The sequence below is a fragment of the Cannabis sativa genome, chromosome 3, assembly GCF_029168945.1.
Source record: "Cannabis sativa cultivar Pink pepper isolate KNU-18-1 chromosome 3, ASM2916894v1, whole genome shotgun sequence".
In the NCBI taxonomy this organism is placed as follows: Eukaryota; Viridiplantae; Streptophyta; class Magnoliopsida; order Rosales; family Cannabaceae; genus Cannabis; species Cannabis sativa.
Window position 1 is genome coordinate 20975194 of NC_083603.1, and position 72089 is coordinate 21047282.

The window sequence follows — 72089 nt, forward strand, 5'->3', positions numbered from 1 at the left end:
TCATAAGTTTTTTGTAATATACCGTGGTGTAGGAAATTCTTCTTAGCCGCATGTTGGCTTGTCACATATGATTTTTTCATCGCGATTGTATAAATTTATTTTTTTATGACATGCGTCACATGACATGTAATAAAAATTCTAGAGAGTATCAGTTATTGTTATTGCCGCCTCAATCCAAAAATATTTTTTCTACATCCAAATCAAATAGTGTTAATAATAGTAAGATATTGAAACAAAAGTTTTATAAAGTAAATATTGTAGTAGTTTTTACCTCATTCAGTTGCAGATTTTTTATCAACTCTGAAATTTGGATGTTAGTCACTATTTCGTATAATCCAACAAAAGATTTTGGAGAAGATTCATATGTAAAGCAGTTTGTTATTGCGTTTTTAATTTCTGTTTCATTACTCTCCGCCCTTAAAATAGAGTAAGTATGTTAATTATTATAAATATAGTATACAAAAATTTAATTTTTTTGTAAAATGTGTAGCTATAATAGTATGTGTATTTGATTTTATAATAAGAAAAGGAGTACATAGATATTTAATTTTTAAATTTTTTATGCATCCACACGTAGCATCTAAGGTTGGCCACCGAATATGTGAATGTGACAATTATTAAAATCCCAAAATGGCGAACTAAATAATAAATAAAAATAAATAAAACAAAACCTAAATAACAATTGATCTATGGCTTTAATATTTGATATGAAGTTGGGAATGATTGGAAGCGCTCTGCTTCCCACGTGGACAAACGACCTTCAAATTCTGATATCGAACCTCAACCTTGGGAAACTCTAAATCTACTCTGCAAAGCCACCATTTTCAGAACAAAATTATAAATAAGAGAGGAGTTACTACTCAATTGATGATAAAAACACTCATACGCTACCATTAGACTTGAGCTAAGCATACTAACAAGTCAAATCTGAATAAGTGGCTAAACCTCGTATAATCAAATTTTTCTTTTTAGAAATAATTTTCTCAAAGAAATTTAACGAGTCACTTAAAAAATGTTCAGCTCAAACTTATGCATCAAATCTTCTTCTCATTCGATCAAAAAAACGGCCAGGATCATCTTCAACGGCATTGACCAACCGTTCCAAAAGAAGCTTCTGCTCCGGAGACTCAAGCTCGCTGACATCGACCTCCTTGGTATCTCCAACGACATCCTTAAAAATTCCACGCCGGACACGCTTGTATGTCGGAAGCCTCTCCAGCACCGCCCATCGGAGCGCCTCCTCATCTTCCCCATTCTCTCTGAACAATGACGATCACGCGAAAAACGTTCTCCGCCGAGTTCCACATCCCACATCCAAAATCACACAAAATAGAAAAAAAAAATGTGGAATTGAAACTCGACCAAATAAGAAGAAAATAAACGACATTACTCTCGAATAATCAAAACTTACCTATATATTACTTGGAAGGAGGGTTGTGACTCTCGAATAATTAGCATCAAATATCAGTTCAAATATTAATGGGATTTGTTTTATTTTTATTTTATTATTTTATTATATATAAATAATATTTTATTATTTTATTAAATATAAATAAAAAGTCACTCATGAATTTCTCATAAACCAAGAATTCAGTTATATAGGCACACTTTATATAGAATAGATATGCTGATGAATATAAAAATCTGAAGGGTAAATTCCAAAGTTAAGCTTCAGATAATTTTAGTGTGTGAAGTCAAAAGATTTACATGTACTGTACAGAAAATGAATACACAATCAATGTGAGAAAATTGGGACTTAAAGCAATATTGTTTCAAATATTATTGAGTCTAATTCTAAATTATACAATTCAAATCATTTTTTTTAAAAAAAAAAGACACAAAGTCTCAAATAATTTGAATTATTTTACAATTCTCATGTGAATTATTTTACAATTCTCACGAAAATAGAATTGTAATTCAAGTGGTTTCCCGACTTATTCAAGGGAGATTAAAAATGGGTTTTTACTCAAAATAAAATACTCATTTCTCCAAATAATACAAGTTTACCATATTATGAACTACGTTTGATTTGATTCCATTTTGGATACGTAGGCAACCTAATTGCTAAGATTATGTACAATCACAAATCCTCAGAATTCCAAATGAGGTCATTAACCTCATCAAATTCCAAATGAGGTCATTAACCTCATCAAATCCCAAATGAGGTCATTCACCTCTATAAAATTCTAAATGAGGTCATTCACCTCAAAATTCTCAAATGAGGTCTTTTACCTCAAAAAAAATCTCAAGTGAGGTTCTCTTATCTCAAAATGCTAAATGAGGTCATTCACCTCAAAATGGCAAAGTGAATTAACTTTCACAAAGATTGTCGGAACTGTTGGGTTTTATGCCCTAAATAAAACTCATTTCAATATAATCAGATTTACTTATTAATATAGATCAGAAATAACATTTAATGTTGCATGGTTCACATGATTTATTTCATGATTATATGTACATAATGTATAAATTCATCTGAAACCCTTTTCACATACTTGATCCTGTTTATTGTGCCGTCAACACATTGGAAAGTAAACATGACTATGTGAATAAAGTTTCCTAGATTTATCAGACATAGGGTTTTACTGATATGATAATCTACAACAGAGTTTACTTGCATTTGGAGAAGTGCTATGTTCTTTCCAGAGCATTGGTTAAAGTAAAGCTCAGGTTGGATGCATGGAGTATGCATCAGAAGGGACCGATATTGAACTTTGACTTAGATTTATTAAACTTACCGTAATATCTATTCAAGTCAATATCGCCTAGTTGATCCTAGATCAAATGATCTTAATCCTGATATGATTAGGCTCAATCTCGAGAGGCTATTCGTGTTCTTTGATTTGTTAGTTAAGCCTACTTTTAGGTCAGGGTGATACGTACATTTTGGGAACGCGGTAGTGCAATTGAGTGGGAGCGCTATCATAAACATGGAATCTATAGCTTCTATCTGGCGAATAGTAAGCAAAGGATGATCTCGTTCGAGCTTGACCAAACGAGCATAAATGGTGGAGTACTCATTTCACATAAGCTGAAATATCATTTATACGGGGTCAAGTGTTTTAAGGATAAAATACATTGTAGGGTGTAACGGTAATCTAATCCCTTTACAGTGTAGATCATTCATATAGAGGATCATTGATCACATTAGGATTATAACAATGGATAACTGATGATGCGTCTATATGGTGGAACATATAGAGCATTCTATTATACTAAGAGTACAATTCTAAGTTCTATGCGTGGATTCAACGAAAAATTAATAAGTTAGTAGATTTTAGTGCTTAATTTTTGATCTACTTATTGGAAGCTCGGTTATATAGACCCATGGTCCCCGCACTAGTTGAGATAATATTGCTTGTAAGACTCATATAATTGGTTTTGATTAATCAATTTTAATTCTCAAATTAGACTATGTCTATTTGTGAAATTTTTACTAAGTAAGGGCGAAATTGTAAAGAAAGAGTTTATAGGGGCATATTTGTTAATTATGATACTTTGTATGGTTCAATTAATAAATATGATAAATGACAATATTATTTAATAATTATTTATAGTTATTAAATAGTTAGAATTGGCATTTAAATGGTTGAATTTCAAAATTGGCGCTTTTGAGAAAATGAGATGCAGAATTGAGAAAACTGCAAAATCCAAGTAAGGCCCATTACTCTACATGGCCGGCCACTTGGTTTGAATTTTCAAACTGATATTTTCATTATTTTAATGCCAAATAATTCAAACCTAACCCTAGTGGAATGCTATAAATAGATAGTGAAGGCTTCAGGAAAATTACACTTCTTATTCAGAAAAAATTGAGCCTCTCTCTCTCTCCCTATCTTTGGCCGACCCTTCTCTTTCTCCTTCCCTCTTCAATTTCGAAATTCTTAGTGTAAGAGTAGTGCCCACACACAGCAAGTGATACCTCAATCATAGTGAGGAAGATCGTGAAGAAAGACTTTCAGCAAGAAGGAGTTTCAGCATCAAAGATTTAGAGAAAGAGATCCAGGTTCAGATATTGATAATGCTCTGCTACAGAAAGGAATCAAGGGCTAGATATCTGAACGGAAGGAGTCATTATGTTCCGCTACACCCAATGTAAGGTTTCCTAAACTTTATATGTGTTTATTTCATCGTTTTAGAAAGTTCATATTTAGGGTGTTAATCAACATACTTGTGAGTAGATCTAAGATCCTGGTAAAATAATTTCCAACAGGAACTACGTTTGACTTGATTCCTATGAAAGGATACGTAGGAAACTTAGTTGCTAAGACTAAGTATAGTCGCCGATACCGCAAAAATGGTATAAAACACAAACTCTCAAAATTCCATAAAAGGTCATCTACCTAGGAATTTTTCTAAATTTTCAAATAGCTAAGAATTCCTAAAAGTGGTCATCTACCGGAATTCTTATATCCAAATTCTAAAATATTGTATTCTGAACTACAAGTGGCTTGATCCTTCAGGAAGAAGGTATGTAGGCAGCTCGATTAATTAAATTGACTGAGTTCAGCTGCAATTCCAAATTTACCCCAAATTTTCCTAATTTATTTCAAATCATTTAATATCATCGTAATTGAAATCAAAGGGTATCTCCTTTAAATAAAAAGATTGTAATTAAGAGGTTATTCTTATAATCTTGGATGGGTCGAACTTAAATTAATAAACTCTTATGCTATAAATTTGGCATAGGTGAAATTGTGTTTTGCATTTATTTTAAATATTTTAAATGTGAAATTTTTGCTTAACATAACTCAAACTCAGAAACACTTAGTCGAAACTTGAATGAATAATAAGTTTTAAGACTGTATATGACTAGGCAATTTTGGTTATTGTATTATCATTGCTGCTACATAGTTGATCATTTTTAGATTTTTGATGTGAAATTTTGTATTGTGAGCTTTTTAGAGTTTTTAATAGACTTCAATGAGTAATAGATTTATATAATTATACTTGGAATAAATTTTGATAATGTTGTTTGGTGGATTCCTATTTTGTTATTAGGTAACATAATATTATTATTCGTTAGGTCTGTCACAATTATTAAGTGAGAATGAATCAATTTAAAAAAATTTCACTATATTGAAAGGTGAGATTGATTATAATATGAGCTTAATTATATTTTTTATTTTGTATATCTATTGTTTTATTTGAAAACAGGTAAATAAATGACTACACTATATACAACAATTAAGGACATCACTCCAACTACAGAAAGTTGAAAGAATAAAATGAGAGTGTTAGAAAAATTTGAAAAGCGGACAAATAAGAGTTCACCACAATACTTAATGTTAGCAGACAAAAAAGTATACAATCAGTTAATTTACTGTTGAAATTGTCAACATTCTACTAATAAATGCTATATTTTCCAAATTTTGCCTGTACATGCGTTGCAACAAATTATTATTTCATAAATATATTTTTTTTCCTTAAAAATGAACACAGGGTAATGATGTTGAACCTAATAACTAATAATATATATTTTTTATTTTTAATTGTATCACTTTTTAATAACGTAGAAAAAAATTAGCATAAAATTTAGTATACGTGCCTCGCACGTAATTTTTTGCTAGTATATATATATGTGTGTGTGTGTCTTATGTGAAAAAGTGGTTGTGTGGGTTAATGGAATGAGTGAAAGGGGGATAGCTCCTCATAGTGTTCTCTCTAACATCATTTTGAGTTTCTACTTGTCCTCATATTGAAGATTCTTGGATGCTCTAATATGGCTCACATGGATGGATCATCAATGGGAGGTATGTATATTTATCTTTGTTTTGTGATGCTCTAAATAAAATATAGATCTTGGTTGATGATTATGAGTAATGAAGATTAGCATTTAATGTGTTTTTCGTTAGCTCATAATCATGGAATTTTAACAATACAAACGATATACTTTAGACCAATATGAATATACCATAAACTTAAACTAATATACTATTAAATGATTTTTTTTTTTCCACGATAAACAATAGCATATAAAAACTATATTTTGTAATCATAAGCATAAATACTATAGTGAAAATTAATATATCACCACTATAGTACAAAAAAATATACAGTAGAATCTCTATTTAAGAATACTCTATTCAAGAATAACCTCTAATTTGTTATAAAAAAAATCAAGCCCCAATTTGGGCCAGTTATAAATAAGAATAACCTCTAAATTGTAATTAGTTATACATTTTTCAAGTCCCGTATTAACAAAGTATACCTCTATATAAGAATAATTACATCTTAATAAAATATATACATATGTTTTGTAAATTTATTTACATAAAATTAATAATTTTATTCCAAATTGTAACATATGTATTACCATTATATTTACTCTAAAATAATTCTATTATAATATAGTATTAATAATTATTTATTGTTATTATTGTTACATTGATATTTTTTAGTAGTTTAATTTTTTTTTTTAGTATAACTCTATTTAGTTATAACCTCTCAATTAGAATATAATTTGCTTGGTCCCAAGTCTATTCTTGAATAGAGGTTCTACTGTATATACCAAAAACTTAATTTAATATTTCACGAGTTTTTTTTTTTTCTTTTTCTTTCCTTCATGATATACCAATGAATATAGAAACAATATATTCCCTAGTAAAATGTAACTATACCTCAAACTTAAATTAATATTCCGTTTTTTCCTCTTTCGTTCACTACATACCATAGCACATTAAAATAATATACTACAATCTTAAATTAACATACTACCTTTAATTTTTTTTTTTATAAATATACTATTACAAATAAAAATAATATACCTTTGTGCAAAATAACTCTACCAAATACTTAAAAATATTACACCACAAACTGAAAATAATATACCACTCTTTAATGTTTTTTTTTATTTCTTAATATATCATAGCACGTACATAATAAAGATATACCATAGTGCAAAATCTAAGAGGCGAGAGAAGAACAGAGCTGGACTTGTCGGTGCCGAGAGAGAAGAAGGAGGTGAGACTTTTGGCCTTGACACGAGAGACGAAGAAGAGGTAGAAAGCTAGGGTAATTTCTCCGATAGTAACGCGATCTACGGTGGTAATACTCAAGGGGTGGCGGTCAGACTGGTAGAGGCAAGATGGTCTTGGTGCTAAGGGAGAAGAAAGAGACGAGTTATCTGGACACAAGAAAATGAGAATAGGGTAGAAAGTTAGGGTTTATTATCTAAGGTTATATTTGTAATTTCATCATCAAATTTTTAACTTTTTTTTTTTTTTGAAAAAGCATCAAATTTTTAACTGAATGGACATTTTATTAATTTTTTTTATAAAAAATGGACATTTATTAACTTAATTGTTAGATTTAGGACCATTTTGCATCTTGGCAAAAAAAAAAAAAAAAAGCTAAAATGATATATTGAATATATGTAATTGGTTAAGTACATTATTTAAATCTTGGTAAGCGTAATGCTATTTTTAAAAACACGTATATAGATGAAAAAGGGAAATTTACATGGTATACTAACTTTTGCTATTTTTTTACAAAAATACTGCCAGGCGGTATTTTTTACTTTTTTACTGTGTTTTTTATAAGTTTCATACTACAGTGTACTGTGTTAAGTTTTCACTGGTGTTCTACTGGTGTTTTACTGGTGTTCTACTGTTGTTTTGAGTTGTTCTATTTTGTGTTTTACTAGTGTTTTATAAAAATACAGTATTTTTGAAAAGATTTTCGTGTGACAGTATTTTTGTAAAAGTAAACCCAAATTCTAGTATTTTTGTAACTTTCCCAATGAAAAATGGGGTAAGTTGAAAAATGCCTCTTTTATTCATCAATTAATAAAATTTACCTTTAATTTTATATTTATTTGAAACATACCTCTTTTTATATGTATTATACCCAAAATACCCTTACATAAGAGAATCACATGGAGATTATCTTAAAGTGACAGGGGCAAAATTGGTACAATGTTTAAAAAAAGAGGTAAAAATGATAGATTTTAAAAAAGAAAGTAAAAATAAAAGAGGATAATATAAAAAGGGTATAGAGTGTAATTTCCTCATGAAAAATTCCCTACATATTATAGCAAAAGCCCAAACTGACAAACCTTTGGTTGGGCTTGACATACTTAGCTAAGGACAGACAGATCCAATAGTGCATTAAGCAATTGAAGTAACCACAGGCCCAAAATCAAAAGAAGGAAAAATAAAATAAAATAATCAGACATAGGAGGAGACGAAGAGGAATAGGATTACAGAACATACATATCTGATCCACTTCAGGAATGAATGGGGTGAACTTATCTTGAGGTCTAAATTGGTCGGCTGAAGCTGTGTTGAAGAAGAAGAAGAAGAAAAACAAAGCTAAATGCATAGTAGACATACAAAACCCGTCCTTGTTAACAACACCGAACCACACTCTATTTGTATTAATACTGTATTGTACTAGTTTTTGTTTTAATAACACTTTGAAGCCATGGAGGTCGGAAGGAACTTGCTTTCTTCACCGCCGTCTTTTCCTCCAAGAACCCATTTCAGGAATAATTATTCTTCTTCTTCCCCTGCTTCTGCTTCTGCTTCAACTTCAGGTAACTCCATACCTGTAAATTTTGTATCTTTTCTTCAGTTCTGGTGGTTGTTTTTGTTTATATGCCTGTTATAGTCCTTTTTTTTTTCCAAGTTACTTTTCTGGAATTATACTGAACTTAGAGAATGATGAAATGGGTAGGAGTAGGAGGTAGTTTGTACTTTAGTGACGTGGTGTTTACAAGGTTGGATTTTGGATTTTAGCTGAATTCCTTGAGTTTTTTTTTAATGAAATTGGTTCTAATGTTCTTAGTTGGGCTAGCTAGCTCCAGAACAAGTACGTTCGGGTAGTTTTAGGATGTTGTTTAACGTTTTTTTTTCTTGTGTGTGTTGATTGAGTTGTTAATTTTTCATGAACACATAGGTCCTGCGGTTACTTCAGTACCAACTACTTCAATTGCTCAACGGTTTTCTGCCTCGGTTCTTTTACAAGAGCAGCGTGATGAATTGAGGCCTATGTTGCGTTTAACTAAGGAAGAGAAAACATCCCAGGTTTGTTTCATGTTCGTTTAATACACCTTGCTATGCTTACTTCGTAAGAATTTGAGTTATATGAATGCATTATTTGCTTAATTCTATTGAAACTTCTGATTCATGTACTATGGTCTGCATGTTTCTGTTCATTAAAGGGAATGTTGGACAGGAGGAAGAATGAGTCCGGGAGTTTGGTTCATGAAGATAAAAGCCATGCAGAGACTAACAGACAGAAATGGGAATTCGAGCACCCATCAATCCACTGGCCCAGTTTTTGGCACGTGTGAGATTAACTATTTTTCTCTAATACTAACATCAAATTTCATTTCTGTTTTTCATTGTTGTATAGTGCTTATGAGTTCATTCCCCATTTCAGATTTCCCTCCTCACAAACAAAGATGGATTCATCTGCAGCATTGACAATGGAGCTTACAACTGCTGGTGGCAAGAAGACTCTGAATGTTGGACTCTGTGATGCAATTGCATTAGCCAAAAAAGCTCTGGAAGCTTCAAAAGAAGCAGCATTGTTAGTCGAAGACTCCAAATTAGTGGGAGCTGATTCTGATGATATGGTTTCTCTGAGGTTAGTTTTATCTTTCTGGATTGACATTCGCTATTGTTTATTTCCCCTTCATGGAAGATGCTCGTTTTGGAAAAGGAGGTCTGAAACTTCTGTTCTATCTGGGTCTGCAAGTTTGGCAGGCAAGGAGGACAAAACTGTGAGGTCTACAAGACTTATAGAGAGACGGTCTAAGAAGCGAAATGTGCCCAAGTCGAAAATTCTGTCTAATGAGAACCACAGTTTTAGACATGCAGATGTTCGGAAAAACTCAAGCTTTGATTCTGATGACCCCCTTCGATTGTTCTTGGCGAGCTCTGAGACAAAACAGCTTTTGACTTTTGAAGAAGAGTTTGAATTGATTGCTCGAGTACAGGTTAATCTTCTAATGAAAACTATTTCTGAATGATGGTATGTGTAGTGTGTTATATAATTCTAAAATAAATAATGCAACAGGATTTAATGAAATTAGAGCAAGTCAAGGAGAGACTTCAATCAGAGTTTGGCCGTGAGCCAACTTTGGTTGAATGGGCAGAAGCAGTTGGGATTCATTATAGGATCTTACGAACACAAATTTGCTCTGGTACCAGCAGCCGGGAGAAACTTATCTGTTCAAATTTACGTATGGTTGTTCACATTGCTAAACAGTATCAAGGGCGTGGTGTTGGCCTTCAAGACTTGATGCAGGTAATGTCAACACATTATGGGGGTATTTGTTATGTGGGGGTGTGGGTTCTTGGGAATGGAAATATAAAACCAAACTTATGTAGTATGATTTTAATGGAAGGCGTCCCATTTTTAGTTTATTTTTGGAGTAGTCTCAAACTCTATAAAAACTTTAGTTTGAGATTGTGTTAATTTCAATCCCTTCTCAACTAAAGCCCACCAACTAAAACCTTAAGTTTGGAGTATGTTTTCAGTCTGAGTGGGTACATAAACACTCAAATTCATTGGAAAGACTAGGAAAGCTTCAAAAACCTCTCTATTTGATTGGTAATTATATTTTGACAGTTAATAATCTCCCTATCTTTACTGCTGATTAACAACCTGTGAGAACAAACATGCCTTGTTTGTTTGTATGCAATATATAAGGGTACCATGTAGAATCTGCAAAAAAGGTGCTAATATGTTTTCATAATAATATTCTTACAGGAAGGAAGTAAGGGCCTTATGAAGAGTGTTGAGAAATTCAAACCGCAAGCTGGTTGCCGATTTGCTAGTTATGCATATTGGTGGATAAGGCAATCAATTAGGAAGGCCATATTTCAACATTCCAGGACTATTCGTCTACCAGTAATGAAAACTTCCTTCATTTAGCTTATTTCTTTTGATCAGATATCTGTGGTTGATGAATTTTTACATTTCAGCTCATTGATTATATTTCTCTACAAATTACCTGTTCCTAAATGGAAAAGGGAAAGATATGAAGTTTCTGCATGATTATTTGAGTTTTAATGCTCATTAATGTTTGTAAAATTTGTTACTGTGGTAGAGAAACTGCTTGTGAGTTCTCCTATTTAAATCTTTTATCTCTTAGGCTATGTTTGGAAGTTGGATTTGCTAAGAAAAATGTAGAAAAAGAAAAAGTGTGGAGATTGAACAAAAAAATTGTATGGTATGGAATATTTTGTTGAATCTTGTTTTTTTCTATACAATTTTTTTTTTTTTAAAAGTTTTCACATTTTCTTTTTCTTTTAATTTTCCGTACCTTTTCCCACCAACCTTTATTATGTGACACAGAAAACTAACAATGAATTGTATGCAGGAGAACATGTATACCTTACTTGGCAAGGTATCTGAAGCAAAAAGATCATGCATTGAGGTAGGAAATCACAGTCCATCCAAAGAAGATTTAGCAAGACACGCTGGTATTACTGTAGAAAGGTTGCAGAAACTGCTATATATCACAAGAACGCCACTTTCATTGCAACAACCTGTCTGGGCAGACCAGAAAACTACATTCCAGGTAACACGATGAATCCTGATTTATAGCTGAAATCGAATTAGAAGTCTTAAAGACAGTTTTCAGTTAGAAAAAAAGGCTTAGCATTGAGCTCCATCAAACAATAGTTTTTCTGTATTGTAATTGCAGGAAGTTACAGCGGACTCAGGAACTGAGATCCCAGATGTGAGTGTGTCGAAGCAAATGATGAGACGACACCTTCATGGTCTCATAAGAAGTCTTAATGTTAGAGAGCAGCAGATAATTCGGCTAAGATTCGGTATTGGTGGTGCCACACGAAAATCACTCTCAGAGATCGGTAACATGTATGGTCTGTCCAAGGAGAGGGTGCGACAACTAGAGAGCAGAGCACTCTACAAGCTCAAGCAGTGCCTTGTCAGCCATGATCTTGATGCATATTCTGATTTACTAGTTTGAGTGGAAAATGGAGTTCAGCAGCCTAGTTTCCAAAGATGTACAGCGAATTGTGGCTTCAGAGTTCAGAGAAGCTGGGAATCCAAAATGAACCCTGCCTTTACACTGTGAATTCTGTCAATATATGGTTATAGTCTTTAATCTAAAAGATGAATATTCTATTTGTTGATGTATATTTTGCAATTTCATATATCAAGCTAACATTTTTTTTACTATTTTATTACTAAGAAATTCATCGTTTTTACATAAGGCTGTTAAAAGTGATGAGTACACAATGACATAAATGGGGGGAAATTCTTGTCTTTCAACAGTTTAAGCTTATTTTGCTCAATTGTAGTGTTGCAAAAATTCTTTATGGCAAAGCAAATGGTGAACTGACCGCCTCAAACATATGCATCTTCATATTGACAAACTAAGTCTTTTACTTAGTTATCATTGAAAGATTGATAACCCAAGGTAGCTTTAGTAAAAGATCCCTTTTTTAAATCTATGACTCTGCTGTGTGAAGACTGCTCACAAGCGTAGTATATACCCTGTCATCAGGTGTGAGGTCTGCTTGTTTCATCTCATCATACAATCTAAAGGCTTCATCTCTTCTCCCATCCTTAGACAAACCCGAAATTATAGCTGTGTAAGTAACAACATTCTGAGTTAAACCTGTCCGAGACATTTCATTAAATAGTTCGAGCGCCTTGTCTGTGTTTCCGAAAATGCATTCTCCATGAATAAGTGAAGTGTATGTATATGAATCTGGGCTCATCCCATTGGCTTCCATATCATCTTTTACCTTATAAGCTTCTTCCATCTTTCCCTTTTTACTATACCCATCAATGAGAGCATTGTAAGTAACAGTATTTGGTTTATCTCCCTTCTTTTCCATCTCTTCAAATACGCGCCTTGCTTCGGCAAAGTTCCCTTCCTTGCAGTATATGTCAATCAATGTAGTGAAACTCACAACACTATGAGGCACACCTTGATCTGCCATGGCAAACAATAAATTCTTTGCTTCCTCATTTCGGTTTAGTTTATGTAATCCATTAGCAATACTTGTGTACGTAAAAATATCTATCTTCAAACCTTTCTGTTCCATGACATCTTTCACTCTTAAAGCTTCATTTATCAGACCTCTTCTGCAAAAACCATTTACCAACGTGTTATATATCACTTGGTTTGCATCAATTCCTTTGTTTTGCATCTCACTTAGCAAAATCTCTGCTGCCTCCATCTGCCCTGCCTTACACACACCAGTAATCAGAGCTCCATAAGTGTGAGTGTTCGGTTTAAGGCCTCTCATAGTTAATGCATCAAACAATGAGAATGCCCTTTTCAAATTCCCTAGTCTACAACTCCATTTGATTAGTGCAGTGTAAACATAAATATCTGGCTCTATCCCTCTCTCAAGCATTTCATCAAACAGTTGCCCTGCTTTTTCAATCTTCCCACAGCTACCATACCACTCTACCAAAAGTGTATAAGTCACAGCATTATAATTCACATTCTCCCTTTCCATCAAGCTCAATATCTCCTTAACACCCTCAAAGTCCTTTCTTTCAATATATGCATCTATAAAACCATTGTAAGTGAAAACATTAGCCTTAACCCCTCTACTACCCAACTCATCCATTAAAACCTTTGCCCTTTGAAACTCACCTTTCTTACACAACCCATTAATCACAATAGTCAAAGAATGAACTGTAATTTCAACTCCTTTCTTAACCATCCGATCAAAGAAGGCTAAACACAACTCCACCTTATGAGATTTCTTCAAAGCAACCAAAAGAGCAAAGCAAGACCTTTCCTCAATCTCCAACCCATTCTCATAAGCATATTCAAAAACCCCTATAGCCTCTTCAAACATTTCATTATTCACATAAACTACAAACATCATATCACAAAATTTCTTAACAAATTTGGGCTTCTTCTCACGCCCACCATCAATCAAAGCCACCATACTCGTTAATGGGCAACGGAGATTTTCATCATTGACGATACCATTCATCAAGTTCTTCATTGTGACAAATTTCCGAGCTTGGAATAATCTGTAAATGAGAGTGACATGGGCTTGGAGATCGGGTCTTTGGGAAGCAAAAGACTGGCTTGTTCGGAGAAAGTTGAAGAAACTCATGCAAGAACCAAGTGGCACACGTGAATTAGAGAGGACAAGGTGAGTTACACGAGAATTGAGATCGGAAATAAGAGATGGGTCGTTTTTGAGGGATTCGAGTCGTGAGCTGTTGAGGGTCATAGATATTTTTCGGGCGATTTCTGGGTCGGCTTCCGAAGATGAAAGTTTTCTTAAGGCTTTGAAAACCTTCCCAGAAGACATGTCACCGATTGGGGGAAGGAAAATCTTAGCAGCTTGAATGAGGCAGTTTGAGGTTTGAACCTATGAGAGAACTCAGTCGAGTTCCACAACCTGAAAATCACATAAATATTAGAATAATTAGCAAAATTGACCTGAATTTATGCCACTAACGATTTGTGCCCCTTAAAATATAAGGGCTGTATAACCAGTATATTATTGCACCCTTTGTTAAATTTTTTAACAGACACTTATTTATTTGATGTGATATAAGACTGAAGGTTAAAATTGTAATTAATAATGGTTGTAGGGAAAAATGACGGGGACTTCTATTTGCACTCCATAAACTTATAGATACACCCTATTATTAAAAAAAATATAAACTTAAATAATTTTTAAAAAGTATTCTTAATATTTTTTTAAATTTTTTTCTTCATATTATTTTATGTTAATTTCAATACTTATTTTAATTTCATTTTCATAACTTTTTCTAACTCATGTATATTTTTTTTTCTAAGAAAATTTCATATAATTTTTTATTTTAATTTTTTTGCCATAATATTTAAAATATAATTTAATTTTGTTTGATAGGTATATTTTTTAAGAATATGAATTGGAAGAAAAAAGTTAAAAAAAAAGGGCAAAAAAATACAAAAAAGGAAAAAAAAAATTACAAAAATACTATGGACCGGCCCATTAAACATTTATACAGTCCACATATAAATATTTACAAAAATACCACATGCACTAAGCCTTCAGCTGTACAGAGCGAATGAAGATGAACATACCTCGATCGTTTCAAAACCGCAAAACAACCAAAATGAAACCAAAACGAGAAAAATACAACCATTAATTCTGGCGAAATCAACTGGAAAAGAAGACATGCAATGATCTAAACAAAAAATGATGAAAAAAAATCAGAAAAACTGTGAAGAAACTGAAATTACACATTTATTTTCTGTTTTATTCGATCAAAACAACTCCCCCTAATATTGAAATCTAGATTCATGAAATATAGATCTGTAACAAACAGATCTGGAGCTCCCACCAAATCCAAAACAATGTATGATGTGAAAAATTAAAAAAAAAAAACTCATAAATAATACATCTACGTCATATACAGTTGCATTTTGATTGATTACTGATTTCTAATATAAATATATTTTTTTAAAAAAAACACAACAAGAAGAGTAAATTTGAATTAAGGTACAACCAGTTTCGTATAAGTCTATTTATTTTTTGTTTTGGTTGCCTTATAGTTACATTATCGTTTTATGATAGTTTATATATTATGCGGGAATTTAATTTGACGGGGACTAAGAAATAGTAGTTATACATAGTAGTTTTGTGCAAATAGTTGCATATTAGTTTTCTAATGAAATAACATATGCAAGTAGCAAAACTTAATAAAACTACAAAATAATTGTATATGTAAAGTCCTTTTTGGCAAGTTAGTTGACAAAATAATTTTTCCATTTATGGTAAGATTGCTATGCATTCATATTCGATTTCTTGCCTTTTAAATTCGGATTGTAGTTGCTCTTTTCCTTGTTTGGAAAGTTGCACTTTCAGCTGAACTTTCCTTTGTTGAAAAACTTCTCAAAAGAGAAGGAATTCTCTTTTGGAAAGTTGTCTTTTTTAGGGAAACTTTGATTATTGACTTTTCGTTATTGATTTCGATTGTATCTTGATACAATCAGAATATCTAATTTGTTTTTGGCAGGAATCAACCATTGATAGAAGATCGGACCCGATTTTAGTAAGTTTCCCGTTTCTGGTCAGATCTGTTGCGTCAGCATCCGAATCTGATGGAGCAGATCGTGTTTTCTTAGGAAAGTTTTTGTACAGCTGCTAATTCGAACTTGTGGTTGCCTCTTTGGTTTCTATGTTCTATAAATAGAGCCTAGAGAGCAACCATTCGAATTACCTCTTCCATTATTCATTTTTTGCATTTATCTTTTGAGAGAAGAGAGTGTTTCTTGGTTTTGTGAGAGCCTAGTTGTTCATCTAGGTTCTAGTTGTTCTATTTCTGTTCTTACTCTATCCTAGAGGTTGTGAAGAACTACTTGACTGAACAAGAGATTGGTCTTCGGGAGAAGACTTGATAAAGCCTTACTTCGGGAGGAAGTAAGCACTTTGTCTTCGGGAGAAGACTTGTTGAAGCCTTACTTCGGGAGGAAGTAAGCACTCACACTTCAAAGACGAAGGGAGTTCGGGCTTGAAGGTGTTTCAAGAAATCAGAATCATAAAGTGGATTACAAAGGATTGCGGCAATACTTTAGAGGGAGTCTAAACTTGTTTAAGTCATTTGTCTTTGTAATTTTGATACTTTATTAATTGATTTCATTCTCTGGGCGTGGCCCCGTGGACTAGGAGTGTTCGTGAGAACACTGATACCACGTATAAATCTCTTGTGTCAAGTTATTTACTTTTCTGCAAATATTTTATATTCTGCCTATTCTGTTTTGCTGTATCAGAATTACTTTCTGCTGCTGCAAACATTTACAGTTTTAATATTTTCTTATATACAACTGACATTTGCAAAAACACGGTTTTTCATTTGGTATCAGAGCGGGACACTAAACTCTTAGTGTGGTCCTATAACGTTTTTGTGTTAAAATGTCATTTTTTGCAGAAGGAAGTTCTATTTCTAGACCACCGTTGCTTAATGACTCTAACTATCCTTATTGGAAAGTTAGAATGAGGGCCTTCATCAAATCTCAAGATGAGAAAGCTTGGAGAATGGTTCTTTCAGGTTGGTCTCTTCCAGTTGAGACAGATTCTTCAGGTAATACTACTATAAAATTTGAAGTGGAATGGTCTATTGAAGATGATAAACTTTCTGCCTACAATAGCAAAGCCTTGCATGCTATCTTTAACGGTGTAGGTGAGGGTTACATTAAACTTATATCATCTTGTGTTTCTGCTAAGGAAGCTTGGGAGATCCTTCAAACTCAGTTTGAGGGAACTTCTGATGTGAAAAGATCTAGATTTATCATGCTTCAAACTAAATTTGATGAGCTTAGAATGTCTGACAATGAAACCTTAACTGAATTCTATGAAAAGTTATCTGATATTGCTAATGAATATTTTGCTCTTGGTGAAAGCTTGATGATTCTGTTCTTGTGAGAAAAATTGTTAGAGTACTTCCAGAAAGATTTGATACTAAACTTTTGGCAATGGAGGAAGCTAAAGATTTTAGCACAATGAAGGTAGAAGAATTGATGGGTTCCTTACGTACTTTTGAATTAAATCAACAGATTAAACAAAAGGACAAACCCAAATTCATTGCTGATAAAGGTAAAAGTATTGCTTTGAAAGTTGCTGATAATGAAAATTCTGATAGTGAATGTGATGATGAGATTGCTTTATTAACTAAGAATTTTCAGAAATATATGAAAAAGATGGGAAATAAAAAGAATATTTCGAAAGGTTCAAAAGGTAATACTTTTATTAAACCATCTGTCTCTAACAAAAAGGGAATTCAGTGCAGGGAATGTGAAGGTTTTGGGCATATTCAAGCTGAGTGTGCAAACACTTTGAAAAAGAATAAGAAAAGTTTCAATGTCACTTGGAGTGATGATGAAACTGAAAGTGATGAAGATAATTCTGAAAATGTTGACCTAACCTCTGTTATGACTAATGTGTTGTGTGATTCACAGGTGAAAGCTAAATTGGTATGTCTGAATAATACCACCGAACAAGAGGAATCAGATTCAGATGAGTCTGAAATCTGTGAAGAGTCTCTTGCTGAATCATACAAAGTCATGTATGAAAAATGGATTCAGGTTGCTTCTGAAAATAGAGAGTTGAATAAATTGAATAAAAATTTGTCTCATCAAATTGAAATGTGTGAATTGAAAATAAAAGAGTATGAGACAAGTGTGTGTGATAAAAATGAAAAAATTACTCTCTTAAAAAAGGAACTTGAAAATTTTAAGAAAAATGTTCAAATGCTTAACCCTGGATCTTCTATTTTTGAAAAAGCTCAGAATGCAGGTCAAAGAGGTTTCGCAGGCCTTGGTTCAAATGGAATGGAGAGTTCTGGAGTCACGAAGTTTGTAAAATCCAGTGTTCCAACGAACCACTCTGAGGCTACAAAGTCTGCTGTAACAGTTTCACAGCCTGTTGCGGCAAAGAGCAAGCTTCGATGCTGCAAAATCTCCAGGATTTTCGAAAAGAGTAAGATCTCAGGTAAAAAGATTTGTTCCCACTTGTCATTTTTGTGGTAGAAAAGGACATATCAGACCTAAATGTTTCACGTTTAAAAATCTGCTTAAAACAAATTATTTTGATAATTTGGAAAAATCTCAAAAGAAACATAAAGGTTTGAAACAAATATGGGTGAAAAAGAATTGTCTAGCTGGTTTTTCTAATAAAACTGCTGCATCTCAAATGTGGTATTTTGACAGTGGTTGCTCTAAACATATGACAGGTGACAAGGACTTTTTGACTAACATTCGGCCTATGCAATGTGGAGAAGTCACTTTTAGTATGGCCTATCTGGAAAAGTTGTTGGTATGGGAACTCTAAATTTTGAAGGGTTACCTAGACTGAAAAAATGTGATGTTAGTTGAAGGACTGAGGGCTAATTTACTTAGCATCAGTCAAATTTGTGATCAAGGGTTTACTGTTTCATTTGATAGTGATCATTGCTATGTTCTGAATGATAATAATGAATGTATCTTGCAAGGATTTCGATCCAATGATAACTGTTACACTCTAACCCCTGTGTTTACTTGTCATTCAACTATCAACAACACCACAGATCTGTGGCATGCCAAGCTTGGGCATATTAATTTTAAAAATCTGAAAAAAATTGTCAAATGCAGGTATTGTTCGAGGACTTCCCAAGCTTGGTAAGGAAAGTGTTGGTAAGTGTGAACCGTGTCAACTTGGGAAGCAATTAAAAATCACTCACAAGCCTGTGTCTGATATCAATACCTCAAAAGTATTGGAATTGCTTCACATGGATCTTATGGGTCCAATCCAAGTTGAAAGTTTGAATGGTAAACGGTATATCTTTGTTTGTGTTGATGATTTCTCTCGCTTTACTTGGGTAGATTTTTTAAAAGAAAAGTCTGACACTTTTGATGCCTTTAAAACTCTTTGTTTGAGATTAAGAGTTGAGAAAGGTTGTAATATTGGAAAAATTGTTCGAATTCGAAGTGATCATGGTAAGGAGTTTGAAAATTCTGGGTATGATGATTTCTGCAAATCTACAGGTATAACTCATGAATTTTCAGCTCCCAAAACTCCTCAACAAAATGGAGTTGTTGAGAGGAAGAATCGAACATTGCAGGAAATGGCAAGAGTGATGTTAAATAGCAAAAAGTTGACAAAGCGCTTATGGGCTGAAGCTATTAACACAGCTTGCTATATAATAAACAGAGTGTTTATTCGCCCAGGTACTTCAAAAACATCTTATGAAATCTGGAAAGGTAAGCGCCCCAATGTAAGTCATTTTCATGTTTTTGGGTGTGTGTGTTATGTCTATAAAGATCGAGAGCATATTGGTAAATTTGATGCTAAAAGTGATGTTGGTGTGTTTATTGGATATTCCTTAAACAGTAGAGCTTATCGTGTTTATAACATGAGAACTCAAACTGTTTTGGAATCAGCTAATGTGATTATTGATGATTTTAAAGATTATTCAGAGTTTTCCACAGAAGCCAAGATAGATAGTCTCATGGATGCTCCTCCAGAAGCAGCAAAAGCAGATCCTGATGCAGCAGAACCCATTTCTGATGCTGCAAATGACGAATCTGCTGCTGCAACTGAGACTGGAGAACCAGAACCGTCTATCTTGACTCATCCAAACATCATCACTGATTCTATTCAGAAAGAACCAAGCACCAGAGTCAAATTGAATCATCCAAAAGATCTCATCCTTGGAAATCCTGAAGAAAGCATGGTAACTCGCAGAAGGTATGTTAATTTAATCAGCTTTATTTGTTTTGTCTCTCAATATGAACCGAAAAATGTGAAGGAAGCCATGACCTTTGAGGAATGGCTCAATGCAATGCAAGAGGAACTCAACCAATTTGTTCGCAACAAAGTATGGATTTTGATCCGAAGACCAAAAGGTATAAATGTAATTGGAACAAAGTGGTTATTTAAAAATAAAAGTGATGAGTTCGGTACAATTGTGAGAAACAAGGCTCGTTTGGTGGTACAAGGGTACACACAGGTAGAAGGTATTGATTTTGATGAAACTTTTGCTCCTGTTGCAAGATTAGAATCAATTCGTTTACTTTTTTGTATTGCTTGCATTTTGAATATTAAATTGTTTCAAATGGATGTGAAATCTGCCTTCCTAAATGGTATTTTGAATGAGGAAGTTTATGTTGAGCAACCAAAAGGATTCGAAGATCCTCAATTTCCAGACCATGTATACAAGCTTGAAAAAGCTTTGTATGGTCTGAAACAAGCTCCTCGAGCTTGGTATGAAAGGTTGACTCCATTTTTACTTTCTCATGACTACCACAGAGGTAGTGTGGATAAAACTCTTTTCATCAAGCATATAAAATCTGATTTTATCATTGCTCAAATTTATGTTGATGATATAGTTTTTGGTTCTACATCTAACCATGAAGTGCAGGTATTTGTTGATCAATGAAAAGTGAATTTGAAATGAGCATGTTTGGTGAGCTTAATTTCTTTTTAGGTCTTCAAGTGAGACAAATGGAAGGAGGTACATTTGTATCTCAAAGTAAGTATGCTAAGAACCTTGTCAAGAAATTTGGCCTTGAATCGGCTAAGCAGGTAAGTACTCCAATGAGCACCACACTGAAATTAACAAAAGATGAGAATAGAGTAAAGGTAGACACTACACTCTATCGTAGCATGATTGGAAGTCTTTTGTATTTAACTGCTAGTCGTCTCGATATTTGTTACAGTGTGGGAGTGTGTGCTAGATATCAAAGTAATCCTATGGAATCTCATGTATCAGCTGTAAAAAGGATTATTAGATATGTTAATAGCACCCCTGATTATGGAATTTGGTACTCGAAAGATACTAATTCTAATCTTGCTTGTTTTAGTGATGCAGATTGGGCAGGCAATGCTGATGATCGAAAGAGCACAAGTGGAGGGTGTTTCTTTCTTGGGAATAATCTAGTATCTTGGCATAGCAAGAAACAGAATTCCATCTCCTTGTCCACTGCCGAAGCTGAGTACATAGCTGCTGGCAGTTGTTGTACTCAACTATTGTGGTTGAAACAAATGTTGATTGATTATGGATTTGAATTGGGTGTTTTGACTATTTTTTGTGATAATACTAGTGCCATAAATATTTCCAAAAATCCTGTTCAACATTCTAGAACAAAGCACATTGATATAAGACATCACTTTATCAGGGAACTTGTTAAAAATAAATCATTGCAATTAGAATATGTTGATACTGAAAAACAATTAGCTGATATTTTCACAAAGGCCCTAGATGCAAGTCGCTTTGACTCCCTCAAAAAGTCGTTGGGAGTGTGCATTGTTTAATTTTATCATGTCCATAATTTTTGTACAATAGTGTTATGTGATTCTTCTCTAGCTTTTAATCTCCTATCATTGTATTTTGACAAATCATGTTTATGCTTTTGGATTATAATTAGTTAGGATCTCATTCTTATCATACTTTGTGATGTTGTGTTAAAAGGTTCATGTTACTCTTTATTTGTGTCTAGGATTAAATAATGTACTTATACAGAGTTGAGCAATTTTTGTTTCAGTCTTGTCAGGCCCCTTGCTGGGATAGAGCTACCCATACTGTGGTGTGAAAGCCATCTGTTGAGTAAGCTGGAACATTGTAATTAGCAACTATGATGAGGATGCACTACCATAGAAAAGGGCTACCTTCAGTATGGTGTGATAGCATCCAGTTGCGGGATCAAATTGAAAAAGGCAAAAATGAAAAATCTTGCCAAGGACAATGATCCTATTTTCACTGCACACACTTATGTCTGACAAGTGTGTTCAAATTTTTAAGTCTCCTCTATTAAAATTAAATTGATAATCGTGGTTCACAATTTTTAGTAACATGCATATCTTTTTCCTCAACATCAATTAAGTATGAGTTATTCCTGAGATACTAATTATTTATTTTCTTTAAAAGCATAACATGTATTTTATTTTGTCAATTGTCAATGATATTTGATTTCTTTGCTTGATTCGAATCACATATATTTATTGTAAACATTGTATTTTGTTAGGCTATTCTTGGCCTAGGTTTCGGATCTATTCTATGTGCGTTTTTCACTGTATTGGGACGGAATTACGCTTGTTTTCTATGTTTTCAGGTTCTTTGGAATAAAAGAGGTCTCGGGGGCAGAAATTCAACAAAAGACGGGTTGAGCCAAGGAAAACACGAATTATGAAGTATTTTGCACATCTGGCCGCGGCTAGACACAGCTTGGCCGCGGCTAGATCACAAAATAATCAGCATTTAGAAGTTGCTCCAGTCGCCGCGGCGAGGGTGTATATGGCTGCGGCTAAAAGCTCCTTACAGAACAGTCGATTTTTACCACCTATCTGGCCGCGGCGAGAGTGTATATGGCCGCGGCGAGATCCCGTACGGACCAGGGGCATTTTCGTCCATCGAACCCTAAATTTTAGTTATAAATAGAAAACTGCGATTGGAAGTGAGGGGGAGCGATCAGAAACCCTAAAATACAGCTGAGAGCGGCAAGAAGAGCACAGAGATTGAAGTGAAGATCCAGAGTTCATCCACCAACAGTTCTTTTCTCTATTCCTCGTTAATTTCTTTATGTTGAATATTGCTATAGGAATGGTTATGGATTTGTTTCTGAACTAAATTTCCCATTTAGGGAGGATGATGATTGTTGTTTAATGTTTTGCCTAGTTAATGTTTAATTACCATTCCTCAATTCTTGTGTGTGAAATTATCTTAATTTGTTCTTAATTTCATGTTTAAGATTGATCACCTTGTGCATGCTCTATGATCTCAATTCGAAATCTGAAAAGTGAGAATTGAGAATGCTAAAATTAAGATAATCGATGTTCTATGTGAAACGAAAGTATTTGCATGACTTATGTGACGAGTAGATTATTACTTAATGCTGATTTCATGTTAGTTTAATTAAGGAATTAATTAGATAACATGTGATTTAGAATCTAGAAGATCTGAAAGGAGCTAGGTTATTTCATAATCTGTCATTCACTTCAAGAATAGGATAGTAATTAAGCATTAACGATTTGGGTAAACAACAACAGGATTCTCCTCCCTATTATCTCATCTTGCTCAACTTTCAATTGTGTTATTAAGTTTTCTGAATTACTTTCATATTTTACTGTTTTAAATCATAATTGCTTTCGATTTGCCGAATAGAATCATAAGTGTAATTTAGTGGTATTTAATCCAATTCCCTGTGGGATCGACCTCACCTGTGTGAGATTTACTACTTGATTGCGTATACTTGCGTAGCGTTTATAAATTTTAGCAACATATTTTAGTTTCGGTTTTAATTAAAATAAAATAAAAAATAAATAAAAGAGGGAGGCGTGTGACTTGCTTTATGGGTTAAGGAAATCTTGTGCTTAAATGGTAAGTATCAACATTCATTCTTCCTTGATTTATTTTGATATTTTTCCAAGTAAAGATTAATCTTTATATGGTAATGTGCTTTTATTCTTGAAAGATTTATTTATTTTTGGAAATATTATTGGCAATTCTAGTTTCCTTTTATTTTTATTTTTTATTTTTTAAAAAAAAGGGGGAAAGGAGTTGAGGAGTGGGCGGTTTCCTTTTATGGGTTCATGGGCTGGCGGTTACCATTTAAATTTTCAAAATTGGTTTCCTTTTCTTGTTTTGATTCCAAGGTTATATAAACCAATCTTTGTCATTTAACTCACCACCTAACCGAACCCTCTTTCTTGTTTATTGTGTGTTTCTATTCATCTCCTTTTTCAGATCCAAAATGGTGAGAACCAAGAATCTAGGGCACTCTAAAAAATTGGAAGAAACCACTGCAACTCCTTCCAATGCTCCCCTTGCTGCTTCAGTTCATCCTCCTGCCGTTGCAAAGCCTGGAGATTCATCGCTTCCCCAGCGTGAATCTCAAACCGAGAAGTCAAAACATCCACCCAAGCAAGTTGCTCGCAAATCGGTAAGACCCATTCGCACCTGGACTTCCTCGTCTGAATCTTCAAAGGAATCTCCTCCTCCATTGGAAGTTCCACCTCCTGCTGCATCAATGCCTGGCTCCACTCCAACAGGCCCTTCTACTCGAACTCGAGCCCAACAAGCCTCTGCTGAGAAGGAACTTCGAGCCTCTCAATCTCGTGAGAAGACAGTCCCTCCAGCCAAGAAGAAACTCAAGACTAATCCACCCTCAGCCTCATCAAGTTCCAATTCAGAAGAAGAGGATCCAATGGATGTTTCTTCAGACAAATCATTGTCTCTTCACTCTGAGAAGGACAGTGAGGACACAGAACTCGAGCCAGAGCTTCCTCGACCAAAATCTGCTTCTGCAGCAAAGGCCTCTGCTGCTGCCAAAGGCAAGCAGCCCTTGGAAGATCCTTCATCTGGTAATGTCCCTTCCTCTCTTTCTGGCTGTCCTCGATTTTATTATCGTGACAATGAACGTGACTGGAATTTATATGCAAACCGTAAGTTTGAAAGTGAGAGGAACTATGACTTGCATGCTCATCGTGTTTATGGTATTGTAAAGTTTATTCAATTTCATCAATGGGAAAATACTCTTACTGGTTTCATTGGATACTGCAAACATTGTGAAGGATTTTTATGCTAATCTCACTGATGATTTTCTTGATGAGAATTCTAGACTTTATCGAAGAGTTTATGTTAGGGGTCATTGGTTCTCTTTTTCTGAAAAGGATATTGCTCAAGCTTTGCAATTGCCCGAGAATGTATCCAATGCAGTGATGTCCATGGATCGTGAGTTGATGCACTCTTAACTCACGGGTGCTCGTTCAGAGTTGAAACCAGGGGAGAGTCTTCGAATCACTCACCTCACTTTTGCTCATGCTTCTCTTATGCGGTTTGCCTTAAGCAATTGGGTTCCAAATTCTAACAAGACTGTGGTATCTCAAGATGTGGCTTCACTCTTATACCGCATCACTTCTGGAACTTCCATTGATTTGGCCTCACACATTCTGAACAAAATTGTCTCCTTCCGAAGAGGTAAAAAGCCAACCTTTAAACTTGTGTTTCCAAATCTAATTTATAAGGTTTTATCTTCTCAGAAGAATGTGGCCCAATCACATGAAACACTTGAGCCTCCCATCAGTGGACCTACATTCCAGCCCTCTGAATACTTTGATGGTGTGTTTGAAAAACGGCCAAAGGCTGGTGCCGCCGTCGCTTCGCCGTCGCAAGTTCGTGCCCCGCCGCCGCGAACTCCTGGAAGTCAAGTGCGAACTTCAGAATGTGCATAATCGCCTTGGAGCAATGGAAGAAGTCCAACATGAGATGTCCAAGCAACTGTCTTCTTTGATTAAACTCTACAGAGACTAAGTTATTTCTCCTTTGTTTTTTGATTGAACATATATCTATTTTTCTTTCTTTGTTTCCTTTGGCACTCCGATAAACAAAAAGGGGGAGAGATATTTATTTTTAATTTGTTTGTTGCCCAACTCTGGACCCTTTTTCCAGGGGGAGTTGTGGTTGGTTCGTACTTATGAACATATCTTTTAAAGTTAGCATGTTTTTGGTTTCTTTGTGATATTCGATTGTGTTACTCAGGGGGAGTAGTATCTTTTGCTCTTGCTAACTTTTCCGTGCAGGTACTTTATATTAAAAATTATTTAGTTCATCTAAAGTGCCAAAGGGGGAGATTGTAAAGTCCTTTTTGGCAAGTTAGTTGACAAAATAATTTTTCCATTTATGGTAAGATTGCTATGCATTCATATTCGATTTCTTGCCTTTTAAATTCGGATTGTAGTTGCTCTTTTCCTTGTTTGGAAAGTTGCACTTTCAGCTGAACTTTCCTTTGTTGAAAAACTTCTCAAAAGAGAAGGAATTCTCTTTTGGAAAGTTATCTTTTTTAGGGAAACTTTGATTATTGACTTTTCCTTATTGATTTCGATTGTATCTTGATACAATCAGAATATCTAATTTGTTTTTGGCAGGAATCAACCATTGATAGAAGATCGGACCCGATTTTAGTAAGTTTCCCGTTTCTGGTCAGATCTGCTGCGTCAGCATCCGAATCTGATGGAGCAGATCGTGTTTTCTTAGGAAAGTTTTTGCACAACTGCTAATTCGAACTTGTGGTTGCCTCTTTGGTTTCTATGTTCTATAAATAGAGCCTAGAGAGCAACCATTCGAATTATCTCTTCCATTATTCATTTTTTGCATTTATCTTTTGAGAGAAGAGAGTGTTTCTTTGTTTTGTGAGAGCCTAGTTGTTCATCTAGGTTCTAGTTGTTCTATTTCTGTTCTTACTCTATCCTAGAGGTTGTGAAGAACTACTTGACTGAACAAGAGATTGGTCTTCGGGAGAAGATGTGGTAAAGCCTTACTTCGGGAGGAAGTAAGCACTTTGTCTTCGGGAGAAGACTTGTTGAAGCCTTACTTCGGGAGGAAGTAAGCACTCACACTTCAAAGACGAAGGGAGTTCGGGCTTGAAGGTGTTTCAAGAAGTCAGATTCATAAAGTGGATTACAAAGGATTGCGGCAATACTTTAGAGGGAGTCAAAACTTGTTTAAGTCAATTGTCTTTGTAATTTTGATACTTTATTAATTGATTTCATTCTCTGGGCGTGGCCCCGTGGACTAGGAGTGTTCGTGAGAACACTGATACCACGTATAAATCTCTTGTGTCAAGTTATTTACTTTTCTGCAAATATTTTATATTCTGCCTGTTCTGTTTTGCTGTATCAGAATTACTTTCTGTTGCTGCAAACATTTACAGTTTTAATATTTTCTTATATACAACTGACATTTGCAAAAACACGGGTTTTCAGTATACAAACTAAAATACAGGAAAAACTCTTTGAACATCAACATCCATAATAAATCTCATTGTTACCCATTGATGATATAAAAATAGACAGGAAACAACTAGATAAAAAACGTATTAAAAAAAATACATACAAAAGGTGTTTACACTATTAAAAAACTATGAAAAAACTATTACAAAATGAGAAATCAATTAACACAAAACCCACAAAAGTTGAATATGAAAAAATTTCAAAAAAGGGGGAAACCAAAAAGAAACTGAAAACAAACCTGAGATCGAAGACCACCACCAACTTGATCATTTTTTTGAGAAACATCTTCAGGAATTTTTTTCCTGGGCAGCCACCTTCGATTTCTTCTTTGGAGGAGGTCGCTCACGTTTAGACAATGGAGGAGAAAAATCAGAGTCATCCTCCTCAACAATAAGTCATTTACCATTGTTTCTATTAGCTAAAGATTAAATTCAATCCCATTTTAGAGCTTTTCTTTTAAACAGGGGAAGGAGTTGATGAAGAACGAGTTACAACTATATTTATATATGGAGAAAAATAAAAGGATGGAAAACGGTTATGTGATTCGGTTAATGGGAGTTGAAAAAAAATTTGAAGAACAAAAAGAAGAGAGAAAATGGAGTTGGGATTGTGGAGAAGAAAGAGTTCAGTTATGGAGGTTGATATTTTTTTTTTTTAAAAAAAAAAAACTAAAAAGAAAAAGAAAATAAAAGGAAAAAGAAGAGAAAAAGAGAGGGAAATAATAGATGGTTGATTGATAGATGTCATAGTCTACTGATGTGTAGTGATGTATGCATGAAATGTGTGTGCAAGTAGTAAAATTGTAATAAATAAAGTTGAAGAGTAAAAATGTAGACTTAACCGTGTGGTGGTATTTTAGTAATAAAGTATGTATTTTGTATTTTTAGTGTAAAAATTTCTTAAAAAAATTTAATATAATTAAAGATATTAATTTTAAATAAAATAAAAATTATTAAAATAGGGTGTCTTTAGAAATTTTTGAGGTGTAAATAAAATTTCCTAAAATGACGGGCTTCATTTTTTTTTGTATAATTATTTATTTATTTTTTTAAATAACAAAATGTGAAAAATAAAGAAATTAATTGGAAATGAATAAAAACCAAAAATAAATCAAATTTTATCTTCAAATCTCCCCTGTAAGAGCAAACACTCATCTGTTTCAAAAAAAAAAAAAAAAAAAAGAAAAAATGAACAAACACTCACATTTAGGGCAAACATTCTGATAAAAAAAAATTTTCGTCAAACGATTGTGCCAGAAATTTGAATGGGAAAAATAATAGAAATGAGTCTAAAACTTATATTCCATGTATGGTAAAAACTAACTATAAACTATAAACGAGTCTAAAGAACAAACTCTCACATTTAGGACAAACATTCTGTTAAAAAAAATCGATCTCATTAATTGATTACATTAATAGAAGCGAGTCTAAAACTTTTATTCCATGTACGGTAAAAACTAATTATAAACTAATAACATAATGCAAAAGTTAACAACAATCATAAAACTTGTTACTCATGTATTATAACAAAATTAGTAACTTTGTAATTATGATAATATAACTTTGTGAATAACGAGACGAGAGAGCAACATTTCTTGCTTCACCCTAATATCCATTTTTCAGGCAAAATTATCTGTTTCATACACCAAACAGGATTTATTATGAAAATGAAATCATAACATCTAAGACAGCCATTGCTTAACATATACCATACAAATTCATCAAACAAATTAAGAAATTCCATTGCTTTGCCTATTTTGTACTCAATGTTGGCCTTGGTATACAAAACAAATCAATACTAATTACGAAATTTGTACCTTGAACAACTTAGTTCACTCAATTGATCTTATCTGATAATGCTCTTGCTCTTGTGTTTCTCTTCTTACTGTTGAAATAGTCACTCTTTCAATTGCACATCCTCCTGAGTACCCTTACATTCCTTCATACTGCTTCTTCTTCTTCACTCGCTCTTGCTCCTTCAGTTATAAATAATTTAGAATCAAATAATTAAATAAAGAAACATACAAGGGAATAAAGATTTCACTTAACATATGCTAACTTAGTTTAGACAGAGATCGGACTAATTAAACAAAAAATTTAAAACAAAGATATTAGTAGTTGAATCCCACTCAAAATAAACCTTTTTTTTTTGTTGCCTCTTCTAATTTAGTAAATCCTTCAGAAATTTATAGATCACATTTTTCATGATATTTAACAAAAACCCAGTTCAAAAAATAAATCAAAGAACTTACATTAATCAAAACAACAATGAACTCATAATCATGGAAACACTCAATGTAACGCCCTAAATAATTAGGCACGCTACCCAAAAAGCTTATGAAACCCTAATCCCCTAATCGGGATTACTAATTAAAATAGCGCAGAATTTAAACTTTTATATTAATCAGAATGAAAATAAACTTGTAATATATTTAAACTTTTCAAAATAGTTGGGATCCCAAAAATAATTACAAACTTATTACAAGTCTTTTCTTTCTAGCCGACCTAAGCGGCAAAACAGAATTCAAAAGTTCAACACTGATAGACCCTTAACCCGCTTGGTCTGATATGGCTTGAACATGTACATTCTTCGTTTTGCTCCTCAAACTCATGGTTGATCAGCCACTGACTTACCCTTTCCCCGCACAAGAGAGCACCCGTGAGCCAAGCCCAAGAAGACAAGATAAATCATAACAAATATAATATGCTCATCATGCTATTTAAACAGTAATGCCATTCATATATGTCTGTGTGTCACAGACCTGCATGTCACACTCACATGCCTATTTATGTCTACGTGGCGTAGGCCTATGTGTTGCGCTCACACATCTATATATATCTACGTGGCGTAGACCTACGTGTTGCTCTCACACGTCTAATTACAATAAGGCCTTAGAATAGTTCATCTCGGTTCTAGATACCGAGTCCAACTTGATTATGTCTTGACACATAACCCTTAATCTCAATATGTAACACATAATTATTAGTGTCACCGCACTATTTGTCTATTTGCTATAGACCTGCATGTTACGCTCACATGCCTATTTATGTCTACGTGGCGTAGACTTACGTGTTGCTCTCACACGTCTATATACAATAAGGCCTCAGTAGGGTTTACCTCGGTTCTGATTACCGAGCCTAACCTGGTTATGCCTTGCTCGCATAACCCTATTTATGTATATACGTAATCCATGTATTACGTTCTTTCGGTGGTTTATCCTGGTGATACATACCAGGTCTAATCCAGTTATGTCTTAAACACATAACTTCTAACATACATGTGTGTATTCAATATTTACTACAACATATATAATCTTAGGGTAATAACCCTAACTTGCATACTATGTAATCACGCATATAATACATTTCTATATACTTAGATGACATTTACTAAGTGTATCAACCCTGACTCATGCTTTCACTGGACTCATAATATTCTAGGGTAATAACCCTAGACCGCATTAAAATTAAACTCAAGGTACTAGCTTACCGAGTCTAGTTTAATTATGCCTTAAGTGCATAATTCGTAATTCCAATATATAGATATATCCGACATGGCATAGTATTACACTACATATATCACTAGGGTAATAACCCTAGGCTATTAAACCGCTCATGTTAGGGTAATAACCCTAATCCTGGTTGCAATTACTCACATATATCATATTCAACATAAGCGCCACCGCGCATACTCTACGTGCAAACTACTGTCTTACCTGTTGTCCCGCAATAACAGAGATTCCAAACCCCTGGGTGCTCCTGATCAGGTGCCGGTAATCCTAGTCACACAATCCGGGATTTTACAAATACGGTTAATCCCCAATTTCACTTTCACAAATTATAAACATGGCATTCAAAACACAGATAATCAAATAGAGCTCGGAACGAGCTTTCCAACGATATAAAGAACGTCCCAAACGGAGTCCCGAGTCAAAAGTTATGGCCAAAACAAAATTGAGAAAAATAGAATTTCTCACTGCCAAATCCAGTCGCGACGGCCGAAAATCCCGTCGCGACGACTGGGTTTAGAACACCCCAAAACTCCATTTTTAAGGTCTTAAAATGCCAACCTTTCCTAGATTTCGAACCCCAACCAAACATAGGGTAAAAATACAAAATTCATGCATTAATCCTTAACCAAAATCAGATTTAATCAATATAAAAATTAACCTCCAAACATTGAGCTAAATTTCCCACTAATTCAAGCTCAAACCTTGAATCTTTAAATTCAAACACAAGCTCAAGAAGAACATACAATTCAGAGCTGCATAAGATAATGGAAACACCAAAACAAACTCTAATAATCCCACACAACATTCAAGTTGCAATCCATATGGTCTCAATAGCTCAAACACATTAAAAATTACCAATATAACCACTAATTCACCAACATGCATCAAATCTCAAATGAACATCAAGAACATCAAACCTAAAGTCAAAAAATATTCACATACCAGAATTTAATCATAAACAAAAAGGATCAAGAAGTTTTACCACAAATTTCTAAGCTCCAAGCACCAAAATCACCCAAACTCCTTAACTTTTCTCCAATCCAAGCCTTAATTTCAAAGTTGTAAAATATTGAAGATGATAAAGAGAGAGGAAGAGGGGGTCGGGTTAAGGAGAGAGAGAGGACCCAGAATTTCTAATTTCATTTCCTCAAAATTCAGCTTTTATTAAAGTAAATCAAATAAGGTCAAAAGACCATTTTGCCCCTAAGGCCAATTTTCACCTATTCACACATACAAGGGCATTCTAGTGAATTCATACTCAATTATTTTCAAATAAAAATTCAGATTATCACCCATAAATAATAATGCCAAATAAATCAATCCAATTTATATTTCGGGCCCAAACCCGGTTCGGCCCGAAATACCCGGTTGTGACTATACCGCGCCAACCTGTCAGAACACCCCTGAAAAGACAACACAGTCATACTACATGATAATATAGTTCCATTAAGCACGTAATTAAATTAATTTCATCATTTTACCCTTCTCGGGTCATAATTACTAAAATGCCCCTGGCTCACCAACGGGGTCTTAACATATAATTAATCAAATTAATTCACATATACTGAATTATATAATAATATAATTCCTCAATTATTCATAATTATCTAATTAGGGTTTTGCTAATTCATTCCTTAATTCTAGGGTACTACACTCAAAACTTTTCAATCAATAGAAATATCAGAGTTTGTATTCTTCTCCTCCATTTGTTCAGGAAAACAATGATATATAGCTTCAGTCCATGACAACTTTTACTCTCTTTTTTAAAAAAAAATTTGTTTTTGATACAAATCATATCAGAAGGAAGTAATTGCATGCACATTGAACTTGTACACATTGCAGAAGGGATTTGCAAAATAACTAATTACCTACACATATGATATATCTAATCTATCATTGATCTCTTGTATTGCGTAGCCTAAACTTGTTGAAAAGGTTGCATCCCTTTGTATTCTGCAATATCATAAAAAACATCATAAGCGTTCATTTTAATTTTATTTGAAATTAAAAGCATACATTAGACATTGACGTTTCTACCTCATTTTCTTCTTCTTCGTTGGGATTTGGACATAAGTCCAAGTGTTGAATATGAGAAATCTTATCCCAATCTTCACCTGTATTCCTTTTGCATCTCTTCAATAACATGAAAAATGAAATTGCTATAATTTTTTTAAATGAAACTTATTAATCAAAATAACAATGATAATATAACTTTGTGAATCAAAAGACTATTTGTTGCTATGCTAAAACACTTTTTTTAATAAAGAAAACTATGTTATAAATATCATAATTTAATAGCAATTCCTCTAATTAATAATGTGTTGAGTAATTCCATGGTCTGATGTTTTGAGCTGTATTCTAATTACCTTACATTTTATAATATTCAAAGTTTATCTTATTATTATAGCTGTTGTCTATTTTATTTTTTTTTATTTTAAATTAATCTATACCATGCAGTCTACCAAATTAAATTAACATATAATTAGTATTATTTTACAGTAATTAAGAAGGTATAATCAAGTTTTGTTTTACACTGTTATCTATAAAACAAAACAAACTCATAATAAATCATGTTTAACAACATTTAGTTAGAGATCGACTAAAAAAAAGGCAAATAACAACAAATAAGTGGAGTAAGAATATTTTTCAGAAATACAAAGGTAGCATACCTGAACGTAAAGCATGTTTTCTGATTTGTGAAACAATTCTAACCCAACATTCTCAACAGCGATCACATAGGCATAGGTGTGCTAGGCCAGTGTGGGCTCAAAATAAAAAAATAAAAAAAAATTATTAGACTTTTATTTAAGTAAAATTTAAGTGTATTATAAGTAACAAATATGACTTCGGAAGATAACTCACTTTTAGCCTTTATGAAACTGCAAATTAAATATTAATTTAAGTTAGACAATAAACCACTCTTACTATCCGAAATTTTCCATTTTTAACATCTAGCATTGCTTTCAATGTGTCAAGTAGAGAGTATGCAACCAATTAAAAGTAGTAAAAATCTTTCCATTATAATAAAATTGCTAGATGAACAAGGTGAAGTCTTCCACTATCGCACATGAATCTTCAATATTCATTAATCACTCTTACTGTAGTAGTATATACTCAAACTAACACTCTGAAAAGATTAAAGCCTAGTAATTTGATGAAGAAAAAGAAAAAAAAAATAAGACTTTAACTTAAGTTGCAGGTTGCAGCTGTTATTGGTTTTTAAAAAAAGATTAACTAGGTAATAGAAATCGCTCTAACATACTGAAAGTTTCCATTTTAACAAAGAACACTCATTTAGATACCAATTGCAAAGTACTAAACAACATCCTATTTTAACAAACCCCAATTCCAGTCATTGGACAAGAATATAGAGCAAGCCACTGAATATTCAACATTTAAAACTAATCTTACTATAAAGACCAAAAAGGATAAACACTTTAACAAAGATAAATTAAATTATGAAGAATTAATGATGATGTGTTATAATAAATTTACTCTCATTAAGGTGGTAAATTAGTTGGTTATGTTAACTATATATATATATGGATGATTTCTAAATAGGTAATACCCATTAATGGGTACTCAAAAAACTAATGAGGTGGCAATTTGGTGACCTACTATAACAGGTTACCAACAATTTTTTATTTAAAATTTTATTTATTTTTTTAATTATTAAGAATAATGATTCTTTTTTTTTTTTGTTAAACCTAAAAGTTTCATTAATCCAAGGGTGGTCATTACAAATGACATTGTTGGGGATCACTTCCAAAGGGATCAAACCCGTTTTACAAATGACGAAATTGCAGCCTTACAATTCTATCGATTTCCCAAAAAGAGGCCTCTTTTTTCAGAGCAGCAATGGCATTGGCAGAATCACCCTCAATGATCACATACGGGTGTCTGTAGTGCTTAGCCATCGTGACTACAAGTAAGGGTGCAGAAGCTTCAGCTGTAAGAGGAGATAAGCAGCCTACCAGCTTGGTGTGAACCCATCTGGTATTACCCTGGTCGTCGCGCGTAATGGCCACAAGCAACGTGGACAGCGGCACACAGATTCCGGCCGTTTCGTCCCGAAAACTCCACAGAAAGAAGAGGGTTCTTAAGAATAAAGCTTGCCATTAGCTTCGACGAGAAGGATCTCAGGTACAACTCGCACAATCCCTTTTTTCTATAACCATGAAAAAGCGTTAACTCTATTATAGCGTATTTGATGAAACTGGAACCCTACTTTTATGAATTGGGTATCTCCATGTGTGGGTGTTTGAGGATTTTTATTTTAATAGGTGTTTTGTTTATAGGGAAAGCTTAAAAATGTCATCTTTCAAACCAATCCTCGATTTTCATTATCCATTTATTTACTTGAAAGATGATGTCAGAGTTCAATTCTTCAAACACATTGCTGATCTTTCTGGAAAAACCAATTTGACTCTTCTTGTCCTTGGTTTCACTGTTATAAGTGGAGGGAAACATGCTGGGAACAGTTTAGCAATTCAGGTATGCTATTTTCAGCCTTAAAACTTTGTGTGTTCTCTACAAAACTTGTGATTTTTATTTTCAACTTTTATAAATTCAAAGATTGTGAATGCTTTGCTGCCTCTGAATTATAGCCTTTGTGTGCTGCTTTACTTTATTTCTAGCTGGAAAAAAAAACTCAAATTTTCTTCATTTCAACATTGTTTGAGAATCCTCAATAGGTGACTTTAGGCCAAGAAATTTACATGATTAGTACTTTTTTAGATGAGACATTATTCAACTGTGATTGGTTGCATTTCCTACACAATTTTTTGTATTAATATGATAATTTTGTTACTGACAAAAAAAGATATAAAAATGTAGATAAGGAGATACCACTATTATTCACTTAATCATTGACTGTATTCTTATTACATATATAAAAAGAACATATTACAAAATTTTGTATGTGAGAAAGAGAATACAAAACTTAGTAGACAATTAGTTGCCTGTGTGATAAACTATTTACTTACTTGGCTCAATTTTTCATTTTTCATGGTTGATTTCTGCATTTATTAATGTTTCAAACAAAGTCTTGATTGTTCCGCAAGAATAGTTGTCTGATTTTAGTTGCAAGCAAGGTATGCACAAGGTAGAGCTGAATAATTATGTTTATTGTTCACTCCCATGAGGTTTCAGGTTCAATATCTTGTGGGGAGCACCTATTATTTTTTTAGTGTTTTATGTTTTGCAAAGATTTTGTTTGGTTATAGTGCTTGTATGTTTGGTACAATTCTATGTTGTTTCATTACAGTGCCAGTATATCATGTTGATGCTGCATTTCAGAAAGGGTTTGTTAAACATACAAGTGCTACTCAGCAGCAATTTGAGTCCACACATTCTCCACTGGCTGCTGCTCTGAGGGATGCAATTAATTCAGCGTCAACGATCACTCGAACCTTAAGTGGAGAATTAGCTGATGGCCAACGTAAACTGATGGCGTTTGCAGCTGCAGGTGCTAGCTCAAAAGGACCAAATTCCTTGACAACACAGTTGAGCAATGGTCCGCTTTCTAGTGTACATGAAATGGCGGAATCACCTGTTGATCCTATTAAGGAATTATCAAGGCTGATCGCTGAGCGCAAATTTGAGGAAGCATTTACAGGAGCCCTCCACAGAAGTGATGTTTCCATAGTTTCTTGGTTGTGTTCTTAGGTTGATTTACCAGGAATCATGTCACTGGTGCCACTGCCATTAAGCCGAGGAGTTGTACTGGCTCTTCTCCAACAATTGGCATGCCACATAAACAATGACATGTCGAGAAAGTTGGCATGGATGACAGATGTGGCTGTGGCCATAAATCCAACGGATCCTTTGATTGCATTGCATGTCCGGCCAATCTTTGAACAAGTTTACCAAACACTTGAATATCATCGCAATCAATCTACCACTTCAGCCTTCGTATATCAACAAGATTCGCCTTCTTATGCACGTAATCAACTCTGTGTTAATGAGCTGTAAATGACTGTTTAGACTCGTCTAGTATTTGTTAGCACAACTTTGTTGTATAGCAAGAAATCTAGGAACCTCGCTTAGGACATCTTTGTACTTTTATGATTTGTGTTGTATAAAAATAGTTTGTACTTTTTCCTCTTATAATGATTTTTGTACTATTGTTTGTTCCTAGGTACCTTTGGTTGCCAACCCAACTTTGTGGTTAATGGGGTCTTTAAATTTGTCTCTAAGGGCTTATGAGACATTTTAAATTACAATTGAAATCAGATGATACAAAAGACTAATGTCGTTATACTATCAGTAAAATGCTTAGGGGACCAAAACTTTTTCTTGACCTCACATTTTCTGAAAACCAGTTTCACTAAGATTGAAACAAGCACTATTCATTTGAAAGAAAATGTTGGGAGTTTATCTTTAAGAATCATATCATGTATTCACGTGACCAAACTATGAATATGGAAACAATACGTCAAGAACTGTTCATACTTTTTACAAATGTATCTTTTTGGAATTTTATTTATGTTTTAAGGCACATATTTTTTTTTTGCTTTTATGAATACTGGTTTTGGACTTTATTTTTTTGAAGGGACAACAATCTATGACAATGGTGATCTTCAAGTTTCAGTGACAACAAGCGAAATCACTCGTGAGGACGACGATATTGTTCCCCGTGAAATGATAGAAAGACCATTAGTGCAGCCAATTGCAACTAATCAAAAGCTGAAGGTGCCTGTACAAACTGAATATTAGTCAACTTAAAATAATGTACAAACTGAATATTAGAAAAATCTTTACAAATTAAAATGACATTTCTAACAACAGATGATCCTAAATAGAAATCATTACAACACTTAGCTTTCAAAGCATTAACTGAAAGATGTGTAATCTTTAATTTATATGCTTCTAATTCAAATAAATGTAGGAGCTAATTTCATTCTTAAGACATATCATACTTCTGTAAGTACATACTGATATAGATTCAATCCTATACTCTGAGTGAGTAATGAAATTTTGTGATAATTATTTTTTTGATGTTTACTGTTACTTTTCAAAAGAAGTCGCTCTAATCCTGCTGCTCTTGCTATTCTAAATGCTTAACCAACTACTTTAGATAAACACATTATAAACATTATGTTCATAACTACACAAAAAATCATAATCATAATCATAAAATAAGTTTGAGAATTTATATTCAATGTTGGAATGGAAACGACAGGAAGTGATATAAGTGCCCTCAAAGCGTGTACAGATGGGTCTTAGATTGAAAAAAGTTGAATAAAGTACATTGTGGAGAAAACACCAATAGTTCAACATCTTACCCCATAAGCATTAGCCATGATGGCTCTAATAAGAGGTGTAAGGTAGCAAGTTCCTCCCAAAGTGGTACCATTTCTTGCTGCCGAGACATTTCTTTCGTGCAGCTTTTTCATAAGATAAGTAACAAGATTAGTCCAAATCACATAGTAAGCCAAACGTTCACAGCACTTAGCACAAATATAGAGTAAAAAGCCTTATTAGTTAGAGCAATATAATTACCTAGATTGAAGGAACAAGCTTTTCAAGTTCCAATATTTTGCTTCAACACACCGTTTCTTTTAAGTCAACTGAGTCATTATTGTAGACCACTTTCTTCAATCTGAAATGAAATACTAAAAAAATTATGTCTAATGACTCTTATCCAACAATCTATATCAGAAAAACAGCATTGTGGCTAATACAGAAACAAATCTCATAAAACCAAAAGAAGTGATTCTTCTCTTACTCCCTCTATAAAACAAACAATACTAATTAGTGGGTGATATAGAAATCAGTAATCAAAAACTAAAGGAAACTTTCACCTTCTTAGTTTCCATCTAAAGAAAGCAAAAACCAAAGAGAAAAAAAATGATACTTTGGCAAAGATATATAGTAGAGGAATGTTGATCATAAATATTCTACTTACATCCAATCCAATCTTAAAACAGGATAAAGAACAACCATGGAAGTTATTCCCCAACAAACACAAATACATAATAGCAATAATTAAGAGAAAATTAAAAATTCATCCAATAATTTACAAATTTAGTGGCATCATAACCTATATTGGATAATTTTGCAACAAATTAAAAAATCCAGATTCTAAATTTCCAAATCTGAAGAAAGTTGACATGGGTCGCTGTGAAACAAGTCCATCCTAAAGAAATATCATATCAAAATCAATATCAGTATGAATGGAAGAAGCAGATAAATGAAGTGTGAACCTGAACAATCCATATTCAAAGTTTTTATTATTCAAAGGATAAAAGGCAATGAAAGACTATTACTACAATAGAAATAATTTACAGAAAATTGAAAATTATGAAGAAAATACATATATTATCACCTCAACAATCATGAACACCATCACAATCCTCATATAGTAAAGCATTTTCAATTAAATGAAAAAAAACTGAAACTCAAATGAAAATCTAATCACTGAAGTTAAGAAAAAAAATGGCAAACATTCATAAAAAAGAAAATGGCATATACCTCTAATAATTTTGCCAGTGGCAAAGGCAAAGGGAATCACCAATATACATAATACTTATATGTTGGTGAAATCCTTTTAGTTTCAAGGATCGAAGTCGTACAGACCAGTGTTGGTGAGATTTGGGATTTTGAGTCTGAAAGGGACCATCATCGTTGAAATATTTTGGGGTTTCAAGGATTAAAGCCGTAAAAGCCATTGGTGGTCGATCGCAGTAGCGAGGAGCGGCGGACGTGGAGGCGAGTGAAAGAATTCATTAACCCTGATTCAAAATCACCAAATTTTCTATAGAATCATTATTATAAAATAAAAAATGTTCAGATGTAACCATAGAAACAATAATTGATTCAATCAAATAGAAAAAATAGAGCTTCTAATACTATTGAACTAAAGAGACATTACATACAATTGAATGACGGAAGAGGGTCGTGGTGGTGGTCGGTGATGATGGAGCTACCAAAATGCCCAGTTTGCTTACAAAACTACGACAGCGACGCAATCCTCGGGTACTCAATTTGTCTCCTTAAACTTCTCCAACGGTTCCCTCAAACCATTCGATGCCCTGCTTGTACACTACTCGTTTGGTTCCCCCCTCAATGCCCTTCAGTTCTCCTTTGATCTGATGAGTTTTACTCTGAGTGGAAGGACTGGAAGCCGTTTTGGTGGATGAAGGAGAAAAAGGAGGTAGGTGGGAAAATTGATAATATTGATTCTTCCGAAATATAATTACCACATTAATAATAATTTGATTTTACTTCTCTGTTCTTCCTCCATTACGCTTTAGTGGATTTGTGAGTATTAGGGATTTGATTTTTTTTAATTATAATATATTCACTTGAGAATGAGAAGGGCAAAAAAATGGGTTTGAAAAATAAGATGACCGCCATGTCATCAGGTCACAGGTTAAAACAAAACATATTAATTTTAAAAAAATTATTAATAACTTTAAATATCATCCATTTGATTAAATCTAATGGTCCTTAATTAAATACCCATTCATGGGTAATACCCATTAAAAACACACCCATATATATATATGCTTATATATACATATATATGAAGTAGAAGAAAAGACAAGGTTAATAAAGAAGCTTTATTTTACTACTTTCTTGAATACTAAAAAAAACGTACAAAGACTTGCCCTTTATATAGAGCTATTAACCAATAGTTAATCCTAGAAATAGGATCACAACAAACCACTAACTACACATTTCACATTACAAACCACTACTACACTAACACATTAGAATAGGACAATTCCTATAGATTAGGACAACTATTACTCTAGCCTATGCATAACATATTAATTCCTATATTTATATTTTCTAACATTCCCTCTCTTAAACTACGTGTTTACAAACACTTAGTTTATTCCCCTCTCTTAAGCTTGATCATCCAAGGCACACATACCAAGCATCTTCCTTAGTTTTTGAAATGTAGGCAATTTGAGAGACTTTGTGAATATATCAGCAACTTGCTCTTCACTTCTGCAATAAATGAGATCAATAATGCCTTCTACAGCACGTTCCCTTAAATAATGGTACTTCACATCAATGTGTTTGCTTCTACCATGAAGAACAGGATTTTTAGAAAGTTTAATTGTTGAGCTATTGTCACAATAAATTATGGTGGCTCCCTCTTGCTTGAAATGTAGCTCTTCAAGAATCTTCCTCAGCCAAACAGCTTGACAGGCACTAGCTGTTACTGCTACAAACTCTGCTTCAGTTGTTGATAAAGTGACAATTGCTTGCTTCTTTGAAGTCCATGAAACTGCTCCTGAACCCATCATAAAAACATAGCCAGATGTGCTTCTTCTATCATCCAAATCTCCTGCATAATCACTGTCAGTAAAACCAACTAAATCTGCTTTTTCTCCCTTCTGGTAGAAGAGCCCGAAATCAGTTGTACCGCGCAAGTATCGAAAAATTCTCTTTGCAGCAAGAAGATGTATCTCCCTTGGACATTCCATATACCTGCTAATAAGACTCACACCATGCATTATATCTTGCCTTGTTGCTGTCAAGTACATCAAACTTCCAACTATTTGCTTGTATAGAGTGCTGTCAACCTTCTTTCCTTCTGGATCTTTGATAAGCTTCAAACCAACCTCTGTTGGAGTGCCCACAGGATTGCAATTCTTCATTTGGAACCTGTCTAAAATTTCTTGGACATATTTCTTTTGAAAAATAAAAATAGCATCATTAGTTTGCACCACTTCTATGCCAAGAAAATAGTGCATTAGTCCAAGATCAGTCATTTCAAATTCAAGCATCATGGATTGCTTAAATTTTTCAATCATGGCAATATCATTTCCAGTATAAATCAAATCATCCACAGATAAGCAAACAATGAGCCTTTTACCTCCATCTCCAAATTTAATAAAGAGTGTGTGCTCATATGGGCATTTATGAAAAACTTCCTTTAAAAAATAAGCTTCAATACGTCTATACCAAGCCCGTGGAGCTTGTTTTAGTCCATAAAGAGCCTTTTTTAATTTATACACTTTATGCTCATTTCCATTCTTAACATAGCCAGGAGGTTGATCAATAAATACCTGTTCCTCCAAGTCTCCATGTAAGAATGCAGATTTTACATCCAACTGGAAGATAGGCCATGAGTTCTGAGCAGCCAAAGCGATCACCAATCTGATTGTATCATGTCTTGCTACTGGAGCAAAAACTTCTTTATAGTCCACGCCGAACTCTTGCTTATAGCCTTTAGCCACCAATCGCGCTTTGTGCTTGTCATTTTCACCATTTTCCTTCAACTTTGTCTTGTACACCCACTTAACACCAATATTCTTTTGTCCTTTTGGAAGCTCCATTAACTCCCAAGTATTGTTTCTTTCTATGGCTGCAATTTCAGCATCCATCGCCTTTCTCCACTTTGATTCTTTAGCAGCTTCTTCATAAGCTACAGGATCACAATCTGAAAATAAACAAAAATGTGTGAGTGGATCCTCTTCAGAATCGTCAGAATCAGATACCTCATAATCCATCATCCATGCAGGCCTTTTCCTCTCTCGTTGAAGCCTTTGTTCAGTGGGTGCTTCATCATCATGTGGACTTTGAGTGATTGTTGTTGTAGGTTGTTGGACTATCTCTACAGGTTGTTGTTGCTGCTGTCTTTTCTCTTCATCACCATCAAAATTTGCTGGAATTTGTTGCTGAACAATATTCTCGTTCCATGCCCAGGTTCTTTCCTCATCAAAGATTACATCGCGACTAATAATGATTTTCTTGGTGTTAGGATTGTACAACTTATAGGCTTTTGATTGATCACTAACACCAAGAAAAATACATTTTTCTCCTTTGTCATCTAACTTCTCCCTCTTCTCATCTGGAATGTGAGCATAAGCAACACACCCAAAAATTGAGAAATGATCTACCGCTGGTCTTCGTCCACTCCAGGCTTCTTCTGGTGTCATATTTTGAACAGCAAAAGTGGGACTTCTGTTCAAAATATGAATACTCCAATTCACTGCTTCTGGCCAAAAAACTTTTGGAAGCCCACTCCTCACCAGAAGGCTTCGCACCATATTAATAATTGTGCAATTTTTCCTCTCGCATACTCCATATTCTTCTGTTGCAAAGTCTTTAATCCACCAAAATTCAGATGACCATAGCGAAAATGCCATAGCCATGATGCATCTTTAAGTTTCGCTAAGAGGCAGGAATGAGTAGTATTGTGGAGATAAAGTGGGAACATTCGATTCGCCGTCATGTTCACTTGAGCAATTAAACCCAAATTTGCATCTTCGATTCGACATACTCCATCTTTGATAGAAATTCCGTATCCCTTTTCTTGTAGTTGACCCACACTAAGTAGATTGGTTTTCAAATCTGGACCATAAAGAACATTAGAAATAGTATGGGTAGAATTTCCTTTAGTTTGGATAGTTACCCGTCCTTTTCCCATGACGGAAATTGTGGAGTTGTCGCCAAACTTGACGGTGGTGCGAAATGATTCGTCCATCTCAGAAAAAGCTTTCTTATCTCCACACATGTGGTTACTACAACCAGTATCGAAATACCACATGTTTTGTTGAGTTTCTTCTTTGACATGGCACACCATCAAGAGTGATACTTCTTCTTCTTTTTCTGCAAAATTAGTTCTTTCTCCACTTTGTCTATTCAAATTAGTACGACATTCATATTTATAATGTCCGTACCTATGACATCTGTAGCATTCCACATTAGACTTGTCTGCTGACTTCGATCTATTTGGTTGGTGGCCTCCTCGTCCTCGTCCTCCTCGTCCTCTTCCATGAGAGTCATGTGAATAATTGTCTTGGTTTTGGTATTGGTGTTGAGTTCCACGGTCATTTCCACCTTTGCCTCTGCCTCGACCTCTGCTTCCACCTCGTCCTCTATCTCCTTTTGGCTTTGAATTATTGTCTAATGAGGCCTTTAAGACTTGCTCCTCCTTGTCCTTCTCCTGCTGGTTGAGTTTGTACTCATGAACCAATAGAGAACCTTGCAATTCATCAACTGAAAGTTCATCAATATTATGAGCTTCTTCTATACAACAAACAACATAATTAAATTTTAGCGTCATCGTTCGTAGTATTTTTTCAGCTACGGTCACGTCCTCCATCTTGTCACCGTGGATCCGCATCTTGTTCACAATTGCCATTGTCTGAGTGAGATAATCTGACACCGATTCTCCTGTCTTCATTCGAAGTGTTTCGAACTCCGTATGAAGTGATTGAAGCTGCTGCCTCTTTGCCTTTGCAGAGCCTTGATATTTTCTCTTCATAGAGTCCCAAATATGCTTGGAAGTGTCCTTGCAAAGAATAGTCTCCAAGATTGTGCGATCAATAGCTTGGAAAAGATAATTCTTTACCTTGAGATCTTTCAACCGCTGTGCTTCTAGCTCCACTCTTTGTCCATCTGTCACTGCTGTGCCGACTGCTGGTTCAGTAACTCCTTCAGAGACAACTTGCCAGTACTGCTTGGATCTCAAAAAATTCTCCATGCTCCAATGATCATAATGATCATATTAAATGACAATATTATTTAATAATTAATTTTAGTTATTAAATAATTAGAATTGGCATTTAAATGGTTGAATTTGAAAATTGGCGTTTTTGAGAAAATGAGATGCAGAAATGATAAACAGCAAAATTGCATAAGTGAGGCCCATTATCCAAGGCCCATGGCCGGCCACACTTATAGGGTTTTATCATTTATTTTTTCATTATTTTAATGCCAAATAATTCTAATTTAAACCTAGGTGGTTACCTATAAATAGATAGTGATGGCTCTCATTCACACTTAACTTTGTCAGATGAAATTGAGCTTCCTATTCTCTATAGCCGAAACCACCTTCTCTCTTCTTTTCTTCTCTAAATTTTGAATTCCTTGAGTGAATGAGTGAGTGCCCACACACATCAAGTGGTATCTCAATCATAGTGTGTAAGACTATGGAAAATCAACCAACAGGAAGGAGAATCAACATCAAAGGAAGGAGAGAAAGAGATCCAGGTTCAGATATTGATAATGCTCTGCTACAGAAAGGAATCAAGGGCTAGATATCTGAACGGAAGGAGTCATTATATTCCGTTGCACCCAATGTAAGGTTTCCTAAGCTTTATATGTGTTTATTTCATTGTTTTAGAATTCATATTAGGATGTTAATGAAACATACTTGCTAGTAAATCTAGATCCTGGTAAAATATATCTCCAACAACTGGCCTCAGAGCCATGGTAATGATTTACTTTCATGAAATATGAATTAAAACGATGATTTTTGTTGATTTGGATGGTTTCATGTGGTTTATGTGCTTATTTGATGATAGTTTAGAAATCGCAATATATGTTACTGAAATATTTTTTATTTCGATCTGCGATTATTTTTTCTGGAAAGTAGACGAAAAATTAATAAATTTAGGCTTTTACAGAACCTAATTTGGATTTTTTATGAATTAGTTATGATTTTTTGAATTTGAATGAAAATATTGGGATTTGATTGCACACACGCGCGCGCGCACGCTTTGGACACGCTCTGACGCGCACGGCCATTCAGACAGAAATGACCGAGTTTTCTCGGACATGCCCTGTCTGAACAGGCTGCATGCGCCGAGCTTCTTCGGTCAAGAAGGCTGCGTGCAGCCTTGTTTCTCACCCACGTCCTGCTCTCCGCGCGCGCAGGGGTATGCATTGCCTGTGCCTCAAACTTGTGTTCTTCATATCTTTTGATTCAAAAATCGTTTTTCATTGAACAAAAGCCAAATTTTGTTAGAATTTTGTGTAGAATCTAAATTTTCAATTAAAAATCTAATTTTCAGAATAAAATTAATTTTTATTAATTTTTTAATTAATTAAAATTAGTTTCTGATATTAGTAGGCTTTGAATTTTGAAAATTTGATTTCTCACAAAGGAGCCTTATGGTTATATTTTTTTTTTAAATTTTAGATTATTTTATTTCTTTTAATTATAAGATCAGATATTATTTTGATATTAATTTTTTTTTTTAAAAAAAAATAATCTTGTACTAATTTCAAAATTTGCTAACCATATGATATCTTTTTTTTTTTTTTTTTTAAATTTGTTATTTTCAAAATATATTTTATTAATTAAAATTATAAGATTAGGAATATGTTAGGTTTAACATTTTATCTTATTAGACATTTTTTATTAAAATTATATTTTGGCAAAAATAACATGAGATTTGAAAAAATTGGTTAGTTTAGTTTGAATAGATATTTTAGGGTTTCAAACCATAAATTTTTCAAACTTATTATTTTATTATTTTTTTTAAATATTCTAACCATATAAAATATTTTATTTTTCAATTAGTTTATTTATGTAATATTTAAATTTATTAAATTATAAGACTCATAATATAATAAAATATCTAAATTTAAAATTCAAGATATTATATTATATTATCTTATTAGAAATTTTAAATAAATTTAAATTTTGAATAAACTTGATATTTGAAAAATTGGTTAGATATTTTTGATTTTTTGTTAGAATTTAAGAAATTTAGGAGTTTATTGAATTTTGAATTTTTTTAAATATTCTCTAACAACCTAAATTTGAATTCTAGTTAAGATATTTATTTTAAAATTTAATTTTATTTTAAATTTTAAAATTGAGATATTTTAGCTTACTTTCCAGATATTCCAGATGAGTTAATTGTTTGTATTGTTTAATTATATTATTATGTATTCAATTTTTTTTTTACAAACCTATTATTTATTTGATCTAAATTGCTATGATTAACTTGTTGACAGATCCAATGATCTGATTTTAATCATAGTCCAATTAGATCTTATAAATAATTTGTAACAGGTAAATTTTACAATTTCTTTCATCTATGTAAACCTAGTAACATGATAGGACCCATCCAAATCTTTTGACCTGTGTGAGCCTATATGTTTGCTATTGGACTTAGATGCATATAGGAAGCCCATTTAAGTTTTACTAAGTAAATGGACTAGATTGCTAAAATAAATTTTGACATAAGTAAATTTATTTAGGCCCAATTAGATTTTGGCTTATTCAATGAATAACAATTGTTTATTTAAAGGTTAAATTCCTCTCTTTTGGGCCTTGTGTGAGAGTTGGGGGCCAATAGAAGTGGGTACGACATACTGAACCCAGCTCCCCCTCACATGAACTACCCCAATTGTGAAGGCCCATTTGCCTTATTTAAATAATTGTATTAGGTTAATTATATTAGTCTAACCTAATTAAAATTGAATTAGCAACATAATTAACTTTTAAAATATATGAAATTTAATTTTTCATTTAATATTTTAAAGTTAATTTTAGAAAAACACTTAGTAAATGAAATTATTCTAGATAGTTATTTCTAGAACTAGTTATTTTTTTCTAATATTTAATTAGGAAAATATCATAGATTGTGAAATTAATTGTTTAATAATTAGTTTTGGTACAATCTAATTTAAGTATATTTTTCCTAGTATTAAACTAGAATTAATAATTAACTCTTCTCTATACTTAATTATTTATTTCTTGAATTTAATACATTTAATTAAATTAAAAATTTAAATATTTAAGTTGATTTTCATCATGATACTTAAATATTATTATTTTCATGTTATTTAATTAAAATTGAAAATTATTTTAAGTTTGAAATCTTATTTCATATAACTTAAATTTGAATAATTTTCAAAATATATTTTATTAATCTTTTCCCACAATTTCGAAATTGCATTTCTTAAATGCATTAATTTCGAATTTTATTTGAAAAATAGATTAAAGTTGTAAATTATTTATTTTAATTTTGGACCAACTTAGATCAATAATTTTTTCATTTAATGCTTAATTAAAATAAATGAAGTAAAATATATATATTTAATTAGAAAATGAATTAATTAGTCCACGAAAATCTAGATAGATATTATCAGTTTTTGCTTGAAGTATTTTTCTAGTGTATTTAATTAAATAGAAAATTAATATTTAAGTTGATTTTCATCATCATACTTAAATATTTGAAATTTTTCTTATATATTTAATTAAATAGGAAAATTATATTTTTTGTTTTAAATTAATTTTATTAATTAATTTTAGGCCAACATTAAATTAGAATAATTTTTCCAGTTTTATTTTTATTTTATTTTAACAAGCAATTTCGAAAATTGTATTATTAAATACTTCAATTTTTCGAAATGCAATATATATTTACAGAAAATTAAATTTGAGTTGTAAATTAATTTAAATTAATTTTGTAACAACTTAAATTGAATATTTTTCTAAATATTTATTGGAAATTATTACTAAGATGGAAATAATTCATGTTATTTTCATATCCATCTAAGTAAAATTTATAAATATTAAATTAAAATTTATATTTAGAATTTTTCATTTTAAATTGGAAATTTTAATTAAATAAATATATATATTTAAAATAAATTGATTAAATTTAATATTAGAAGAAGATACACTTTAAATAATGAGCTTTATTATTAGGACATTCGATCTCCATTGTTGGTTTTACATAGCGTTTGTTTTAGTGAGTAATCCTCCCTAATGGAGGAACGTTCATTAGCAAGTTCGTACCGTTTAATCTCGAAAGATAAGTAGCTTTGTAAGTGTTTTATATGGTATGGATCACCCTAATGGTGGCGACTGTATTTGACTTACAAAATATGAAACAATGGTGGAAGCTCATAAGATAGAATAGCCTTGACGCTCGCCTAAACGGGACAACGATGGATTCCAATCTTGATCGAATAAAAGGTTGCTAGAATGTTTAACATTTTAGACGAGCTGACAACTCTATTCAATGGATGGTAGCTTTGACTCTCGCCTAAACGGGACACTGATATCAGTTTGTTGAAAACCTTGGAAATTATTTAGGATTGTATGTTTTAGTATTTTCACTTGTCATTCCTACTTGCTATATGTTTAATAATTTCTGAATTGTGTATGGATTTATATTGAACCATGTTATTTTCTGTTATTATATTGTTGTTTAATTTCGAATCTTCATTGTTGGTCTAACTTGGTTTGTTTATCTAATGAGATAAATCCCTAATGGATTTTCACCATTAGACATACATAATAGTGTTAGATCTCGAAAGATAAATATTGTATATGCAACATCTAGCTGTTCATCAATTGATGACACATTAGACTAGTATTTTTACGATATGAAACAAGAAGATTGTATAAATAAGATTACTTTGACTTTCGCTAATCGAAGCATCGTTGGATTCTTATTTAAACAACGAAATTATCCTAATTCCTCTTAGCTTATTCATTTCGAATTAGCTCAATAACATATCATTGGATGAATGGTCTATAAATCATTTCATGTCATTCTATTTTCTCTTAAGAAATTAAATGACATATGATTATAACCCGAAATTCTATTCCACAATGATATAAGTCCTCAATCTTAGAAATCTCCTACTTGTATGGACAAATCTGACTTAGAGTTTAAAATAGTAGTGGTGGTCCAAGAAAGAATTACTCATTATATTTGGTATAAATTTAAGTCTTTGACTTTAATTTTAGATTCCAAACAGAAATTTTCTTATATTTCTAATTCCAGGATACAATACAGTTACACTTTCACAGGTGTTTAATAACCATTTTCTATCAATGGATTCAAACTGTATGGAATATGAGTTTAGTATTCTGTGACCAGGATCCACTTGTAATATTCTAAGAACTCTTTGATGTAACTAAACCTAAGTCATCAAAAAGACACAACCACACAATTTTTTTTAATCTATGGCATTTGTATCTTGTTCATAGTGGTTTTGACAAGATCAATCTCTGCAAAGAGTTAATATGCCTATATCCACTGAAAGTTATTCATCTCATTCGCAGATGGATGTACATTCAGGGGTGGATATGAGTTTTTCGTTGTATTCTTAAAACAATAACTCTAGATTATACCTTATGCAAGAAATTTGAAATGTTTGAAAATTTCTGAATTTCTGGCAATGGTGATAAACCATTAAGGTAAGTGGTTAAAGATCTTACGAACTGATAGGGGTGGAGAAATAGTTAGTAGATATGCTGTTCAAAGATCATTAATTTGATTTTTGAATTATATCCAAACTTACCTCCCCAGAAATTTCGATTTGCATATTGATGATTAGTTACTAGTCGTTGCCTAAATCCTTCTATGGTAATACAATTTCAGAATGATGTAATGGTTGTATACTTAATGTAAATCATTACTAGATTCATGGATGACCTAATCAAAATCTTAAGAAAAGCTAGAACTGTTAACCATGGTTTGTTAGCTATTCTAAGTGATTAGGGGTGGACCATCCCATAGTCAATAGATAAGAAAGTGTTTGTTTAAACAAATACTACTTTTCTAAGAAAATGACTAAGTCTGAAAATAAAGTAGAAAATAAAGGAGATATTTTTTCTTGATTCCAAAAGTGTTCTATCATCTTATTTGACATATGATGATCCCATTGCCTCTGTTGTCTTGTCACAACCGAATAGATCAATACCATTTAGTTTTCTTAGACAAAATTCACGGTACCTTGTCGTAGTGAGAGAGTTTCTAGGAACTCACCTTCTTATGACTTGGAAGACACTAGTGATTAAAATCCATTGTGAGTTTAAACAAGTAATGGATTGTCAAGATAAGAAACTAAGAGGAAAAGCCAAGAGAACTATAGTTTAATCTATTCACATGGAGTAACCTAAATTTTTCTATTACAAGGACATAAAAGGAAACTTTTGTTAATAAGTCTATTCAATGGACTTAACAAAACTTCATGTTCCTAGTATTATAGGTTTGAGTTTATCTAAACCTATGGCTTATGGTATACCTAGTAATTACTTACTCTAATGCAAGCAACTTACTTTAGTAAGATGCTGAAGCATTTTCTTTCTAATGGCAATCTATAGAAGCTTCTTGACTTCTAGGCATAGATTTTATTTATCTAAGGAAAAGTCTCAACTATTCCAGAAAAGATATAGCCATGAAAGAATTTCCTAAATCAACAGTGAGAGGTCTCAGATATGCTTTAGTATGCCTTGGACCAGACATCTGCTGTTGAGTGGGAGTAATGAGTAGGTATCAGATTAAACTAGTAGAAGAACATTGGAAGACAATCAAGTAAATCTTAATATTAAGAAGAGGAACTATATGTTAGTCCATAAGAGTGTGTTTAAAACTCTTAGACTACACCACATCAGATTTCTAGACTTGCCTTTGTGTTAGAAAGTCTGCTAATAAGATGGTGATTACTCTGGGGTGGAATAGTGATTTTGGAGAAATGTAAAAACCTATCTGAAGTCTCTAGGTCTACTAGAAAGGGACTGAATGTTAAAGTTGCAGGAAAGGTACTTATTCAGTCTAAGGAAAGTTCTATACATTTTTAGCACCATTCTAAATTGCCTTAACTACTAGTGTTACTTCCTGAATAACCAAGAAGTAGTTGCCAAAGGTATAGAATCCAGTATCCCAAGAGAGTAGACATATAGAGAGAAATTTCACATTATCAATGATTTTGTGATTAAGGAAGAGTAATGGTGGAGGAAAGGTTGTGGTTAATTCAACCTTTCAGATCCTATTACGAGGAGTTTACTACTACAACACTTGATTTGTAAATCAAGGTGTTGAGATTATTTGAAATGCACATTTTATTTTATATTAGTGCAAGTGGGAGTTTGTTGGGTTTTATGCCCTAAATAAAACTCATTTCAATATAATCAGATTTACTTATTAATATAGATCAGAAATAACATTTAATGTTGCATGGTTCACATGATTTATTTCATGATTATATGTACATAATGTATGAATTCTATTTAAGTCCAGAACATATCAATTTGTTAATGATTATAGTGCTGTCAACACAGTGGAATATAATCTTAATTATATGTTCAAAAGTTTATTCCCTGATTTGTCAGAACACTGGATTTAGACTGACATGGTATAATCAGCGATAGGTATTCTTACAACTTGGATAAGTGTTATGTCCTTTCCAGGATATTGGCAAAGTTTACCAGCATCGGATGTATGGAGTATACATCGGAAGGGACCGATATTGAACATTGATTAGATATACTAGAATTTACCGTAATATCTATTCAATTCAATATCACATGTTGATCCTAGATCAAATGATCTTAATCCTGATATGATTAGGTTCAATCTCAAGAGTGTTATTCCTGTTCTTTGATTTATTAGTTAAGCCTACTTTTGGGTCAGGGTGATACGTACATTTTGAGAACACGGTAGTGCAATTGAGTGGGAGCGCTAACATAAATATAGAATCTATAGCTTCTATCTGGCGAATAGGAAGTAAATGATGATTTCCTTCGAGCTTAACCAAACGAAAATAAATGGTGGAGATCTCATTTCACTTAGCTGAAATATCATTTATACAGGGTTAAGTGTTTTAAGGATAAAATACATTGTAGGGTGTTACGGTAATTTAATCCCTTTACAGTGTAATATAGAGGATCATTGATCACATTAGGGTTATAACAATGGATAACTAATGACGTGTCTATATCGTGGAACATATAGAGCGTTCTATATACTGAGAGTGGAATTCTAAGTTCTATGCGTGGATTCAACGAAGAATTAATAAGTTAGTGAATTTAAGATATAAATTCTTGATCTACTTATTAGAAGCTCGGATATATAGACCCATGGTCCCCATACTAGTTGAGACCATACTGCTTGTAAGACTCAGTTAATTGATTTTGATTAATCAATTATAATTCTAAAGTTAGACTATGTCTACTTTGTGAATTTTCACTAAGCAAGGGCGAAATTGTAAAGAAAATAGATTCTAGGTTTATTTATTAATTAAGAAACTTTATATGTCTAATTAATAAATATATTAAATGACAATATTATTTAATAATTAATTTTAGTTATTAAATAATTAGAATTGGCATTTAAATGGTTGATTTTGAAAATTGGCGTTTTTGAGAAAATGAGATGCAGAAATGATAAAACATCAAAATTGCATAAGTGAGGCCCATTATCCAAGGCCCATGGCCGGCCACACTTATAGGTTTTTATCATTTATTTTTTTATTATTTTAATGCCAAATAATTCTAATTTAAACCTAGGTGGTTACCTAAAAATAGATAGTGATGGCTCTCATTCACACTTAACTTTGTTAGATGAAATTGAGCCTCCTATTCTCTATAGCCGAAACCACCTTCTCTCTTCTTTTCTTCTCTAAATTTTGAATTCCTTGAGTGAATGAGTGAGTGCCCACACACATCAAGTGGTATCTCAATCATAGTGTGTAAGACTATGGAAAATCAACCAACAGGAAGGAGAATCAACATCAAAGGAAGGAGAGAAAGAGATCTAGGTTCAGATATTGATAATGCTCTGCTACAGAAAGGAATCAAGGGCTAGATATCTGAACGGAAGGAGTCATTATATTCCGCTGCACCCAATGTAAGGTTTCCTAAACTTTATATGTGTTTATTTCATTATTTTAGAATTCATATTAGGATGTTAATGAAACATATTTGTTAGTAAATCTAGATCCTGGTAAAATATATCTCCAACATATATATGCTTATATATATATATATGAAGTAGAAGAAAAGACAAGGTTAATAAATAAGCTTTATTTTACTACTTTCTGAATACCAAAAAAACGTACAAAGACTTGTCCTTTATATAAAGCTATTAACCAATAGTTAATCTTAGAAAATAGGATCACAACAAACCACTAGCTACACATTTCACATTACAAACCACAACTACACTAACACATTAGAATAAGACAATTCCTATAGACTAGGACAACTATTACTCTACCCTATGCATAACATATTAATTCCTATATTTATATTTTCTAACAGGTTAATGTATCTACTCTAGACTGTAAGTAAATTATACAGTCAAATTTAATCCAATCACTAATATGAGAGTTTAAACTATTTAAAAATGAAGTGATTTGGGAAAGAAGTATACTAATCTTCACTACTAAATTATTCAACATAAATAAAATTATTATTAAATATCATCAAAGCCATTTCTCACTTCAACGACCATTTTAGACTTTTATGCTAGTAAAATTAGTATGCAGATTCTTCTCCGGCTACAAATGAAAATAACTTTTAACTTTCCTTGTTGGTTTCCTAAAAGAAATTTTTTTGATCATATGCAGAAATTAATAACATAATACTTGAATTTATTGAAGCCAAACATATATAATTATCCCAAATAGATATTGAAAAATCAAAGAAGAAAAAAGCGTCAAAGAGAAATATAGTAATCGCATGCAAAAGCAGAGTCAACGAACTAATGGCTGGTTGGGACACATTGCAACTTTTTGCCAAGAACAATGTGCTTGTTTTCATAACCTAGTTAACCTTGAGTGATGAAAGGCAAACAAAGACAGAGAAATAAAACAAAAAAAACTGTAAAAATAGATGAAAACCTGCACCTTTGAGTGAAGTAATTGTGCGCAGGTGGTAATGAAGCCAATAGCCTATGAATTCCTCTTCTCTGATGAATGAGGTTTAGGGCTTCTAATACCGTTGATGATAAAAAAAATGGTGCAAAAGGAGAGAAGCTTTCGTTGAGAGCTACGTCGGAATAGAGAGCTTCAAACCACCACCGTGAGGAAGAGGACAATCGAAAGGTATTGGAGAATATTGTCCCACGTGGATGAAATGTGAAAGTATTGAGCCATATATAAGAACATGGGCTACTCCACTCATCACCAATTGGTTTTGAGATGGAACCCCATGATTCTCAACATGGTATCAGAGCCATATCCCTTGCGGGCAAGTGATCATATCCGATCTGCACCCATACAGATAATGACCATGTTCACTCTGATACGGTTCAAGATTGATGAGCAAAAAATAGCCATCATCTTAGCAAAAATAGCCCATATATCCAATTGGTTTTGAGATGGAACCTCATGATTCTCAACAAAACGGAAAGGGATTCGAGTGGCCGGTTTTGAAGAGGATGATCAGAAGGGTGGAGAGGTGGTTTCGCCAGAGCATTCGAGGAGAGTTTTAGGGTTGGATGTGAATAGTGGCAATTTGTTTGCTGGTATACTTAGTTAATATCTTTACCCTACTGTTTTTCATGAACTTTTATCTAGGATGAAGGTAAAAAATATATACATTTCATCTTAGGGGGAGAATTAAAATAATATTATTATTGTTTATGCTAGCTTTAGTTGTTGATTTTATTTTGTTTCAAGTGGTTACTTGTAACAGTTTCCTGTTACAACTTGTTTTCAGTTTTACTCTCTTTGTATTAGATCAGTTTTAGACAATCAATAAAGAATTCCATTTTAGGCTCAATTCCTATTTCCTATTAATTCTTCCTCGTCTTGATCATCAGATTCATTTCTTCATAGTTTGGCTCAGTTACAAATCTTTGAGATCGGCCAAAAACTTTGTATTGGGGATGGCCTTTGCTATGGAAAACTTTATCTGAATTTATGGCCTTCAAAACCCCCCAAAATAAAACTGTAAATTGTTCTATAAAATTTATATGCTATATTAATGGGCATAAATTAAAAACATAAAAAGGTAATTTTAAGGGTGTGAAAAATGTAAGAATTTCTCTATCAGAGAAGTAATTTTGTTGAGCTGCAAATCTTTGAGAATTGATATTGGCGAAAAACTTTGAGCAAAGGTGGCCTTTGGTATGTGAAACCTTATCTCAATTTACGGCCTTCCAAAGCTCCAAAAGCAAAACTATGTAGAATAGTATATAAAATATATATGCTATATCAATTGTCATATAATAATAATAATAATAATGATAAAAGATGCGGAAAATAGTAAAAAAAATTTCAGTTGCAAATTTGTAAGATTGGCCAAAAACTTTCTAGTATGGCCTTTGGTATGTGAAAGCTTTATATCAATTTATGGCCTTCCAAACCTCCAAAAGCAAAACTATGTAAGAACAGTTTATAAAATCTATATAGTAGGGAGACAAATTAAAAAAGATAAAATAAATAAAGAATGCGGAAAATGGTAATAATTTTGGCATTGCTTGCAATATTAACTGAACATTTAAATCCAATAACTCCTCCAAAAACACATAATAATAATTGGTAGATCTCTCTCTCTTTTTTTTTTTTTTTTTTTTTTGCTGCAATAGTTGGCAGATCTTATGTGTGCGTAATATCAATGATAAAAAAAAATGAAAGGTTATGGAAACCGTTACAATGTTCTCTTTCATTTTTTATAACAATCAATTCTTTTTGTTTATTTATTTATTTGGGTGTTTTCCTTTTCCATGTTTCGAAGGAGTTTGATGGGCTTGTTAGATTTTATTTCTTTTTAATTGGTAGTTTGTAAACTCTTTAGGTGAGAGCAATAGAAGACAATTTTGTGATCATTGATTTTTTTCTAGATGAATTGCTATTATATTAAAACAAATAGTCATAATACAATAGGCATTAGAGAAGGAGACATATCTCCAACCAAGTACAATTAGAGTCCACCAAAAGAGCATACTTTGCTTATACATGAGCAACAGTCACTACTATAAAATTAGCTTTTCCCAACGGTTAATAAGGGGGTCAAATATAAAATCCGTTGGAAAAGGTAAGCAGAACTTTTTCCCAACAGTTTAAAATCGAAGCAAAAAAATCGTTGGGAAAAACTAATGGCAACGGTAGAGAACCGTTGGCAATACTAAATGGAATTTTGTAAACGAAAATAGTAAATACCAACAGTTCATTACTATTCCCAACAGTTATAAACCGTTGGGAATACTTAATATTCCCAATATTTATAAACTGTCGGGAATACTAAGTATTCCCAACAGTTATAAAGTGTTGGGAAATAATCTTTTTAGTATACTTGAAAAAAGTTTCAGATTTAAAAAAAAAAAAGTTGTTTAATAAAAAAAATTTGTATGTGATAAAAGGAAATACTAAAAAAATTTGAGTTTTTTTTTTAAGATAAAGAAATTTGTACTTTTTTTTTTATTTTCCTTAATAAAAGAAAATTATATTTAATAAAATAAAATACCAAAAAAAAAAGTTTCATATTTAAAAAATAAAATGAATTTTTTTTTGCTTAATAAATTTATATTTAAGAATTTATAATATTGAAAAATTTATAATTTATAAATTTTCAGAGTATAATTTTACATTAGATTTTGTTTTATTTTTAATAAATAAATAATAAAACAATTGATAAGAAAGTAAAAAATTATATAATTTTACATCAGAATTTATATATATATTTTTTAAAAAAATTGTTAAATGGCTTTTTTTTTCAAAAAAATTTGTTAAATGGCTTATTACTTTATTTATTTTTTTTTTTTTAGAAAATGCTATTATATTAAACAAGAGTTAAAATACAATAGGCATTAGAGGAGGAGGTATTTCCTCCACCCATGAACAATTAGAATCCACCGAGAGAGCATAGCGCGCCAGTAAATGCGCAGCATTATTAGCAGATCGATATACATGAGTGATCTGAGCTCCAGGGAAGTTGGATACTAAAATAGAAATATTGTGCAACAAACAATGAAAATCGGACACTAGCTCCCGAGATGGGTGTAAACCTTTAACTACAGATAGAGAATTTGTCTCGATATAGTGTAATGGTAGTTGAAGGTCTTTAATCCATTGAAGAGCATGCATTAGAGCGAGTGCTTCCGTAATTTTTGGCGTAAAACATCCACAAAAAGGTGTAGACATGGCTGCTATAATTTGCCCCGAGCAGTCCCTCAAGACAGCGCCAAAACCAGACTTGTTTTCCATTGTGTTTATTGCCGCATCGGTGTTTAATTTCAGACAACCTGAAGGGGGATTCAGCCAATCGGAGTCCTTTGTCACGGCTGTGTTGTGACCAGCTGCAGGTGCCGAAGAGGTAGCAGGTTGCCTACCGTGAACATCATGATACTCAGAGATATAAAAGAGAGCAAAATACAGCAGGACATCATGAGGTTTGGGTTTAGAACCATGGCTTTCTTTATTCCTTTCAGTCCAAATGCTCCAAAGTATTGTAGCAAACTGTTCTAATCTTAAAGAAGACCATTCTGAGGAGACTTGGAGAAATAATTCCTTCAAATTCATGTGACGAGAAAGGATAGATTGTAAACTGAAATATGAACATTGCCACACCTTTTTGGGACGTTTACAGTAAAAAAGAGCATGGAAAATCGTTTCATTAGCTCTGTTGCAAAGAGTACATTGACTTGAGTCCGCGATATGTCGAGTATGAAGGATGTCTGCCACTGGTAGGCAATCATGAATGGCCCTCCACAAAAAGATACGGATCTTAGAAGGCAGCTTTAACCCCCAAATTTTTTTCCACCATTGCTGAGCTTGATTCCCACTTGACATAGGCTGTTGTTCTTCAAGTTTAGTGGCTAGTAGATACCCTGATTTTACTGAATAAACCCCAGTAGATTCATGGTGCCATATCATAGTGTCGTGATGCTCAATAAAAGTTAAAGGAATACTTTGAATCAATGCAACATCCGAAGGCAGAAATAGTGTGTTCAGCAGACCATAGTTCCATTGCCGACAATTCAAAATAAGGTCTGATACTTTCATTGCTGCATTATTTCCACGAAATTGCAATGGTTTAAAGGATGTATGACCTGGAAGCCAGGGGACAGACGCACAAAGAATATCCTCTCCATTGCCAACTTTCCATCGAAGTCCTTTAGCAAGTAATTCCTTACCCCAAACAATACCCCTCCATGTTAAGGAAGGATGGGATCCTAAATTTGCATCCAAGAATGAAGATGATCTGAAGTATCTTGGCTTGAGTATTCGGCTGAGGAGTGAATTTGGATTCGAGAGAAGAAGCCGTGCTTGTTTCGCCAAAAGAGCCTGGTTAAAGTGGACAAAGCTTTTGAATCCCATACCTCCTTCAACTTTTGACTGTGTAAGAGCCTTCCAAGTCTTCCAATTAATGCCCGAAGATGAAGAATTTGAACCCCACCAAAACTTATTACACATGGTCTCTATTTGGTTAATAAGAGATTTTAAAAGTCTAAAACAACTCATAGCATAAGTCGAGATAGATTGGGCAACTGCTTTGAGCAATACTTCCTTTCCACCAATGGAAAATAACTGTTCTTGCCAAGCTGAAAGTAGATTCCATAACTTTTCCTTGATTTCACCAAATAGAAGCTTCTTATCTCGGCCTGAGTATGAAGGTAAGCCCAAGTATCTCTCATGGCAAGGTTGGATAGCCATTTGGAAAATCTGCTAGATGTTGGATTGAATAGCAGGTAATGTATTAGGTGAAAAAGAAAGGACCGACTTTTCCAAATTTAGGCTTTGACCTGATGCACGGCAGTAAAAATTCAAAGATCACTTGATCGCCATGGCTGAACGGTTATTTGCTCGGCAAATGACAAGGCTATCGTCCGCAAAAAATAAATGAAAGACCATAGGAGCACCTCGAGCAATACGAATACCTTGAAGATTGCCACATCTTTCTTCATGTTAGAATAATCTTGAGAGACCTTCAGCACAAAGTATAAAGAGAAATGGTGACAATGGGTCGCCTTGTCGAATACCACGTGTTGGAGTAAGATGACCTTGAGTATTACCATTGACCGAAAAAGAATATGTTACAGTGCTAATGCATCGGATGATGAGATCAATAACCGAAGAGTCAAATCCCATAGCAGTCATGATATTGTCGATGAAATGCCATTCAACTCTATCGAAAGCTTTACTCATGTCAAGCTTGATGGCTGCATAACCTTCCTTACCCCTCTTTAAATGTTTCAATGAATGTAAAAGCTCAAAAGCAACTAAAACATTGTCTGTGATAAGCCTTGATTGAAGAAAAGCACTTTGAGATTCTGAAATAACCAAAGAGAGAAAAGGCTTTAATCTAAGAACAATGGCTTTAGATACTATCTTGTAGAGCACATTGCAGAGGCTAATGGGTCTCAGCTGGGACATTGCAGTAGGCTTTTTGACCTTAGGAATCAATGTGATTAAGGTTTGGTTGAAGCATGTGGGATCCCCACCTTCATTGAGAATTTTCAACACAGTTGTAGACACCAATTCGCCAACTATATGCCAATAGTTTATGTAAAACATAACCGACATACCATCTAGACCGGGGCTGCTATCATCACTCATTGAGGAAAGAGCAGTATAAACATCATCAGCTGTATAAGGCACGGTTAAGAGATGATTAATGTCTGCTGTGATAGTTTTTGGAATAGTAGGTAAAACATGTCGGAGAGCTTCTAAATCCATCCCTGTTGTAGTGAAAATGTTCTGAAAATAGGTCTGAATGATTTGTCCAATTTCAGAAGGGGTTGTGCGCATGATGCCTTGATCATCTTGAAGAGATGAAATTTTGTTGCTGCTACGTCTGTTGTTAGCACGTTGGTGAAAATATTTCGTGTTGGAATCACCCGATTTTAACCAAGAAACTCTAGAACGTTGATGCCAATACTCTTCCTCCTGAGCTAATAATTCGTCAAGAATATTTTCACTTGATTTCAGCTCTTCAAAGTGAGAGTTGTTGCAGAGGAGTTGTGAAGGGCTTCCACTTTTTGCTGACTGATCTTGATTTTCTTAGGGAGATCTCCAAATTTTTGCATGTGCCAGGCTTGTAATTGGTGAGAACATGCTGTCAAATTCTGCAGAATTTGAGTAGTGGGATCGGCTGTAGCATTCTTCCAGTTGTTGGCAATGATTTCAGAGCACATATCTTCATTTAACCATAGCTTTTCAAAGCGAAATCTAGACTTGAATTTCTGGTTACAAGTAGACAGGAAAGGATTGATTTGCACCAGTAAAGCTCTGTGATCAGATTGGAAAAAATCCAAATAAGAAACTGTTGCAACGTTGAAGTTGTTGAACCACATGGAGTTGATGAAACCATAGTCCAACCTTTCCTTCACATTAGTCCCGTTTGTATTGTTATTGTGCCAAGTGAATCGGTTCCCATCAAAATTCAGTTCTTGTAATCCACTTTTATCAATTGCAGTCCGAAAATCATCTATTTGAGTTTCATTCTTTAGAGGTCCTCCTAGTTTATCCAAATGAGAGATTATTTCATTGAAATCCCCCATGACCAACCAAGGCATGAGAGGAGTTGAGTCTTTAAGTTTTGTCAATAATTCCCAAGTGAATTTCCTTTGAGATACAACAGGAGCACCATAAAAACCCGAGAAGTGACAAGAGAAGCCATCATCAAAAGCCAAATAACAGTCAACAAAGTTTTGTCCATAATTGATAATAGTTACATTTACATTAGACTTCCAAAGGAAAAGCAAACCACCACTTAAACCTATCCTTGGAACTTCTATACCATTCGGAAAATTAAAGGATTACGAAATTTAGAAATAGACCCTGAACTAAGCTTAGTTTCCATAATAAAAATTACATCAGGTTTATGCTGAGAAATGAGCAGACAAACTTGACGGAATGCTCTCGGATTGCTCAAGCCCCGAGCATTCCAGGAAACAATATTCATGGTGATTGGCAAGGCTGAGCATCAGCCTTCGCCAAAGGAACACCATTACCATCAGCCATCAGTGAAAGATTAGACATTTCAGAGGTGGGATCCGATTGCTGGTGCAGGTCTGTGTTTGTAATGTCATCAAGTGGATTCAGTCGAGTGCGGCATCGTTTAAGGACACTGCGAACATTACCCCCCGAAGTTGTAAGTTGTCTTTTGGAGAATAAGGAGGCAACTCTGTTATCACAAGCTGAAGATTGAGAATTGTCCATGATAGCACTCGAAAGTCTAGTTGTGGGAGATTCAAAAGGAATGGATGGAGCAGTAGTAGAGTCTGTGGATGTAGAGAGATGTTGAGCAGAAGATGGAGTGTTGACTGTTGAGGAAAGAATATGAGTGTATGCAGGAGGAGTAGCCACCGAGAGTTTAATGGTAGATTTCATTGATGCAGAGGCAGCATCAGTGTGTTGTCGAAGGTGGCTGGCAGTATCCGATTTCAGAGAATCAATTGGAATGATAACTTCAGTTGAATGAGAGGCGCAAGGAGCAGTTGAAATTATGGTGTTACAAAGTGTGTCTTGTTTAGCCGAACTAGAAGTGTTAGCAACATCGGTGGGAGGGATGAGAGAACTGGAAGTGGTTTTATTTTTGTAACTGACCATAGTTCCAGAAGGAGTTTCTGCAATAGCCTTCCCCTTTTCACGGCTTGTAATGTGAGATGGTAAAGCAGGAAAAGGTTGGGGATGAGAGATGATGGGAGAAATAGTGTTACGCGCAAGACGTGTGATAAAAGGCCATGGTCCTGATTTGGAAAAGTCTTTCCTATAACGATCATAATTGGATCTTGGTAAGGGAGATCCTTCCATCCAAGGACCATACGGGAGATCCGGATCTTTGCCATCATCTATTTCTTCCAGAAATTCAGAACATTTGTCAAAAACATGTCCAATGATACCGCATTCGTAACAGAAATCAGGAAGCCTTTCATAACGGTAGTCAAGCCATAATTCATCATTCATCCAAGGAAAGGTTACAGTCTGTCCACGCAGCAGTGGTTTGGAGACATCAATACCAACACAAATGCGAAGAAAGGGACCCCATCCTTCATTGAGAGAGTCTTCATACACTTCTAAAAAAGTACCAATCAAATTCCCTAACACCTTAGCCAAGGATTCAGATTTGCTCAAAAAAGGAAGCCTGTAGACTTGTATCCAAAAGGGGGTGATGGTATATGAGTTAAAAGGGGCATTCTACAGAACACTTGGAGTGCATAAAATTAGATGTTGATTGTGTAAGTGCCAGGGTTCCTTGGAAATTACTCTCCTTAAGTCTCCTTCACATCCAAAAGTAATCATGTAAGAGTCATTTTCATAAGAAGAAACAGACACCTCAAATCTTCCTTTCCATTGAGTAGATATCAGATTGGTAAGTTGTTTAGGATTGAAACTTCTTTTGGAAAAAACCCTACAAAGGATACGGTGGGATACAGAGCGTGGAGGAGGAATGGTGATGTTGGATAGGTTATAAACCTCTCTTTCTCTAACAGAGAGAGCATGTGAGAGATCAAGGTGAAAAGAATCCATAGGAAAAAATATGAGAAGGAAAGGAAAAAGGATGAAGGATGGAAGATTCAGATTTAGATGAGATGTGGAATGGATGAGTGGAAGAACATGGTGGCGCAAGGGAAGTTAATATCGAAATGGGAGGAGAACTGCTAATAAACTACTAATAAACCTTCATAAACTAACTCAACTGCCACAGAGCAAACTTAAGGGCAGACAATGCTCTCACCAATAGAGGAGTAAAATAGTAATCAGACTTTATTTTTCTGATAACAAAAGTTTACCTTATTACTTTATTTTTATACATCAAATTTTTAACAATATATATATATATATTTTTTTTTATTAAATATTCTTTTTCCATTTAAATAAAAACTAAAAAACCTTAACCCTACTTTATATATTTTTTATCTATCTCAGCCGCATTGCATACATCTCTTCATCTTCTCTCATCACAACCTAATCTCAAAGTTTCTCTCTCTCTTTGTTGCAGTGGCGGTGGAGGAGATCTCTCTTGGTCGCAGTGGATGGTGGAGGAGACGACGGCTTCAAGGTGCGGTGGAGAAGACGACGACTTCAAGGGGTCGTGGAGGAGACGACGACTTCAAGGGGCGGTGGAGGAGACGACGACGACGACTTCAATCAAAATGGAAATTAAATTTTGTAAGAGGGGTTATATTATTGGCGATCTTAAATTCATCGATTTGAATATTAAATGTATATGTATAGATTTTTGGAAAGGCATAAATTTTCTTAATCAATATATATTTTCCCTTTATTGTATATTCTTTCAATTCAATTGTTGCCTTCGTTAGTGCAGAATACTGGATTTACTTACCTAATTATTCATAGCATTTATTTTAACATTTGGCGTTATTCAAGGAGATTGATTGGCATCCTTTGTTAATTTCATCTTAAGTAATTTATTTATTTTTTTAGCAAAAACTAACAATATTAAAACCTTTTTATTCAAGGGGAAAATTCATCCAAGCTCCCTCTCCTTGTCGTCGATCTGGTCTTGCAGCTGCGTTTTATGCGGTCTCGTCAAGCTCCCTCTCCTCCGCCCCTTGAAGTTGTCTCTGAACATTGTATATATGTATTTTACTATTTAAAAAGTCATTTTTTTTTTTCAGAATTGTATATGTATTTTGTGAAATATGAAAAACTTTCATATTAAGTGTAATAATCTTTAATTTGATATAGTTTTAATGAATTATTATATTTAAATCTGAAAATATATTAATTTATTTATTTTAATTAATATTTTTTTTATGAAAATTAATACTATTATATATATTTGATATTTAAAAATATACATTAAAATGTAATTCAATTTAATGTACATAATACTTTTGCCAACAGTTATAAACAGTCATTTAAAGTAATTTTTCCCAACAGTTGTAAACCATCATTAAAGGTGACTTTTCCCAACAGTTATAAACCGTCTTTTAAACTTCCCTATTTTTATGACACCTACATAGCCAACGATTTTAGGAACCGATGAAAAATAGTATAAAAGACATTTAAAAACCGTTGGGAAATGCCAATTTTGTAGTAGTGAGTATTCACGAATCTATACACATGAGATATTTACACTCCAAGGAAGTTGGACACTAAAAGAGAAATATTTGTTAAAAAACAATGAAAATCAGAAACATGAGCTTGAGAAGACTAGAATCCTTTAACCACTACGAGAGAATCAGTCTCAATATAGTGAACTGATAAATAAAGATCCTTAAGACATTGCAGATTGTACATTAAAGCTATTGCTTCCATTACTTTCGGTCGAAAACAACCACTGAAAGGCATTGACATTGCTGCGATGGTATCACCCTTGCAATTACGTAATATGGTGCCAAAACTAGAAGTATGTGTGACATTGTTAACTGCAGCATCTGTATTAAATTTCAGTTTACCTGAAGGTGGGTTCAGCCAAGGGGTATCTTTAGTGGCACAATTTGAATATGAAGAATTTGTAGCAGCAGCAGGCGGTTTGACAACTTGAGCAGCATGATATTCATCAAGATAGGTGACAGTAAAATAAAGAAGAACATCATGGGGCTTTGATTTTGTTTCATGCCTCTCTTTTTATTTCTCTCACTCCAAATACTCCATAATATTGTAGCAAATTGTTCCAATTACAAATTAGTCCAAGTAAAAGAGACATGGAGCAACAACTCTTTAAGGCTCATCTGCCTATATAGAAAGCAATTCACCAAGTGAGAAGGTGGAAGATTTTCAAACACGCTTAGGATGATGGCAATAGAACAAAGCATGAGTGAGTATTTCTTTATCACAATGACACAAGAAACAAAAGGGAGAATCTGTAATATGTCGTGTATGGAGAATAGTAGCCACAAGGAGACAGTCATGAATTGCACGCCAACAGACTTTTGACGAAAATGATAGCGACTAAATTTTTTTCCACCATTGTAGAGTACGGGTTGCACAGACTGTAGGTTGTTGATCCTCCAACTGAGTAGCCAAAAAATAACCAGTTTTGATAGAGTATAATGTTGGGTTCTGTGCCCTAAATAAAACCCATTTCAATATAATCATATTTACTTATTAATAAAGATCAGAAATAACATTTTATGTTGCATGGTTCACATGATTTATTTCATGATTATATATATAATGTATGAATTCCATTTAAGTCCAGAACATATGAATTTGTTAATGATTATAGTGTTGTCAGCACAGTGGAATATAATCTTAATTATATGTTCGAAAGTTTATTCCCTGATTTGTCAGAACACTTGATTTAGACTGACATGGTATAATCAGCGATAGGTATTCTTACACCTTGGAAAAGTGTTATGTCCTTTCCAGGACATTGGCAAAGTTTACCAGTATCGGATGTATGGAGTATACATCGGAAGGGACCGATATTGAACTTCGATTAGATATATTAAAACTTACCGTAATATCTATTCAATTCAATATCACCTGTTGATCCTAGATCTAATGATCTTAATCCTGATATGATTAGGTTCAATCTCAAGAGTGTTATTCGTGTTCTTTGATTTGTTAGTTAAGCCTACTTTTGGGTCAGGGTGATACGTACATTTTGGGAACACGGTAGTGCAATTGAGTGGGAGCGCTAACATAAATATGTTGGGTTTTATGTCCTAAATAAAACTCTTTACAATCTGATTAGTTATCAATATAAGAAATTTGAAGTGATTGATGTTTGCATGAATTTTACATGCTAATGGTTTAATATGTTTATTACATTTATACACACAAAATCAGTTAAATCCAGATCATATGTTTATTCACAATTACAGTATCGTCAACACAGTGGAATGTGATTGTGATTATATGAATCAAAAGATTTGGTCCCTGTTTCATCAGTGTTATTGGATTTACACTAATGTGATAATCAGCGATGATGTGTACTTACACTTGGAGTAAGTGTTATGTTCTTTCCAGGACATTAGTAAAGTATACTAGTTTCGAATGTATGGAGTATACATTGGACTGGACCGATATTGCAACTAAGTTAAGATATTACAAACTTACCGTTATAAATATCTTTCCAAGTCAATATCAGTAGTTGATCTTAAGATTAAAAGAATCTAAATCCTGATATGCTTAGGCTCAACTCAGGAGTGCTATTCATGTTCTTAGATTTATTAGTTAAGCCTACTTTTGGGTCAGGGTGATACGTATATTTTGGGAACATGATAGTATGATTGAGTGGGAGTGCTGAACATAAATATGGAATCTATAGCTTCTACTGGTGTATAGAAGTCAAGTGATGATTCCTTTCGAGCTTAGCAAATAGAAGTAAATGGATGAGCTCTTGTTTAACTGACTAATTATTAGATCACTAAACACCATTTACAGGTAGCTAAGTGTTTTAAGGGGCAAAATACATTGACGGGTGAGAACGGTAAAGAAATCCCATCTCGATGTAGATCATCTGTATAGAGGATCTTTAAATCACAATAAGATTATAACAATGGTTAAATGAGATAGCATATTGATATCGTGGAACATACAATATGCTCTATATAAGTCTGAGAGTGCAATTCTAAGTTCTAAGAGTGGATTCAACGAAGAATTAATAAGTAGGAATTTACTTGGTAAATTTAGTTCACTTATTGGAAGCTCAGCATATAGATCCATGGTCCCCATTCTAGTTGAGAACATTCTGCTTGTAAGACTCATTAATTGATTCGTGATTGATCAATTATAATTCTAAAGTTAGACTATGTCTAATTTTATGAATTTTCACTAAGCAGGGGTGAAATTGTAAAGAAAAGAGTTTCTAGGTTTATTTATTTATTAATGGACTTTATATGTCTAATTAATAATTAAATTAAATGAAAATATTATTTAATAATCTATTTTAGTTATTAAATAATTAGTTTTGGTATTTAAAAGGTTAGAATTGGAAAATTGGCGTTTTTGAGAAAATAGAGATAAAATTTGATAAAACTGCAAAATCAAGTGAGGCCCAATACTACACCATGGCCGACCACTTATTGTGGGATTTCAAATTAATATTTTCATTATTTTAATGCCAAATAATTCCTAACCTAAACCTAGTAGTTGCCTATAAATGGAAAGTGATGGCTCAGTCACAACACATGCTTTCACAAGTTTTTCACAAGCCTTTCTGACAGAAATTTCTCTCTTCAGAAAAACTGAGCCTTCCCCACTTTCTATACCTGGCCGAAACCCTCTCTCTTCTTTTCTCCTTGATCAATTTCGACCCTAGTGAAAGAGTAAGTGCCCACACACAGCAAGCAGTAACTCAATCATAGATTGGAAGACTGTGAAGGATCAAACTTGAAGAAGAAGGACATTCGGGCTCAGATCTTGATTATACTCTGCTACAAAAAGTATTCAAGGGTTAGAGATCTGAGTGGAAGGAGACATTAATTCCGCTGCATCAATGTAAGGTTTTCTTAACTTTATATGTGTTTAATTTATCGTTTTAGAAAGTTCATATTTAGGGTGTTTAAACAACATACTTGTGAGTAGATCTAAGATCCTGGTAAAATAATATTCCAACAACTGGCCTCAGAGCCATGGTAATTGATTTACTTGCAAGAAATTTGGACTTTTAAAACGATTGTCTGTTTGTTTTTGGATGGTATCATGTTGTATTGAGTGTTATTTGATGAATGATTGATGTTTATGAATTTTCGTGAAAAATAATTACGATTCTGTTTCTAGAATTATTTTTATTGGATAGTATGGAAAAAATTAAGCAAGTTACCTTTTTACAGAACTCAATTTCGATTTAATTTGAATTAGTTATGATTTTTTGAAGATTCGAAAAAATCGGAGCTGTGCTGTAATTTTCATGCGATCGCGAAAACTGTCCGTACAGCTCACAATTATTTTCGTTTTTCTTCGTTTTTTTCATGCTTTTTCATGGAATTAACTTCCGATTTTTTGTGTAGTTTTGTATTTATATATTTACTATTCCTAATTCAATTCTAATTATCATTATGAATTAATTTAATATTTTTTAAATTTAATTCAAGATATTAGTGTAATTGGAATTTTAAAATAGTAAATATCTATCTTATTGCTTAATTATCTATCTTATTTTTAAATTTGATTATATCTTATCTTATTTTTAAATTTAAGGTCAAATTTTAAATATTTTTAAATTAAATCTTTTTAAGATATTTTGACCTTATTTAAATTTAAAATAAGATAATTATAATCATGTAATTTTAAATAGATGTAAGATATTTTGCTAACTTTTAAATTTTGTTATTTTATTTATTTAAATTAAATTTAAAATCTGAAAAGATATTTCATTTATCTTTTCTAATTTTTATTTAATTTTTATTTTTAAAATAACATTTAATTTTTAAAAGTAGTTAGCAAATTTTTGAAATGATATTTAGGTTGGTTGAAACCTAATTTTTCAAAATAGTAGGTTTAATTTTAAATATTTATTTTTTAAATAATTTCGAAATTTAAAATTATTTTTTTTATTTTATTTTCGAAATTAAATTTTTTTTTTTAAATTTTATTTTTCGAAAATAATTTTTTTTTTTTATTTAATTATTTATTTTTTGAAATTATTTATTTAAAATTAAATAAATCCTACTTCCAACTATCCAGCTAACCTTGTTGCATGAGTATATGGTTTTAGCTTGTGTGTAAGTTTTCAAAACCTATTATTACTTGATTGCAAATAGTCATGGTTACTTTTTGCCAAATCTAATGATCTGATGGCTCCCTTGGTCAAGTTAATAATTTGTAACAGGTAAATTTTACAATCTTCTTTCATCTGTGTATGACCTAGCAACATGATAGGATCCATCCAAAGTGTGCCTGTGTGAGCCTATATGTTTATTTTGTTTTAATATAGACACATATAGGTTGTTGCTAAATAAAATGTCACACCATGATAGATTTTATTTAGGTCCATTTAGTTCTTGGACCTATTCAATTAATAACAGTTATTTATTTTAAGGTTAAATTCCTCTCTTTTGGGCCTTGTGTGAGAGTTGGGAGCCATAGAAGTGGGTACGACATACTGAACCCAGCACCCCCTCACATGAACTACCCCAATTGTGAAGGCCCATTTGCCTGATTTGAATAACTGTACTAGGTTAATTATATTAGTTTGACCTGATAAAATTGAATTAGCAACATAATTAACTTTTAAAATATATGAAAATTTATTTTCATTTTAATATTTTAAAGTTAATTTTAAGAAAAACACTTTTAGTTTAGATATTATTTCTAGACAAACTATTTGTATTTTTCTTGTATTTAATTAAATATAGAATTTTAACTAACTAGATTCTTTCTGGAGCTTATTTAATTAAATATTCCTATTTAAGTTATAAATTAGTTGTAACAACTGATTTTTCTTATCTAACTTAAATTTGAATATTTGATTTAAATTTTAAATCAAGATGAGGAATCCTAGGCATTAGTTATTAAAGATTCTTAAGATATTTATTAAGTTAATATCTTTTCGAATATTAACTTAAAATGGAATATTTTAGATATTTTTTAGGTTAATATCTTTTCAAATATTAACTTAAAAAGATATCTTCAAATTAAGTGGTTACAACTTAATTTTTGATATTTAATTAAATCTAAATTTGAAATTATTTAAGTTTTAGATTTTTTCTATATAACTTAAATTAGATATTTTTCAAATTTTTGAAAAGATACTTAGTCAAATAAGATATTTTCTAGATAGTAATTTCTAGACTACTTATTAGTTCTAATATTTAAATAGGAAAAATATTATACTTTGTGAAATTAATTATTTAAATAATTAATTTTGGTACAATTTAATTAAGTATATTTTTCCTAGTATTAAATTAGAAATTAATAATTAAGCCTTCTCTACACTTAATTATTATTTCTTGAATTTAATACATTTAATTAACTTGAAAAATCTAAATATCTAAGTTGATTTTAATCATGATACTTGAATATTTATTGATTTTTCATGACACTTAATTAAATAAAAAATTATTTTTTAGGTTGAAATTTAATTTTTCAACTTAAATTTAAATAATTTTTCAAAATATATATATTTTCTTTATTTTATTAATCAATTTCGAAATTTGCATTTTAATTATGCAATATTTTCGATTTTTTTTTTGAAAAATAGATTGAGTTGTAAATTAATTATTTATTTTAATTAATTCTTGGACCAACTACAATCAATATTTTTTTCATTTAATTGATTAATTTAAAATAAATGAATTTAAAATATATATATTATTAGAAATTGAATTAACTAGTCAAAAGAAAATCTAGATAGGTGATATTTTTGATTGAAGTATTTCTTTTCTATTTTATTATTTTCGAAAATTGTATAGTTTTTATACTTTATATTTTCGAACTCAATAAATATATTCTCAAAGGAAATTTTTAAGTTGCTAATTATTTAATTTAATTCAACTTAAATTAATTTTCTTAATATTTATATTTAAGATTATTACTAAGATGGAAATAATTAATTTTATTTTAATCACCATCTAAGTATAATTTTATAAATATTATATTAAATTCTTATTTTTGAATTTTAATTCTTAATTTAGAATTTAATGAGATTTATTTATTAGAATAATAAAGAAAATACATTTTAAAGAATGAGCTTTATTATTATTAAGATATTCGATCTCCATTGTGGGTTTTACACCGCGTTTGTTTTAGTGAGTAATCCTCCCTAATGGAGGAACGTTCATTAGCAATTTCGCACCGTTTAATCTCGCATGATAAGTAGTTTGTAAGTGTTTAATATGGTATAGATCACCCTAATGGTGGCGACCATATTTGACTTGCAAATTGCGAAACAATGGTAGAAGCTCATGAGATAGAATAGCCTTGACTCTCGCCTAAACGGGACAACGCTGGATTCCAATCTTGATCGAATAAAAGGTTGCTAGAATGTTTAACATTTTAGATGAGCTGACAACTCTATTCAATGGATGGTAACTTTGACTCTCGCCTAAACGGGACACTGATATCAGTTTGTTGAAAAACCTTGGAAATTATTTAGGATTGAATTTTTAAGTATTTTCTCATATCATTCCTACTTGCTATGTGCTTATAATTTCTGAATTGATTTTGTGTTAAACCATTATTTATTTCTATTTGTTGATTTCTATTATTTTGTAGTATCCTATATTATCAAATATGAATCCCATGTTATCACTGTTGACTGAAAACAAGCTGAATGGATCTAACTTTAATAAGTAGAATGAGAACATTAATATTGCTCTCATAGGAGAAAGTGCCTTGTTTGTTTTAACTGAGCCATCACCTGAAGTGCCTGGGAATAATGCATCCAAAGCTGTGAAAGAAAAGTATGAGCGTTGGCAGAAAGCAAATGACAAAGCTCTATACTTTATGCTTTCTAGCATGGTTGACACCCTCAAAACTCGGTTTTCTAAAACCAAGAAGGCTGCTGAAGTTATGGCGAAGTTAAATGAGCTATTCGGTAAGGCATCACTTCAGTCACGCTTTGACGCGACTAAGAAGTACATTAATGCACGGATGGAACCTCATCAAAACGTGCGTGACCATGTTCTCCTCATGTCTAGTTATTTCCAAGAAGCCCAGGATCATGGTGCTGAAATGGACAGTGCTACTCAAGTAAGTCTTATCTTGAATAGCCTGACTCCAGCATTTCTACCATGCACATCAAATTATGTCATGAATAAGAAGGAAATTGACTTTCATGAATTAGTCAATGACCTTCAAACTTATGAAAATATGATTGGAGGACCCAAGAAGAAAGGGAGTAAACCTCACAATCCTGGTAATGGTAATGGGACGATAAAACCTGAAGCAAATGTTGCCTCTGCTTCAAAGCCCAAATCGAAGAGGAAGTGGAACAACACCAAGAAGCGAACTAAAGCCATGAAGAATAAAAGGCTGCTCCTTGTGGTGATGCTACACTTAAAGGAAAGTGTTTCTACTGCAATGAAAAATGTCATTGGAAACCCCAATGTCCT

At 32.9% G+C, this 72089-nt stretch overlaps 3 protein-coding genes and 2 long non-coding RNA genes across 8 annotated transcripts; 2 read left to right on the forward strand and 3 right to left on the reverse strand.

Moving 5' to 3' along the window:
- The first annotated feature begins 8132 nt into the window (after positions 1-8132).
- On the forward strand, positions 8133-12159 carry LOC115709363 (RNA polymerase sigma factor sigF, chloroplastic). The gene is made up of 9 exons (XM_030637451.2): positions 8133-8536; positions 8899-9026; positions 9164-9291; positions 9385-9591; positions 9703-9943; positions 10024-10254; positions 10720-10860; positions 11333-11533; positions 11660-12159. The coding sequence occupies exons 1-9, from the start codon at positions 8425-8427 to the stop codon at positions 11945-11947; spliced, it is 1677 nt and encodes a 558-aa protein (XP_030493311.2). The 5' UTR covers positions 8133-8424; the 3' UTR covers positions 11948-12159.
- Positions 12135-14270, reverse strand: LOC115709362 (pentatricopeptide repeat-containing protein At2g32630). Its single transcript, XM_030637450.2, has one exon. It carries the CDS (start codon positions 14268-14270, stop codon positions 12432-12434), a length of 1839 nt encoding a protein of 612 aa, XP_030493310.1. The 3' UTR covers positions 12135-12431.
- A 16489-nt stretch (positions 14271-30759) lies between these two features.
- LOC133035672 (uncharacterized) lies at positions 30760-54588 on the reverse strand. Of its 2 annotated transcripts, none has more exons than XR_009686802.1 (5): positions 54076-54588; positions 33393-33602; positions 32761-32837; positions 31706-32676; positions 30760-30990 (listed from the first exon to the last, which is right to left on the reverse strand). It is a non-coding gene; the product is annotated as an uncharacterized LOC133035672 (long non-coding RNA). The 2 variants fall into 2 exon arrangements; XR_009686801.1 differs by having other exon boundaries at positions 32761-32856; positions 54076-54587.
- On the forward strand, positions 34447-36848 carry LOC115706530 (enhancer of mRNA-decapping protein 4-like). Of its 3 annotated transcripts, none has more exons than XR_009686799.1 (3): positions 34447-34866; positions 35022-35217; positions 35990-36848. XR_009686799.1 is itself a non-coding variant. In XM_061111761.1 (3 exons), exons 2-3 carry the CDS (start codon positions 35035-35037, stop codon positions 36388-36390), a joined length of 552 nt encoding a protein of 183 aa, XP_060967744.1. In that variant the 5' UTR covers positions 34466-34866; positions 35007-35034; the 3' UTR covers positions 36391-36848. The 3 variants fall into 3 exon arrangements, 2 of the variants coding, with proteins under 2 accessions (XP_060967744.1, XP_060967743.1); XM_061111761.1 differs by having other exon boundaries at positions 34466-34866; positions 35007-35217; positions 36022-36848; XM_061111760.1 differs by having other exon boundaries at positions 34467-34866; positions 36022-36848.
- LOC133035671 (uncharacterized) lies at positions 36878-39933 on the reverse strand. The gene is made up of 5 exons (XR_009686800.1): positions 39603-39933; positions 39199-39458; positions 38227-38326; positions 38010-38111; positions 36878-37420 (listed from the first exon to the last, which is right to left on the reverse strand). It is a non-coding gene; the product is annotated as an uncharacterized LOC133035671 (long non-coding RNA).
- Positions 54589-72089: the final 17501 nt, after the last annotated feature.

What these genes read in the sequence shown, in the direction of transcription:
- LOC115709363 (XM_030637451.2), top strand. Translation starts at nt 8,425, where the DNA reads ATGGAGGTCGGAAGGAACTTGCTTTCTTCACCGCCGTCTTTTCCTCCA. An exon ending in AATTGATTGCTCGAGTACAG is followed by an intron (nt 9,944 to 10,023) that starts GTTAATCTTCTA and finishes ATAATGCAACAG; the next exon opens with GATTTAATGAAATTAGAGCA. An exon ending in GCCTTCAAGACTTGATGCAG is followed by an intron (nt 10,255 to 10,719) that starts GTAATGTCAACA and finishes ATATTCTTACAG; the next exon opens with GAAGGAAGTAAGGGCCTTAT.
- LOC115709362 (XM_030637450.2), bottom strand. Translation starts at nt 14,270, where the DNA reads ATGTCTTCTGGGAAGGTTTTCAAAGCCTTAAGAAAACTTTCATCTTCG.
- LOC115706530 (XM_061111761.1), top strand. Translation starts at nt 35,035, where the DNA reads ATGTCATCTTTCAAACCAATCCTCGATTTTCATTATCCATTTATTTAC. An exon ending in GGAACAGTTTAGCAATTCAG is followed by an intron (nt 35,218 to 36,021) that starts GTATGCTATTTT and finishes GCTGCATTTCAG; the next exon opens with AAAGGGTTTGTTAAACATAC.